This window comes from Apus apus, chromosome 2 (genome assembly GCF_020740795.1).
Source record: "Apus apus isolate bApuApu2 chromosome 2, bApuApu2.pri.cur, whole genome shotgun sequence".
Classification (NCBI taxonomy): Eukaryota; Metazoa; Chordata; class Aves; order Apodiformes; family Apodidae; genus Apus; species Apus apus.
This window is the reverse complement of record NC_067283.1, coordinates 50,372,243-50,432,772: the sequence shown is the minus strand read 5'-3', so window position 1 is coordinate 50,432,772 and position 60,530 is coordinate 50,372,243. Positions and strand designations below refer to the sequence as shown.

At 40.9% G+C, this 60,530-nt stretch overlaps 1 protein-coding gene across 1 annotated transcript; it reads left to right on the top strand.

Moving 5' to 3' along the window:
* Nucleotides 1-2,171: 2,171 nt before the first annotated feature.
* Nucleotides 2,172-60,274, top strand: NPSR1 (neuropeptide S receptor 1). The gene is made up of 9 exons (XM_051611042.1): nucleotides 2,172-2,318; nucleotides 15,147-15,279; nucleotides 41,529-41,632; nucleotides 41,970-42,063; nucleotides 46,572-46,773; nucleotides 55,617-55,693; nucleotides 57,719-57,808; nucleotides 59,862-60,042; nucleotides 60,156-60,274. Exons 1-9 carry the CDS (start codon nucleotides 2,172-2,174, stop codon nucleotides 60,247-60,249), a joined length of 1,122 nt encoding a protein of 373 aa, XP_051467002.1. The 3' UTR covers nucleotides 60,250-60,274.
* Nucleotides 60,275-60,530: the final 256 nt, after the last annotated feature.

The following is a 60,530-nucleotide window of genomic DNA, read 5'->3' as shown; positions in this document are numbered from 1 at the left end:
GCAAAAACAGCCATTAACAAACCAGGGCCGTGACAGTGACTGAGAACTACTCAAAGACAGAAAGGCTAGTAGTAATGGAAGACTTAAATTACCCCTGTGTAGACTGGAAAGTGCTGGAGTGGGGCATGTTATAACCTTTTATAGCACCATAAGCACTACTTAGAGCAAATAGCTGGCAAAGCCACAGGAGAAGTCACTGTTGGTTAGTCCTGAGAGCTGTGCATGATCTGGCGAGCGATGGAACCACTGAAAAGCCTCTTAGTGCCTGTAATAGGCTCGAGCATAACAGCTCTGTAGGAATGAGAACACACAAAAAACCCCAACTCATTCAGTGTAATAACTTGAAAAAAAAAATAATAAATCTGTAAACATAAGAAAATTAGGGAAGAAGAGGGAAGAAGAATAAAAAGCTGGTAGGATGCTTTCAAGAAGCTTGGATGTTATATAAATACTTGATAGCAGACATTCAAATTCAACCTGTATGATCAGTCAGACAAAAAAAAAAGCCATACTCCCTCTTCTCTTTTAGATAATACATTAGCAAGAATATTATCAATGGTTTTCAGAAAAACATAGTCATTCTGGGACATTTATTTTCATCTGGTCACATTTCAACCTATGCATCATTCGCTGCTGTCACTGGTGCATTTGGATCAGTGCTGATTCTTGCTCATCAGGAGCGGTACTAATTATCTGTATAGGCCTGGACCTGAATGAATCCGATGTCTCCTGGAGGGGTCTGAATATTGCTCAGACACTAAGAGGTTTCTCTCATCCCTAGAAAAGCCTGGTCCAAAGCCCCAGATCCAGGCGTGTCTCAACTTGGAAGGGTTCAGAGTCAAAACCTAGACCCGCATTTCACTGTTTGTGCCCCCATCCCCTGTTATTACTCGCCCTGGCAGCTGGAGAGCCCTGTAGCCACACCTCTCTTGCTGCTCACAAAGGCGGGGGTGGGCACAGTCCCACCTGGACTGCAGATGCTCTGGACATGTTGAGGAGACCCTTGTTCCAGCAGCTGGACAGAGGGTGCACTATGCTGCCCAGAACGAGGAGTTCAACACCTCCTGAGCTCCCACGTGGCCATCCGTGCTGGCAGACACATAAGCAGAGGGCTCTGCCATGAGCAAGTGATGAGGGTTTGAGTTGATGGGGTATGCCTGTGAAAATGCATCATGCTCTACTTCGGATTGCATTGGTATCAAGGTGGAGCATCTCCACATAGCTGAAAAGGTTCTGGATTTGCATGTGGTTTTGCACTCTGCTCAGCAAATCTGCACGCAATCTTATCTTCTGTCTTGGTGTAAACCTGGGGCGATGCTGGTAGAGGTGGGGAAAAACATCCAGGTTAAGTGAGCTCAGTGCCCAGAGAATCAGCAAGTAGAAAGGTAATTTATTACCCTGTTCTGAAGAGTCCTTGAGTCTCTGTCTAAGTGGCACCAGAAATCTCTAGGAGCTGCACTTTTCCAGACAGGCTCTCCTTACGGAGAAGAAAGCTGTGCCTGTGCTGGGTGTGCAGTAGGTTGAGCTCTTTGCAAAGGTAAGTGCAAAGGCCTGTTTATGTTAATTTTTTTCTCTTGGTAAAAACAATTTCAGAAGTCAAATAGACACAGGAAAATTGTGATAGTTTAGGCCTAAAATCAGAATAATTTTTTTGCTTATACAGGAGAGTGTGTTGGTACTTGTCTATGGATATACAGTAATTCTGCAGGTCACTGAAATCAAAGCAGACTGAGCTAGGGAAACTCTACAAAGCTGCTGAGTGGAATAGCCAGGCTACTGAGCTTAATGCAGGGAGGAGAGCCATGCTTTTCCAGGTGTGCTTGACTCCAGAGGTGGCAGCTTGTGATGCAAGACGATTCTGAGTCCACAAGGCACATGGCTGGAGCCACATGTGCTGATTTTCTTACTGGCTGGTGCTCCTGCTGCTGGAAGGAGCATGAGGATGGCTGTCATCAGTTGTACCAAAGGAAACCTCTAAGGGACGACACCAGCTTGGCTTGGCTTTTGCTTTTTTTTTTTTAATCACTCAGCTGCACTGAAGCCTGACGCCTCCAGTAGCCAGTGGTGGAGCAGTGAGAAGCTGGTTTTGTTGCTGTGCTTTTACAAGAGAAGCTTGGCTGCTTTACCTCTTGCAAAAACAAGCACCTAGACAACTCGAACAAAATCCAGTGATGGAGGTCAGCTCCACAGAAGCCAGCAGCAGCTCCCAGGGAGGCACCGGATGGCTGGATCTTACCCTCGTCACCTGCACTGAAACGGTGACTTTCACTGAAATGGTGGCAGAAGAGGAATGGGGATCCTTTTACTATTCTTTTAAGGTATTCTTTTAAGCCTGTGTTACTTTTTATCACATGCTCACAGCTTGGGTGCATTTTCAGCACCTCTGCAGAGAAACAGCTAAGATTATTGAACTTTCTTGCCCACATATTTGTGGGCTTTCCCCCTGCAAAGACAGCTGACAGCGTGTGTGAGATGTTTACTGAAAAACAAAATAGTTGTAGGAACTGGAGTTCAGACTTACAGGTCTTAGCCAGTTGTATCCCCTTCCAAGAGGGGCTGGCACTGTTTTTCTAAAGAGGCATTGTAACAATACATGCATCTTTAACCCAAGTTTGTATTAGTTTAACTCATATTTTATGTAATTTCTTACAGCCATCATCTTGACATAAGGGATTTCTTTTCAGTTTTCCAGATGCAACACACACTGTGCACGTTTGGGTGTTGTTGATGTTGTTGTTTTAATCATGAGAGACACATTCCAATTAGTTTGTTTGTTTGTTTCTAACTTGAGTGCGGGATGCAGTCTCTCTTGAAGGCTGCTGGTAAGAATGCACCAGATGAATCATTCAGTAGTGAATGCTTTTGAATGGCATGGGAAGTGTTTTCATTCATCTCTCTGAACAAACACTGCCCTTGCAATATGTGAATGTAGGAAAAAGATAAAAGAGGTACCGAAAATCATCTTTCCTTCAGATGTCTGTGCCTGTTGTCATGCTTTAATTTCGTGCTGCCTGCCATGTGTCACTTCACTGTTGTGGCACATTGTACAAGTCGGGGTCTAGTTAGTAAAAAGTCAGACAAAGAATATCCTGCCATTCCTTCTGGAGCTCAGGAGCAAAGAGTTCACTTTCAACTGGGAAGATATGGGCACTTAGATCATCTGACAGTATAATGGGTAAAAGGGTATATTTTCAGAGGCAATTTTGATTTTTGTGAGATTGTTAGTGCTCTGACACAATGCCACTAGAATCCGTGGAATTACAACAGGTTTCCACCCTTATTAAGTTGATTTGTACTTCTACAAATAACTAATGAGGGTCTCTTTTAACATGCTACTGTCATTTTTTTTTTTTTTCTTCATAAGGAAGTGCTTTCTTATCTAAGATTTCAAGGACTAAAATTCTTTTTTTCCTGTTTTTTTTCTTGTGTCCATATTAGACTCCTAAAATGCTCTTGAAAGAAATTAGAAGAGACAAGCAAAATATTTGTAACAACTTTCTCTTTCTCTCCCTTGTTCTTTCCACAGTTAGGGTTGTAAATCTGAACAATGTCATGGGAGCAGTATGTTATAGTAGTAAAAGTGACAATTAATTCCATGATTAGAAAGTCCCTAGGCAGAAAAATGCTCCTTAATAGGGGAGATCAAGTAAATTACAATAATTAGGAAACTGTGGATAATCATGCATGTTCAACCATTGCTAAAGGAAACTTCACACTATTAGCTGAGAGTTTCTCTTTAGGCTTGCACTCCTCTGTCTGATGTCTGGCACATATAGCATGAACTTTGCAGAGAGGTTCACTGATTTCACATCAATTACTAGCTGCTGATAAGCAAGGAAATATTTTGACTCTGGAGTTAAGTGACAGCTAGTGCTGATGCAGGAAAAGAGGGATGAAGTCCTTGCTCTGACAACTATGGTGCAGGAAACACAGAGCTCCCTACCAGCACTTTCAGCTCTCTGAGCTTTTGCTCACATGTGGAAGGTGCTGCTGATCCTTGCTGACTTGCTTGGCTGTCCTCCACCAGTGCTGTCCAGGAGGACAGCTGAGCAGCATCTCCTTCCCTCTTCACATGGGTCTGGTCAAGCAGCTAAAGCAATAAAAGCTTCAGGTTGGAATAGGCTGCATGTATATAAAAACTCAGTGATCAAAATGTAGATACAAATGGGGTTTTGGCCTTTCATTACCATTTTCAAATATGTTGTAGCCCATGGCTGACATTAAAGGCAGGCTGTGTGAACTGCCACCACACTGGTAAACTCCAGATCCTGTATGCTCGGATGCAGAGGTACAACACAGGACACACAAGCTATTTCTGCTCGGGAAACAAAGATGTAACTTATCTTACCAAAGTAGTCATAGGAAAACATAATCTAATCCGATAATGGAGATGAGAGAGTGACACTCACCAGGTTATCTGGAGTGATTCCTGTGTTAATGACTTTTTAATGATTCTACTCCAGGTCAGCCACAAAGCTCATCTCATTCTGCTCAAATTATGGGAGCATGTACTGGCTTCTTCTTTGCCTTCCGTGCTTGACAAGGACAGCCTGTAAACACCAAAGGCAGTATCTGTGTTGTACTGTAGTGGCAATGTGACAACAATAAAGTAATGCACCTTAGAGCATTTCAGTGCCAACAAGTCCTGCTGTGAGTGCTTCCCAGCTCCTCCTTCCAGAAGCATTTGAGTTTCTGTCTATTCCTCTTCAGAGTTTAACAGTTAAATCCTGCCCCGTTTCAGATTAGAAAGCATTTTGCCAGTTCAATTAGATTTTTTTTTTAGTTTTCTTTTATGGGAAATGGAGCATCCGCTTGGGGGCAATGCAGATTTCCCTTCTGGTAGGCAATACTTTAGCTTCTTGTCCAGCTGCTCACCAAGACTTTGCCCATGAACTCTGCTTTGGGGCCATGGGTGTATGTGGTAGCGAGGCTAACTCTTGGAGCACAGTTATAGAATCACAGGCGGCTTTGGTTTGGAAGGGACCTTAAGGATAATCTATTTCCAACTCTGCCCTCTGCCAAATACAGTAATCATAAAAGAAGCTAAATTATCTGAACTCCTGTGGACTTCCTCTACTTTAGGAGCTCCTAAACCAGAAACCTGACTGGAGATTGTGGGGAAAAGCTGAAATCTCAGAATAGGGTCTCCCCAGTTGTTCACAGGGCTGGGAGTCTTCATCAAGGCTGGAGGAAGAACCTCTCCTTGCCAGGCTCCCAACAGCACCGAAGCTTCCCTTAGGATAGAAGCATGGTTTTGTGCTCAGAGAGGATCCAGTAGGGCTCATCTCTTTTATAACTTACTGGTCTTCTGAGAAATGGGATGCCCTGCTTCTATGCAATAGAGTAAAGATTGGAGTGCTCACAAGGAGAAAAGATCCATCTACTGTTCCTTTCTCAATGGGACTGTGTTCCCGCTGACATCTCCTGCCTCCCAAGAAAGTGGGCTGACTTTCATCATCTAGTATATTTTCTTATTTTGTTCTCTGATGTAGAGTGTAGAGTCTTCACTCGTGCAGCAGGATGCAAAGGTTTGTTGATTCCATCCAAGGTTGTTTGGGAACCCCAGTCTCTCCCCTGCCAGGTGGGAACCCCAGCCACCGATCCACATGTTGATGTCCCCTCCTCTCTGGCCCCATGAACCCTGCTCCCTCTGCCATCAGCATTGCCCCAGAAGCGACCACCTCTATAGCATTCCCTATACCTTCGTGTTTTAGCCCAGGTAGATCAGATAATGAACAGGACTGCATATCTATGCCAGAGTATCCACAAATCTAGATGTGTTGTTTATCCATGGAGCCTAGTGCTCTTTATAAAGGTCAGGGCTTACGACCTCCAGCAAAGAGCTGAGGAGAACAACCTGTGGAGAGGTTTGCATAGACATATTCTTTTGGACAATCAAGTAAGAAATACTTGGCTTCAGTCATCCTTGGAGCCTCTCTAAGTCAGAATCTGTTGTCCCTATCAGTTCATCCAAATGCAGGAATCTCTTTATCTCCTGGCAAGCATTTGCCTATGTTATTGCTTATTCCGATTTTCAAGCAAACCCTACAGAACATCCCAACACTGAATACATAATAGAAAAATAATAATGGGTGCTGTCAAATTTCTGGAGTAATATCTGCAAATGCAATCATGCATTGTAGAAAAACAGGCATATCAAATAATTTATAAGTAACATTGCAATTTTTTTATGGGGGCAGAGGAAAAGAATTAAATCTACACAAATGCAGTGCCAGGAACTCCTGAACTCAGCCTCTGCAATATGCGGTAATGACTGCTGCTATTCCTGAGATGTTGCACTTAAAATGTAATAGCTGATCTCCTTGTGAAACAAACCTGCAGTGCTGTTGGCCAGGCTGGCTTCTTCTAGTAGCTTCAATGCAACATAGAAGTGCTCTGGCTGTCTGGCAGCCCAGCTTGGGGTAGCTTTGACCCAACTGATTTTGATGGTTTTATACTAGCAGCCCTCATACTTCTGACTCCACTGTCCACACAGCCACATGGTTTGCATCTGTCTGTCTCTCCTACATAAATATGCTTATAAAGTATTAATTTCTACAGATTTTTGAGGTGTTTTAATTGTACAGATTAGAAATACTTAATAATTTTACCTTTTGTCCTTGTGTGATTAAAAAACCCCAACATTTTACAGTTTTTAATAGTACTATCAAGATTGTATAATGATGGATGGACCATTGAGTGACCTAATATTATTGCTTCATGTTGAAAATGTTATAGGAAAATAAAAGGTAAGTACACCATGAAAAATATCTTTCCTGACAGCATTGTAATCAGGGATACCTGTGTGTCTACTTTTGAGGAAATTTCCTAGAGTCCAATGTGTAAAAAAATCCTGCATCCAGTGAACAGCAATGTCCCCATTTATTATCCGTCTTGCACCAAAACACAACAGAATGGCAAATGTGAACTATATGCTAGTAAATTTGAATTGTTATCATTTGTTACTGAATGAAAGCCTTCGCCTCCATCCCAGTAACAACTATGGAGGATTTTGGGGACAGATTGGGGGTTAGTTTGTTTAGCTGTTATTTGAGCTTGGAAAGATCAGACCAATTCACGTGCATTAAATGTTGCACAGTGAAACAACCCTGCCTCACCAGTGATAGTGAAGTCAGGGCTAAGAAATATTTTTCTAAAACACTGGGTTGTTTTTATTGTGGTTTTTTTTTTTTTTAAAAAAAAGGACAGATAAAGTTTTTCTAGGTTTAAAGAAGAAGTGAAAGTAATCTTACTTTCAGTGGAACAGGGACAGGGCACTGGAACAGGCTGCCCAGAGAGGTTGTGGAGTCTCTTTCACTGGAGACATTAAAAACCTGCCTGGATGCCTTCCTGTGTGATGTGCTCTAGGTGATCCTGCTCTGGCAGGGGGGTTGTACTAGATGATCTTTCTAGGTCCCTTCCAACCCCTTGGATTCTGTGATTAGTAACATTATTAGCCCTTTCCATGAGAAAGTATTCCGGTTTAGTGAATAAGCTTCCTCAACTTGTCCATTGTCACAGAAATTCTTTAGTGTGAGGATGTTAAGACACTGGAAGAGGTTGCCCAGGGTGGTTGTGGATGCCCCATCCCTGGAACTGTTCAAGGCCAGGTTGGGTGGGGGTCTGAGAAACCTGGCCTAGTAGGAGGTGTCCCTGCCAATGCAGGGGGGTTGGATCTAGTGATCTTTAAGGTCCCTTCCAACCCAAGCCATTCTATAAGTCTATGATTTCCCTAAGTCTGAAAGTGAGAAAATACTACAGACTTTTCCTCTATATAACACATTAATATTCACAGATTGTGAGTTCAATTCCACATAGACACAAACTCATCCAAAACTACTTCTCAAGTGCAGTGGAACAGAAAACATCACCTTGGGTCCCTCCCAACTGTGCCCTCTTCCAACCATAAGGACTAGTGGAGAGGTGACTATTGACAAGCACCTCTGATGTGTTGTGAAGGCCTTCTGTGACAATGCATCCCAGGATCTCCAGAATGACCTGTAGCCCTGTGCTGGGAGGATAACACAGCCAGCCTGTGAGAAAACATCTCAGTAAAGCAGCCTCTCTGCAGGAGATACAAAAACAATTAGGCATGACCGGTGGCATTGAAATGAGAAAGCAGCAGCCCCAGAGGCAAAGCTGGGACTGAACTAGCATTTATATAGTTTGAATCAGGCTCCACTCCAGGTCATGTTACCACAAAAAAAAAAAAAAAAAAAAAAAAAAAAAAAAAAAAATCTACTTCTAGAAGTCTTGTTCCCTGCCCAAATGAGTTTCTCTCAAGTTCAATCATAGTAGAAGCACTTCCAAAGAAAAAATATAAAATTTAGCCTGGAATTTTATCTTTCCTCAGCCTTTCTTATCTTCATGTGAGCTTTCCTAGAGTTTTTCAGTGTCAATCAAATTTCTTTCCCCAAATTTTCCAGAACATCTTGTGTGAATACTGTATAGAAACATTGTCTCAGTTTTGCCTTGCTAAATGGAGGACGTTCCTTCAAAGCACAAGTATATTACAGGGGTGGCCAGTACAATTTCTGCTGCTTATGACAACTAGGGCAAAAGATTTCAGTGATTTTCCCATTTGTTTCTTTCTGACTTAAGGTCTATCAGCAAAGGAAGCAAACGTGATCCACACATTTTGGCAGCATTTCTTGAACATTAGGAGGTGGCTTGAACTCATCATCTGAACTTTCACACCCAGGGGACTGACATTTACTGTATCAAGCTTTCTTCTAGCCTAAGTATGCCTTTCACTGTCCCTCGTTTTGTAAGATATTTGGTGCCTTTTACTTCGTTCCCTCTTGACAGTCAGAACAGCTATCTCCAGCTAAAGTCTGTGTAATGCACCTGCAGCTTATCTTCAAGCAGTTTTCTGTTGTGGTTGGTTGTGGTTTTTTTCACAACCCAACTTATGTTGAGACTTTCCACACCAGAAGAAATATTAATGTTTCTATTTGACACTTTAACCAAGTTAATTCTTTTTTTTCTATATTAAAGAAACCTTATTTTGTAGCTAGTAAAAATAATACCAGTCATGATCTTTTTAGTGGCATCACACTTCTTACAGTTAATTTTTTAAGCTGGTCACCCCCTGGCAGAAATTCTTCATCTCAGGCTTCCATGTAAGCATAAGACAAATGCCACCTTAAACATTTAAAGTTCTTTTTCCTAAGGTTTCTGTTACTTCCATGCCAGCAGTGTACTCACCCATATTCTTTAATTGCAGGGTGAAATTTAATTTATGTAAAGGTTCCCACATATTTGGGAGTTGTTCGTGTTTCTATGATACAATAAATAATATACAAACTTGTGCAAAGAGTTCATAGGATTACATCTGTATAAACACCTTTTAGTTTTATGCACATTCCCTAAGAAAATAGGTATTATGCATACTTATGTGCTCATAATGACTCAGGACTTCTGGAGGTGACGTGTGCCAACCACTTGAAAGCAAATTCAAACTATGCCACATTGCTCAGGGCAGAGTCCACTCAAGTTTTTAATATATCTAAGGATGGAGATCCCACAGCCTCTCTGGGCTTTCATACCAGTGTTTGACCCCCCCCTCATGATGAACATTTTTTTCCTAATATCTAATCAAAACATCCTGTGTTACAATTCTTTCTCATGGCCTCTTGTGCATTCATTTTCCACTTGTGAGAAGAACCTGGCTCTGTTTTCTCTTCACCCTCCCATTAGATGATTGTAGGCAGCTGACCCCAGAAGGCTCCTTTAGGGTTTTTGCTGTGGAGGAATCTGACAGTATAAGACTCAAGAGACTTTATTTACTTCTGCTTTCTTCATTTACTTTTTAAAAATTTAAGACTTATATCAGAGGTTGTGCCAGTACCTTTAAGACTCCTTAATTAAATGATGTTTAAGCATATCTTTCCTTGATTTCTTTCAGTGTTGCAGTCCAAAGTGCAATTGGCCTTAGACTGACTAGGAATCCCTGACTGCAGTCAGTCAAGCTGCATGGTAACAGTCTGCCTCAGGAAAACTAAACCTCCTGGTGTGAGGGGTTTTTTTTGGTGTTTAGTTTGTTTGTTTGTTCCATCCTAAATAGAGGTTGTTAAAATGGCAAATCTGTCCTTAACATTTTATGTATTGAGAGTTCAAGACTCCTCCATTTTATTGCATAGACTGCAATTAAAGTGATTATTCGAGAGAGTGAGAAAAGATGTTTCTCTTTTTTTTTTTTTTTCCTCCTTTAAGAAAGCATAATGAATACTATCTATCAGGGTGAACCTGACTGTGAGCATGACAGCTCCCTAGTCTAGGAAGAAGATTTATGTGCTCTTTTTATATGTTAAGAAGAATATCCTTACAAAAGTGTTTGGCTTGCTTCATGATTCTATCTCTTCTACAATCTCAGCTGCTACAATAGGCTACACTGGAAACATGATTTTAAAAACACACAAAAAGCAGGCATTAAGACAATTTGCATATTCTCAGAATTTAATCAACGCACAAGAAGCTGTTCAGAAACTTTAGACATCACCTGTGATATGAGGAGGCATCAGTGCCTCTTCTTCACCTGGGTGACCAAGGGCATGGAGCAGGAAGACACAAGTCAGCAAGGACATGAATTCACTTTAGGCCTCCTTTCTTCACACTGAAACCACCAGTCACATCAGGAACAGAGTGACTCTCCCTCTCTTTTTCTGTTTATTTGCTCATTTCTTACCTGGCAACCTATTCTTTTCAGGCTGTTTCTCAAGCAGCCTCAGCAGCTAGAACACAACTGTTCCACGCTGAGCTCCCATTCAAGTACAAATTTGCTTAGTCCATTGCTAGTTCAACCTCTCCCTCTATTAGACAACTGCTCTGCTATCAGGCAAAAGGCTTCTGCACCTCAAAAATGAGCATCAGGAGCTCCATTGGGATGGGCTATCAGATATATCCCACAGCCACATCTGGTGCCCTCTGACAGAGAGGATACAAATCCTGAGAAGTGAGTGAGCAAAGAAGCTGACTGGGGAGAACTGGAAGGAGGGATAGCATCATGACACCAGAATGTCTCCCAATGGCTCTGAAAGGCTTTAACTGTGGTCTTGATTAAAGCTGCTTGCAGGGATGATCTTCGTCTCAAATATGCAGCAGAATACACCTCTTGGTAGGCTTCTCACAACATATGAACGCAGAGAAACTAAATAACAACCCTCTTCTACAAGCAAAGGAAAATGCACACAGTCTTCAGACAGTATTTCTGGCTCACGTTTCACCCATGAAGAGGCCTGCTTAATTGACTAAAGCTGGTTTTAATGTTAAAGCAAATTAGCAAAACATGAATATGTGCTCCAGATGTCAAGCACTTCCATGCTCCAAACACAGCAGTGTTGTGGAATAGCAGCACAGGCAATGGCTGTAGTCAAGCCAAGGAAATCCTCTTAACTTTTATTTGTTCTGTGACCTTAATTAAGTCACCAGCATCTTTAGTTTCTCCAATCTAAAAGAACTGCTATATGACACTAATCTGTCTCATGGCATTCTCGTGTAATGCAGGTAGCAATGCCTATCACAAAAGCAGCCCTTGCCAAAAGCTTCTACACAGGGGTTTGGATGTTATTATCTTTCTTTTTATCCAAACTGTCTCTGCTGTCTGTGAAACATTATTAAACATTGGGGTTTTTTATAAATCACCTTGCTAAGAGTTGTTACAAAAAGAGGATTTTTGCTTAATGAACAAAGAAGACATGAAATGAAGTACCTCTATGTCTAAGCAACCTTAAGGGCATGAATAAAACAAAATTATAGAAGATGCAGCTGGGGTGAAGTTCAAGCATCAATCAGCTATCTGTTTAATCTAATAGCTATTTTTAAGACCTTCACGGATGGAGGTTTTGCCAATTCAATCAGTGTCTGTATTTATGGTATAAGTTTCAGTCAATTTTTTAAAATTATAAATATGAATTCTGTGCTATAGTTTTGGTTCACTGATTTTTGGCCAGTCTACAGTGGATCTGAATAAGAGATTGTTCCTTTCCTTTTTTTTACATCAGTCTTTTTTACGTCTTCAAGGCTATGTTCATATTTTCATGCAGTCTGCTTTTTGCTAGCTTAAGAAACTTAATTAATTCAGTCTTTTCACATGGCTATATCCTCTAGATTGCTGTCAAATCATTGTTCCACATCTCTTTTGAAGCATGGGCACCTAGGAGAGGGCATAGTACAGCTGCTGGGTGCAGTGGAAGGTTTAGAGCAGAGGTATATGAGACTAGTGTAGATCCCACAATGGCGGTTGTCACTTTCATGCAAGGGTGACATTATTAAACCTTGTTCCACTTGTGGGGCACTTTACATGCATGCATAGGGGTGTTCTGAAGGCAACCAGTGTGATTACACCCACTGCCCTGGAGCATCCTGCTCCTCTCCTTTGTTGAACAGCATCTTGAGCTTTTTCCAATGTGTATTTCCAATTCATCAGGATAATTTTGAATTCTAATCCTAGCCTCCATGAATGCCGTTATCACTGTGAGTGTCCCATTAGTAACCACAGAAGTTTTCCTTCTGCAAGCTAACACAGAATGAGAGAGGTTGCAGTGATTTAAGGTGCTTATTGTTATAGCTCCTTAATCCCCAAGAGGGAAATCTTGTTCTCTTCTCTCTGAATGGCAGCTGCCACAAAGAGATTAATAGAAACTTTGTCTTTATTCCTTTACCTGTGGCCTTTCAAACTTACCTCTCCTTTTTCAGCTTTTGCAACTGTTATGTTATCTTTGTAGTCTGGTTTAATTGTATATTTCCATAGAGGTTTAGCCTAAAATTGCTTATCTGTTAAGCACTGTTTTTTTAGCTTGGCAGGACGAGATTTAATCTGTCCATATACACTGCTCCCCTGTGGTGAGGAAATACCCCTCTAGCACAGTCTCTGTTGCTCCATAGCTATTTCTTCTGTTGGAATCATATGAATGAGTGTCAGATCCTTCTTCTGTTTGTACCTATATGGGTATAACATAGGGATACAGCGTTTCTTTCAAGACAATGCTCTCCTGATTTTATACCAGAGAAAATGAAAACAAGCCTTGTTCTTCAGTTTTCTTCATGTGTGAAAGACGTTTTCTGGAATGGAAAAGAAAAACTAGACTCTGTGGAAAACCCACTGCTTTCAAGGACAAAAAGTGATGTGAAATCTTACCTTTTTAGATTTCAATTACCTTCCAAAAAAGACACTTCTTTCCAATTCTTGTACAAAGCAAAGCATTTCCATAAAAAATTAGTTCTACCATGTCTCTGTCACACATTTAGATGGTATTTTTTTTTTATTTTTTTTTTTTTCTGAGAAATTAAAGAGATTTGCAGACACCTAAAAGGGGTGGAGGTTTTTTGGTCTAAAAGCTAAGCATCCAGCCCACACAACTTGTCATATCTAGGTCACTCTACAGTCAGTGGAGACAGGCCGTTCCAAGATAGGTGAGATGACTGGGGACTCATCTCTGAGATACTGCTACTGAAAACCAAACCCTGAGGAGAGCCCACTGATTTAAAGGACAAAAATGGTATGAAATCCTACCTTTTTAAAATTTTAATTACTTTCCAAAAAGACACTTCCTTCCAATTCCTATACAAAGAAAAGCATCCTCATAGAAAATATAGTTCCACCATGTTTCTGTCACACATTTTGAAGGGAATTTTTGAAGGATTAGTGACTGCCAAATGCTTTTAATGAGTGCTCTCCCTTCCTCCTCCATCATCAGCCCAGTCAGGTAGGCACAGGTCTCACTGAAAGCCTCCTTCCCCACACCTGCTCAAGACAGTGCCTTGGGGCCAGTTCTGTAGGGCCATCAGCTGGAATTCTCTTCAAATGTGGCCCTTACCTGTCTTCTTTATTTTCCACCAGCTTCCACATTACAGATTCGTTTCCAGGAACAGGGGGCCAAAAGCTTTTTGTATTTCATTTCTATGGACTGTTTGCTCCTCAAACATTAAAGGCAGGTGTCTGCTCAGGAGCAGCAGGTTCTGGGAAAGGGGTGCCTTATGGATATTTAGCTTAGCTTTATAACTACTAATTCAACTACGTTGTGTATGTCTTTTTTCTCTGAATCTAATAATAGTGTGTGTATTATTGCTGCTGAATACAACAGGTGGTTTTTTTTTTTTGTCCTGAGCTCCCCAGCTCTATGCACTTCAAACCCAGCTGTCACTGTGAAAAAAATCCCCTCTCTTGTCTTTGCAGAAGAGCAGCAGAACCATCTTTCTCTGGGCCATTACATCCAGCTTTACACAAGACAGGTCTTTATAAGTGGGAATTTTGCAGAAATGCAGAATATTTTCTCCAAGATGACCCCATGCTCACCAGACTCAGTGTTTCACAGGCTCAGAAATGGCTGGCTGCTATGGAGAAAATATAAACTTCACACCCCAGACGGAAGCTGGAAACCTACACGTGGCCACTGAAAAATAACTATTCTGCATCCGGAGAGGACCAAATGTGCTGGTTTAGTAGTCCAAAAAAGACAGAAGATTGGGCATGCACTCACAAAACAAGCAAGCGTGGATAGTTACGCTCGTGTTCTTGCAACCAGAGGATCCCGATGCTCTGAGCCGGAATAACTTGTTGCTTTCTTTTCTTTGTGGACACAACCACTAGGGGACGTTTTGTCATCGCGTATCACAATTTCACTTTTCCGTAGAGTGGGTCACGCTTTCTTTTCAGTTTTGGTGCACATTTAGATCATGGAGTGGATGTCTGAATTTCATAGGGCTTGCCAGACTTCACTGGATCTGGGAAGGAGAGAAGTATTTATTTCCCACATTTCTCCAAAGAAACCCATCCATCAATATCCCTTGCAAAGGGAGGCAGCTGGTTATTTCACAGCTTGCTGGAGCAACACAAGAAAACTGAGGAAAATTTCACTGTAGCTTTAAAGGCCAAACACAGACACTGCTAGTGATTTTATGAAGATGTAAGTAATACACAGCTACTGCAAATCAAACTGGAATGAACATCACCAGCAGTGATGCGTGTTAAGTATTTCCTGAAAGATCATCTTTTAGATTAAATAATTAGAAATCAATTGGCAAAAATCACGTTTCTCTCCTTTTTTCAATTTTCATCTCATTTGTCATAGGATTACTGACTGGCTTAACCCAAGTCTCTACCCACCTGCTTACCAACGTGTTTTTTTTCTTTCTCTCCGATGCAGACAGAGCAGCTGGTGACTCTTTGGATCCTCTTTATTGTCACCATTGCTGGAAACGCCATTGTGCTCTTCTCTACCTGGAGGAGGAAGCGGAAATCTCGAATGACCTTCTTTGTTACACAGTTGGCAATCACAGGTAGTGTATGGGAGGGGAAAGGGCATCTGAACACTGATCACTATTTAAATCAGAAAACGCAAGTTGAGTGGTGAAGAATTCAGTTCCCACCTACTGTCCAGGTGCAGCTTGCCATGAGACAGATGGATGACTGCTTATCTTAGGGCTCAGTCTGCCTCTGATCCAAGATGATGTTGCTAGATGTAGCAGCATCTCTGTCAGACGCAGCAGCTGCAACGCATTGGTTTCACTGAATCTTTCATTCTGAACTTGCATCTGCATTTCCCACAAGTTATGTCCCCAGATGTTGCCATGGAACTGTTTAAATTAAACTAGCTTAAGATGAATCTCTCATGTTTTTCTACTAAACCTCTTTCTGCAGTACTTCATAAGGGCATTGCTCCATCAATTACACTCTTGCACTGAAGAGTGAAAATAACTTCGTGTTGTCTGATTTAACTAAGGAAAATAAATATAAAAATGTAAATATGGAGAGGGATGCATTTAAATATTTTTTTTAATGGCAAAAAAGGCTGCTCATCCAAGAACTTTGTAGTTTTAGAACAAAATGGAAAATGTACAGTAATCTCAGCAACTTGGAAGGGAAGCAAGAGCATAAGCAGCACATAGTTTCTCTGTGGCCTAAATCTGTGGGGTTTTAAGTTTCCCAAGGGAAAACATGTGCTGTTTCTATAACAGTGTCTTGCTACTAATCCATGCTTACAAGACAGCTGTGTTGTATTGTTTGTGTATATAGAATATATTTATATGATTTCTGTTGCTTTTTTTTGGTACGATATGGAAATAATTACAGCACTTTTTCACTAAATGGCTTTTTAATATGTGATCTCCCAGCACTAATGCATCCTTCTTTGATGTCTGTTTTATCTCTGTTTAAACTGGAAAAGCAAAGGATTACACTCTGTAATTTCTAACATGCAGTCTTTGCAAGTAAATGAACTCCTGCTCATGGTCTTAATCACATCTGCCAAGGAGGTTGTCCTGTTTGAAGAACTGCTCTCAGTTGAAACGGTTTGACCAAGGTGTGCAAACTGATGCAAAGGGACTGGCCCATAACTAGAGGTGATGTAAGAATTATGGCAAGGTGAGAAGGTGAAGGTATGCTGTGCCTCCTCTTCTGAAGTGTTGATGGCTGGTTTTCCTATTTGTCTGTGGGTCGTCTGCAATAAATGGTTTCACCTCTTTTCTTGGTCGTGACTTTCATGTCACTTCCTTTGTGTGTCAGAGGTGTTTTCCATCAGGTAAGAAGTGTTGATACAGCCTCACAGCACAGTTTGAAAACATCAATCACGGATCAAACATTAGTGTTCAGGAGTTTCAGAATAGCCAGTTTCTGCTCAAAGAGTTTACAGTCCCAGATGTATTTACAGAAGATGATGAAAAGTAGGCACCCAAACAGTGGCATGGGCAAAGAGCAGAGGAGCAATTGAAGCCCCAGATGGACATTGTCCATTTTCTACCTACCATCATCAGTCAGTAGAGTACTGGGGGCAACTGTTATCAGAAGGATTTTGGAAGACAAGAGGGTGGAAAAAGACCCTTCTTGTCTGTCTGGTGCAGAGGGCATAAGGGCTGGGCTTGCTGCCAGAGCAAAGGTGAAGGTAATACAAATACCAGCGTAGAAGACACCAGTAATAGAAGATGAGTCCTAAAAGAGCTTCACCAGACGACAAGGGTCTTATCCTAGAAGAAAACATATGTATTTGCTGCAGCAGGTAAACAACCAGCATGAGGACATGGGTGTCAAGGTCAAAAGAATAATGCAAGAAGAAGACAGAAGCATCTGGACCAGGGTAGCTCAAGACAAGGCTGGACACATGAGATGTGCTAGGAGGAAGCAACTGCTGTTGCTGCTCTTGGTAAGGGCCTGGGTGGGAGATTTGCCATTTTGGACCCATAGAAAAGGCTGACTTTTTTGGATTCAAATGGAGGTGGACAGATGGCAACTCAGTAGAGGTTCAAGTTCCATCTACATGAAAGGAAGACATTGCAAGTGCAGTTTCAGGGAACCTGGAATAATAAGTGGCAAAGACAATGAGGCAAATATCCCACTAAACATGGGCTGCAAGTAGTGCTGTACAGCTGACATTGACTGAGGGCCGAATGTTCCACTTGCAGATTCTTCTGACCTCCCCTTCCCTAAAATCATCCCTAACTTTTGAAATCAGAGCTTCAAAGTGTCTGAGTTCAACAGTCTGTTCCATTTCATAGTACAGAAATTCACATAGAAAACTCACTTGACATTCACATCTGCAATGTCAAAAGTAGTAACAACAGCTTGCACAGCAAGGCTCCTTTCAAACAATGTTGACTTATTTTTTTGTGAGGCAGGAATCAGAATTCTAATTTATCTTCCTGCACCAAGAGTTCCTGTCAGTATTTTGGCAGAAAGAAGTTACTTAATTCCTGAAATAGAGCCATTTCACTTTCTTATCTTCAAAAACATTAAAAACAAACAAACAACAACAAAAACAAACAAACAACCAAACAACAAAACAAAACAACTCACAACAAAGCAAGCTGGCAACAGTCATTATCCTTTCACAACAAGTTATGAGGTAGATGCAGAACATTATGAAAACACTGGCTTGTCACATTGCTTTGACGTGCCAGGCATATTTAAATCCTACCACCTAAAGCCTAATCTCCTGGGAAACTGTTTCTGCTTAGTCAATATTTCTATTTCCATCTATTTTTGGATTGTTAAAATATTTATTGTTTCTACCCCTGTGGCAGAGGAAAGAGTAATGTATATGGCTTTATCACTGCAGGCATTTTAAAACAGTTAAAAAACTTTTTTGTCTATTGATCTGTGACTCAATAGTTGAGTAGTGTCCTCAATTCTCACATCTTCCCACTAAGGTAGTAGGGAAGTGAAAGGAAAAAATAGCCCTCGTAGTAGAATAAACAAGGTATTCAAAGCAAATTGTGCATAATACATGAATAGGAAATGAGCACTGTTGTTCTCCTTGACTGGTTGCCAAGCCAGATGCAGAAGAGAAGTAACTAACTGATTGAGGCTTCTTTCAACTGCCAGAATTCAGCGGTTCAATCCACTCAGCAAATTCAGAGATGAGCCTTGTACTGATCCCTTACTACACCATAATTCCATGTGGTCCTCAGGGCTACAGGAATCTGTAGGAATGTGAGTAATCTCTTCAACTCAGCATGCTTAAAGATATTGCTGAAGCAGGATTCAGAATATTTCATATTAAATATATGTCTATACAATGCCCTTGTCAGTTCTGCATTTAAGCCTACGTTTAACTCCCAGTTCATGCATAAATCTCTTTGAAATTATCTGGGAATTAAGCACTAGGAAATCAGCTAAGAGTTAACAACTGAGTCGAACAACAGTACTAATCACTCAGCATCAGCTAATTTAATAACGAGGAACAATGCTATGTTTGCCTTGTGTTCAGTTTGCTTTTGAGCATGTTCCCTTTTTTTTGTAAAAATGTTTTCCTTAGAAAAAAGCTTGTGTGTGAAGACTGAAACTAAAGCTAGGTTCCCTATAGATTTGTATCTCCAAGGCAATTCAGTTTCTCGGAAATTCTACGCTCTGAAGATTACCCTGTGAAAAGGGTATGTCTAAACATTTTTTCCCCAAATAGATTTCTTCTGAGTTTAGCACAAGTTATGCTCATGACATAGCTATCTCTTCTGGCAGGAAACCTCTCACATGTCCCCCTACTTGGTGCCATTTTGCTTAAGTTGCGGAGTCTTAGTGTCTTTAAGATCTTTGCCCCTGACTGAATTTACCGAGTGGTTCAGGATCAAAGACTGGGGTCTGACAGATGGGTGAGTTCACAGGGGCTAAGTCATGCTGGAAATTTTCAAGTGAAATATGGTTGTTTTCAGAAAATATGGTTTGCCTACACATTTATATCCATTTAGCTCACTTTACCCACTTCTACCAAATGAAGGCCTTCATTAACTCTGCTCTCAAAATGTAGAAGCAGTGGATGTGAACATATATAAAAAATTATTTGAGTAGCATTTGACAAGGAGTATAATTTATTGGCTAAATAGTCCATTCAATAAATACAGTTATTATTTGACCAGTTCTAAAACCAATCGAGCAATACATTAAAAAAACCTCTGCTGAAAAGTATTTCACTTCTCATTGTTCTTCATCCACCTTCAACTACTGGTGACAGAGGGACATATTTAAGTTCCTTTTAATGACCAAAACTGCATAGTGTATTGAGGGGTTTTCCTCCAACATTAAAAACTGGAAAGCTGGAGCTAGACATGGCATGATCATTAGCTCTGCAAGTTTCTCTTTCTAGCAGGAATCACTATCTTAAGAACCATGTTAGATCTTGTCAGTTGTCAGGGGTAGAAATACATGTAGGCACTACATGCCCAATTTTAAGACGTAGGCTGACAGACTATGAAGAGAGAAAATAAAGAGTGTCAGCTAAATTCTATGATAGCTTACATATAAACAGAAAAACAAAAGATGACCTATGAAAATAGCTACAATTTGTATTGTGATATAAATACCAAATCCTAATGAATTACTTGAGAAAGACGTTTAAAAGACAAGGAGGTATTTTTTAAAATGTCCCTTTATATTAGTGCCATCTCCTGCTTCTCCCAGAAAGCTGGACCACAGGAGGCCTTGGTCCTTAAGCAACTGGCCTTATTTTATTCAGTGTTTAGTAAAAAGACAATATAGCGAAAAATTGCTACAAGAGGGTTATGTGAGCACATAGGTGAAAATGGACCCTGCTAAAGCAAGGAGTGTTTATTTTCTGTGCTGCTTCTGCCCAGAGAGAGCCTGGTTGTGGGGCTAAAACCAAATGGCCAGAAATTTTTCAGATGGCTTTGGTTAAGATGACTAAAGGCAGAGTCTTCCAACTAATTTAGTAAATGCACTAAATAGGTGCATCTAACTCTACTACTGCAACAGCCAAATATGAAGTTGTCCTTCCATTTATCTTTTTTTAAAAAATGTTTGCTTACAACCAAACCACTACAGCACTGACTGCTTGCATGGACTGCACCTGTTCTTCAGTATTTTTCTTTCTTGTGTAGGTGACTTGAAGGAATGAAGATGGCTTGTTACTCCCTGATCTGTAGAAAAGCTTAATATAATAACACCATTACCAAAATGAACATTTAGAACAATATTAACAGATAATTGTCTCTTTTCCAGCTTTTCATCTGCAAAATGGTACTTGTAATATTTCTGCACTTCAGAGAAATCGTACGTACGAATTCATCAGTTTCATAAGTACCTTAGACATCACCGATATGAGCACTGGAAGTTAATTGCATAGAGCCAATTAGTATTTAACTCTGCAAGCCACCTTATTGGAGGTGGATTGTGGGCAGCTGAAGAGCCCACAGAGTTCCCAGTTATACTGGAAAACTTATACCTTGCAGCTGAGCCCTGGCTGGAACCCACCATCTGATTTACATGATTGTCCATCCAATACACAGAAACCTAATGCAGAATGCTGAACTTAAATAGAGTTTATTACAACACTTCCAGAAACCCATGGCTTTCTCCCCTTTCCACTCCTCTATTTTCTGCTAATAGGTGGGGAAAAAAAGAAAAAAAAAGGCTGAGGGAAAGGGAGAAGTGTCAGTATCCCACCTGCAGAAAAGAAGACAGGAAATTACAATTGTACCACATAGCTCATTGATAAAATCAAAAAATCAAAAGAAAGATATCTGCATTTCTTGTGTTCATTATGTCCTTAAAACTCTTGGAAGTGTAATTAATTTCTGGTAAGGAAAGAGTCTCTACTAATGAATCATCTGTTTTCTATACTACATATTCCCATCACTACTGAAAAGGAAATGTCAAAATTTGGAAGGAAGAGTGGCATTTGTTAATAGACACTGAAATTTGCTGGAGTGCCCAATGGCATCTAAATCCCCCAATTTTGGAAGCAGCCTGATTCCTGCACACCTAGCTGGAAGTCCAGCAATTCTGCAAATCACCTGAGTGAGTGTACCCACAACTTGAAAAACAGGGAAAGAGACAGATTCTATCCACCTTTCCTCTGCAGGCTAGAGAAACTATGACACTCAGTACAACTGTTAATTTTGTATTCACAGAATAAATGAAAATCAATTTACAAGGAGCAAAAATGGTCTCTGGGTGTAAACACAGGGGTATTAACATTATTTATTCAGTGCATCACATGAAAACTATCTTGAATTCTCTGGACCAGGAGTGAATAGGAAAATTCATTGCATGACTGCATTAGTTGCCTGACAAAGAAACAATCATTTTCAATCCTAATTCTGACAAGAAGACAAATTTACTAACTGGAAAACAACACTTCAAGTTAGGTATTTGTTAGTGTACCCCTCCAAAACCAAGACATTATGCAGGATAAGATGAATGTGGTCACTGCCTGCAATGCCCAGTGGCAGCACATGGCAAACTAGATTTTATATCCATTGCCATTTCTGACTATTTAATTTCACCTAGCAGAAATTATCCTTTGAACATTTACTCAGATTTGAGGATGAGTCATAGCATCCTAGACTGCAATAAATAACTTGGACACTGACACTACACAATTCCAATTTGATATTATGAATCATGTTTTGCTCTACACTTAGATTTCTTGTGTGAATAGCCAGGAATATTTCTGTATGTGTATATATAATCATTCTTCTCTGCATATATGGTTACTCAACACAAGACACAATCTTTCCTGTGAAAATAGAAAATGTCCAATACACTGTCCCTCTAAAAATGCATTTTCTCCAAAATCAAGCCTGAAAGAGATGGGGTAAAAAGTGAAATATCTTCAAAATTTAGGCGGAAAACCGAGAGTGAGCGTTAGCATAAAAACTGAGCCACAGAAAGAAGCTTTATGCAAAGGAGGAGACATAGTCTCTTTGGGGGTATCAGGACCTCTGTTTTACAGTGTTTGGTCATACATCCAATGGAAAATGGTCATGGAAAGCAAAACAGATTGAATGTTTTAGTGGTGAAATCACAAAACTAGGGGTCTGACACAGAGGACTTGGCATCCTGAAAATATGTTGCTCCAATCCAGCCTAGTAGTCTAGGAAGAAAAGTGAAATGGGGACTAGCAGACAAATATTTGGTCTACTTAGACAACTTCCTTGTGAGGAAACTGCTTTTGGTGCAAAATGAACTCTCCTTGAAAAGGTAAAGTTAAGCTACCAAAAGGCTGGGGCTCTAAGAAAAAAGTTTGCCTTAGAGGACTGGCAGTAATCCTCTGGCCTAAGGCAGTTGGATTGCTTTTGCCTTTGCTTTCTACATACTTGGGCAAGAGAACTGGAGACAAGGATGTATGCTAGGAAAGACAAAGAAAGTGATGGAGCTGATCTCAATGCAGCTCTTATAGAGTTGGGGCACTCCAACAGCATTGAAATGAGCTGTAGATTTGCTTACAACTACTTATTCTGAAATCAAAGTGGTTTTAAACAGCCGGGACCAAGGCTTGTGGACTCTGTATTTTGCCTAAGGTTCACATATTATTAGATAACTTCTTAAGAGCTCACCAGCAGACCCAGGGCTGGACACAATATTCTGTTTGCTGTCCCTCCATCCATTGTAGCTCACTGCAGCAGGAAACAGTACTAGCACAAAAGCAAAAATGCTGAAGTGGTGCATCTGTAACAGCAGAATGCAATATCCCCCCCATTAGTGGAAATATAAAAGGTAATGAGCTCTCCAGATTTGCTACTGGAAGCAAGAATGGTCATCCACTTAAATACCCTGTAATGATTGTTATATATATAGCCTACTTTAATCTTACAAATGCAGGAACAAGACCTCCATGATTCATGGTTTGTAATTAATGCAATCACAACCCACTAGGCAGACATCCTTAAAACTGCATTTTTCAGCCTGTTGTCACTGACCAGTGGCCTCAGATCCCTTACAGCTAGCACAAGCCACTCTGCAGCATAGCTCCAAGTGTAGAGCTGAGATCTCCACGGGCAAGGAGAACTCATGAAAAAATATCTTCTTTCCTATTTACTCAGTGTACAACATCTAAATACTGTAATGAATTGTTCCAGAAAGGGACAGTTTGTGTGTTCAGCATCCATAGGTACTCAGAGTGGGATTTTGAAAGTGTCTAGTGATATAAGCTGTATCACCTCTGCAGCTGCAAAACAGCAGACACAATCTACCAGCTTGCCAATAGCTCCGGTACCAATTTCAGAGTAGGATATGGTGATGTGGTTTGTTTTCACATTGCACAGAACCTCCTGGCAGAATTTAGCTACAAAGATGGAATGCCCTCATTTCATAGGCATCTCAGTCACTGTAACACTCTCAAGCCAGCAAAGGGGATGATGTGATAGAGAGCAGCCCTGCAGAAAGGGATTTGGGGTACTGCTGGATGAGAAGTTGGACATGAGCAAACAATGTGCACTGACAGCCCAGAGAGCAAATCACATCCTGGGCTACATCAAAAGAAGTGTGGCCAGCAGGTCAAGAGAAGTGATTCTGTCCTTCTGCTCCGCTCTGGTCACACCCTACCTGGAATACTGCATCCAGCTCTGGAGCCCCCAGCACAAGATGGACATGGACCTGTTGGAACGAATCCAGAGACGGGATGCAAAAATGATCAGAGGGCTGGAGCTCCTCTCCTACAAAGACAGGCTGAGAGAGCTGGGATTGTTCAGCCTGGAGAGAAGGGTCCGGGGAGGCCTTATAGAGGCCTTCCAGTACATGAATGGGGCTATAGAAAAGCAGAGGAAGGACTGTTCACAAGGGTGTGTAGCAATGAGGGACAATGGTCTTAAACTAAAACAGGGTAGATTTAGATTGGATATTAGGAAGAAGTTCTTTACAATGAGGGTGGTGAAACACTGGTTACCCAGAGGTGTGGTGGAGGTCCCATCCCTGAAGGTCAGGCTTGACAAGGCTCTGAGCAACCTGATCTTAGCTAAAAAGGTCCCTGTGCACTGCAGGGCAGGCTGGACGAGATGACAGTGAAAGGTCCCTTCCAACCCCACACAACCTATGATTCTATGTTTCTATGGTTTTATTTTGTGGAGCCCTAGCATATTTTCAGTAGACGTGTAGATTCCTGTACAAAGAATTTGAGTCTTTCCTTGTATAACCTTTAGGGACTTCATAGACTTTAGTTCAAAAATCCTCCTCTTCTAAAGCAGAGAAAAACTAGCTTCAGTACACTCATGCATATTCAATACAATACACAGTCCTTGTTCCTTTGTAGTGTACATGCACATTTAAAATCACAACCAAGCACCAGATTGCTGTTCCAAAATCACTCAGGAGTGCCTTTGAATGCCATCCCTAAGGCTTGGGCCCCTGGACACTCACACAATGGAAAGAATAATACTAGTGGAACATCTTATGAGAATCCTATCTTCTGAAATTCACCCCAGATCATACAGTTTTAAACTAAGATGGAATTAGTTACTCTGTTTGTTTTTCCATGGTAATAAGCCATTTTTAAAGGACTGAAAAATGATGAATGGACCTTAGATGCTCTATTTGTATTCAAAGGCATCATCTTCTCCTTTCAATAGACACACACAGTCTGGACTTGATTCCATTTCCCCACCCATGGATCTCTACATGGGAGACCCACATTTACAATTTCTATTATTTTTAAAGGACCTGCCATTATTTCAGATCCTTGCATACAAATGCCTTTCCTGACTAGACATCTCTGTGATTAAAATAAAAGCATTTCCTTTCAGCCAGATTTAACTAGTAGCTTTTTTCCCCTCTTCCACTTTCAATGTAATTCCAATCCTGTGCCCAGAACTGCACTGTGAAGCTAAATTACTGAGCCACCACAGCTTTGCTGATACCAGTAGGATTGTGTGGGAAGTATAAAGGTTTGCCTGGCCAACTAAAGCACTTTTTAAGGGCTGTGAGACAAAAATACAGTGTGGTCTGGGCACATATGTAAGAGTGACCACGCAAAAAGAACAGAATTCTAGTCTTAGCAAATTTTCTAGTTAGCCTAGTGAAATGTGAATTAGGCAAATATCTTCAGACACCTTCTTTCTCTTATAGCTAGGTGGTTGAGTACTTTGATGACAACTTCTAGTTGCAGATCTCTGAGCCAAAGAGATTTTAACCTGTCACCCTCTTCACCTGCGGAAGTTACTGTTACTCAGGGCATTTCATCTTTTGCATTATACAGCATCATTATTAGCAGGGAGGGCAGAGGGAAAATGCCCTGTTAGCTTCTTGCCATGTGGGCAGTAAGTCTAAAGAAAGCATATGGCTTCACATCAGTCCTGGAAAGCAGAATGGGACATGACTGTCATAGAGATAATTGGATTAAGCTTCATGACTGTGTTCTTGCACACTGGTATTCATTTTAGGGATTATTCATGCCATCTATTTTAGGCTCCTCACTGTAGGTATGCAAGATAAGAAGTCACTCTCCCTGTGCTCCATTTCTAGCCAATAGGGGAAAACACTCTAAGCTGCCTGTAAGTTTCCCTGACTTGTACAGATGGATTCAATTCCTAATTTAGATCCCTAATCTTGACTATATAAATCCCTTTAATGTTTGTACATCACCAAATATGTCAGGATTACTATTCATCTTTGACAACTAGGATTCCACCTTTTTAATCAGACCTTAGAAGGCTCTCACTCAAAACCCACCTGCAAATGCAAAGTTTTACAGATAAAGTATTTCTCAGTACGTATTTATTTACTTATTTTTCAGCACAGCAAGGCATATCAACATGTTCTCTGATGGAAAATGCATTATTATTTCTTTTGTGCTCTGCTCTGTTTCTAAACAGCCATCTGGAATTTTCCAAGATTTTCTGGCTCTGCCCAAAAGACAATTTATTCAAGTGGGGTCTGGAAAGAAAGTGTAGCTTAAAAGACAAATGTTATGCAAAACCTGTGCAGTAACACTGCAGCTGCATGATTAACCTTAAAGTAGAACCTTTGCACAGCAGTTATCTTACCATCAGGTAAGTCATATATTTCTCCACTTCTATTCAGTTAGGCAGGCAGTAGCAAGAAAGAGAGAAGGATGAAAACCTACCTAACTAGAACAGGAATGGTCAAAATAGAATGAAAATTACATGTGGACAAATCCCCAGAACTTTCACTTCCAAGTCAGATTTTTGCACCTTCTTAAGGAACAAGGAAAAGCAGAAGTGGTGGGTTGATCGTGTTAATTTCTTAGACTGAGAGGTTACTGATAATTAATAGAGGCAAATTTTCTTGCAAGATGTTTATAGTTTCATTGTAAACTAGGAAAAGACAAGGATAGATAAAATAGTATCCATGCATGGCAGAAGCCTGCAGACTACAAGTGGGGAACAGGGGGTTTTCAGCACAAGGGAACAATTTGCTTTGAAGCTGAAGGAATTGGAAGAAAAATGACAGAAAGAGAAGAATTGTAACTATTAAAACCCAAAACCAACAGCAACAACAAAAAAAAAAGACAAACCAAACAAAGCCAAAACAACAAAAAAAAAACACAACCAAGCAGAAAAATAAAAACAACACCAAAAAACCCAACCCAAACCAAACCAACCCAAACAACTAAGAACCCACAAACAAACAAACAAAAGCAAACCACAAAAAAACAAACAACAAAAAAACCTGACCAAAATCAGTATTTTATGTGTGTGGGTGTATTTTTATGAAGTCATTTATGAACTGAAGAAGTAATGTTAACAGCAAAAATCAGATTGCATCCACTGGATGTGCTACTACAGCTTTTTATCTACTGGATTTTTAGTATAGCCTTAACTGTGGAGATGAGTAGCACACCTCTATGTTTTAAGATAGTGTTGTTCTATGGATGGATATTTTCTAATCTTGAACTGAATAATTTATTTCTATTTTCAATTTCCAGCTCACATAGGCAGGAAGAAAACCAGGAACTGTTGCCACATGTGGGAGGGATGGAAAGCCACCTTAGAAACTGGCTTTCCCATGCTACAGAGATAGAGATTGTAGAAACACTGGTTTTCTAATGTGTTATGGGATTGCTAGAGTTACTGATATGTTAATACTCAGTCCAGAAAAACAACTGAAGGCATAGTAAACATGATAATTCCGTAGAGCTTGTGAGGGAGTTGTCTTTCCAGTGATATCTGATAATTCAACTGAAAAAATAAATATCTTGACAATTTGATACTGGCTGGATTGCTGCCTGTTGTCTGTGGGAAGGTCTTAGATATTCCAAGATATTCTGCATCCTTTATAACTGCAATTCACAGAAAGACTTCTTAGGCTACAAAACCTGGACCCTGCAGACAGTATAAAATTAATGCATAGTTTACAGCAGAAATAGGCACGATAGATAAAAGATGAAGAGAATTAGAGCACCCTTTACAGCATACAAAATCTACAATGGGAAAAAGATCACACTGAACCCAGGGCAGCTGCCATGATGCAAAGAGTCCCCAGCATGCTTTGAGGAGTGGCAATACTCGTTTAGCTGCTAAACACAACAGCAAGTATCATTGCTCTCCTCTGCCTGGGGAAAGCTGCAGGCCTCCTGCACAGGGTCTGATTTTGAAAGAAAGAATATCCTCAGATAAACTCTCAGATTTTTAGGTAAAAGAGTAAACTCACGTGTCTGAACATTACATTCAAGGATGTTGCTGAGCAAGGGATGGTCTCAGGAGAGTGGATGATGGGTGTTTAATGCATCCAGAAATGACAGCAATACACCTCTTCTTCAGTGAATATCAAGGATGTCTTTAAAATAGCTCCATTGTTATTTTACTGAACAAAGTGCTCACAGTACTTGGGCACATAAAGCACTGTTTCCCTCCATGGCTTTCACAGCACTTCCAGAAACTCACTTTTGGGGAGAGATTCACATTAGCAGGTGAGCCAGAGCACAGCTGCAGGACTGAGCATTTCCAAAGCTCCCCATGATTTGGGAGGATAACACTCATGGGTACCAGGGAGATGCTTCAGCACACTCTAAAAAGGATTCTTCTTATATCCAGGAATAACATACGTGCCACCTGCCTGTCATCAAGCTCCCCGGGCAAACCATGCTCAGGCACCCATCTTCTTGAACTGGAGGGAGAGTCAGAAGCAAATCAAACTGGTGACTGACAGGAGAGCAAAAACTGTCAGCTGGAAAGCCATGGCACTAGCTCTAACAGAGTAATATCCCAATATACTACAATGCATTAGAAGTATAAAAGCACTTCAGCTTGCATAGTTCAGAAGTTACAAGCATAAAGGGCATTTGCCTTTTAATAATGTTTTTATGAGCTGCCTGAGTGGTTTGCAAGCAGTTCAACATCCACAGCCCACACTGTTACTGCCGTATTTTCTAGAAGGCTGCTTAGGAAACACAAGAAAGACAATTGCTGTCATCAAAGTGAAATTACAATACACAACTGCATTTCTGTTAATGCTCTACCCAGCTAATATAAATAGACTGGAAGAAATTGATGCACCAGAATCCATCAGAAAAAGAAAGCAAGGCTTCCAAAACCACACCCCTCACAGTTATGCTTTTAAATAACTCTGGTCTTGGCTTGCATGGTTACACTGTCAATGTAAATTTGAAACGATCTAGAAATGGAAAAGTTGTTGGGTTCTTCTACTGGACCTCTTTGTGTGCAGATAGTGTCACAAACAAAATATTTTGCTCTTGCTCTGGACTAATCTGATCATCCAGAAATGTCACAAGCCAATGGCCAATATTATTGCAAGGTAGTGTTGCACATCTTGAATCATATTTCCAGATCCTTAAGCACCTGCTCATTAATATATCAAATACTTTTTCAAATAAGTGTTTTGGCAGGTTAGCATTGTTTTTTCAGCAAATAATGTTTCCACAATGCATTTTTTATACTTTGCAGAAAACATTCTTGAAAAGATGGTGATGTTAGAAATTCATCAGATTGCTGGCTATATACAGTCTGTAGCTTATGTTTGCTGTTTCTCCAAGGAGGTTGCTAAAAGTATTCACATCTCTTCTTGGTTGATTAGTCATTGCTCCAGAAGTGGAGAAAGACACTTGGATCTGCATGAAGATTTTCCCACAGAGTTACATTTTTGGTATGGATTATAAATAAATATGAAAGTTCATATACATTCAGTATTTTGGAAAACATTCCAGTTTCAGAAGAACTTTGCTAGAATGCTGACTGAGAGGATGTGAAAAAGCCACAAGTAAATTGATTTTAGTTATTAAATGAGAATTGTTTAAACTATTTACATAAATCAGCCTCACTGAATTATCTGCGGGGGAAATTCAACTTTCTTGATGTTCATCTCCAAGCTACCCAGACCTTTTTGATCAAGAAGAAAAGCCAGACATTTTGAAAAAACTAATTTTGTTTATGATTTTAGCATGCCGTGGTTTCAGTTTTGGGCTTTTGCAACCTTGACACAGCAGCTGGTTGGCTTAGCCTTTGAACCAAAAATCACGTCTCATCCAAAGCCTTGACACTCCTGGGAAACTTGGGAAACTTTGGCTCATTTTAGCAAAGCTCCCCACAGATCTCACAGGCTCTTTGCGATCTCCTGTCAGCCTGAGCTTGAACTCCTTGGGATCCCAGGGGAAGGGTGTGCAGATCCAGTGCTGTCAGAGAGGTCTGGCTTGGCCACACCAACAAACATCTGATGCACCAGGTCCATGATGAGCCTCAGCCCACAAACATGCTGTCATGGGTGGCATTAACACATCCTTTATTTATATTTACATTAGTAACCTACCTTCGGAAAACAGAACAGCATCATCTCTTAGTCAGGCTAGCAAAAGGTCGGTCCTGTTTAGAGTATCTTTTCATACACAAATAACTTTCTACAAAGCAACCCATTTTTTGAACAAGGCAGAGTGCAAGAAGAACAGTTGGGTTTATATTCCTATCACACTTGGAGGATGAAGAGACATGAGGGCAAGAGGTGAACTCAGGGTTTTCTTTGGGGGCCCAAAGCAAAAGCAGACATTAGGATGGCTGATATTTTGATAACCTTTCCCATGTCCCAGTGGTGGCCCTGAATATGCTTTGTAGATACACTCAACAGCCAACAGACTGAACTATGTATTTTTTTATGTTGGGAGAAGGCAGCTTTTGCTGTGCCAATTTATGCCAGTTTATAGAAAGTCTTAATTCTTGTTTTGACAGCTACAGAATTGTTTTGTAGTCCTGAAGGACTGATTATGGTTTTCCTACCTTAAGCCTGTTTCAGACATTCAAATCCTAATGACAGTTGTGCCATGTTTGTTTTTATTTTTAAAAGATGCTGGCAGCCAAGCTATGAAATCCTTTGGGTCCAACATTTCAGCATTAAGGAAGGGAAGTGGATGTCTTTCTGAATTGCTTGGAAAACGTTACCTTTGAATTATATGGATTCCTGTTTGATTCCCTGCTGAAAGTACAGGCAGGATTGTTGTCTGACATAGGGGACACTTATTTTACAGTTACATCACACGAGACCTTTGATGTTTCTTGTTAAAAGTAGGTGGATATGAGAAGTTTTCTGCCTGACCTTTTTGTATACTGGTGATAAACGCTGGATTACACAAGCATGGTGCCACCAGCAGTATGGCCATAATGACCATGCTTCACTCAGAATAATCATCTAGGATCTCATTAGCTCCAGTTAAAAGACATGACTTTAAACTTCTGGCATTACATGTACTAATCCATCATTAACACCTTGCAGTGCATCATTTGTACTGCAGTATTTCTAATTGCAACTGAACGGAAATTCTGCTGGAAAGAGCCTTTACATGCACTAAAAAGCATTGGAAACAACAAGCTATGTTAAGAAGGTAGGGATTTTTTCTGTTCCCTTCCTGCATATTAAAGCAGTGATATTTCTTATTATCTTGAGTTAGATTGGTTGTTGCCACCAATAACAAAACACTTTTTCCCAACTTTCCAAAGGGCTGTAGGACAAAACACCCAGCATTTTCATGCAGTACTTCCTCACCTGCTGATCTGTATTACTAACAGTGAAGTGTTTTACATGTTTTCTGTGGAGAGTCACTTCCTTTAACTCCATTACCTAGCTGTTTAACAAATGGTTACGAAGCTCTCACAGGCTTTATGGAATTCAGGTCAAAGATACCACATATGGTGCTACAGAGACTTAGTTGTTCTAATAAGACCAAATACTTTGGAGTCCATTTTGACCAAGTTCAGCCCAATTATAGGACTGAGATCCAGACCCCATGTAGTGAAATATTCAGCCTGTTCTGGCATTGCAGTATATTTAATAATGAAAAGCAGCTCGGTATGCATTTGCATGTGCTACCTTTTCCACATGATGATTTTACAAGGCAATTCTCCAGCAAATCATACCAGTATACTTTAGTTCATGCTATCAGCAAACACAAGGGGAGACAAAGCAGGTATAAAAATAGGAATGAACATTGTTCTACTGTCTGTACTTGCCAGTTGGACAAAAATTGAGCTGCAGCTTGCAACATCACTGCTAGAGCACCATGGGAATCTTTGTTTACAGTTTGCCACAAGAGAGAAAAGAAGGCTTTATTCTTCCAATTCCTACTTAAAGTATCTACATCAACAATATCTGAGCCTACTAAGACAGAATTGTAAGAAGTGTGGGTATTCGGTGACTATAATGATCAGAATGCCTGAATTACACCAACAGAAAACTATCCCAGGATAGTCCGCATTTTTAGGTGAGAATAATCATACAGCTGGTGTTGTGGCTAAGATATGAACATGCCATCCTTAAAATACCTGAGGTAAAGAGTTACCAAAACTGACCAGTAAGGAGGATTCCGAGGAAATAATGAAAGAATCTGTGTACAAGAGGTTGGGGAAGGACAGAATTAAAATAGACTTGTTTGGTACTTGCTATCTTAGAAGATACATTTTTTTTCTTAAAAATGTTAGAGACACAGCACCACTTGAAACTAATGAAGAGAGACTGAGTTACAAATGGTGAGATTTCTGTGTCCTTTGGGGAGGCATGTTCTTGTTTATTAGTGCCTAAGTAAGAGAAGCTGATCCACAGGAGCTTATCTCCTGCATTTACACTAACTGAGGGCAGCCTCCCCTATGCAGGATTTTTCCCCCACTGCTTTTTTTTCTCTCTACTTGTTCTGCTCTGCCTGAAGGAGAGAAGGGGAGTTTAAGTAATGAGTTGCATTTGAAATATCTTTTCACAACAGTTAAATAATAAGGAGTGAACACTTGTTCGTGCTTAACTTTGGCATACATAAGTCATATGCTCATATACCTAGAGAAGCTTGATTCCTGTTTTGGAACCAACAAGCACACAAAGCAACTACACAGGAATCTTAACTATGGTTTTCACAGGTTTGCCATTACCTGTTGTGTAAACAGATGCTGAAACCCTCTGTTCACCCTTTCAACCCCAGTGTGAAACTATATTCAGCTAATTCTATATGGTCTGCTTAAAAAAAATTCTTTTCTTTCCACTGAGTAGCTGCATACAACAAAATGTTTGATTTAGCAGACCATGCACTCATCTACATGTAAGGAACACAAGACAGGAAGTAGGAACTTTGCCCTAACATTCAGAATTATCAACTTCATCTGCCACCACATGTCCCCACTAAGAGGAACTGCTAATCCCAAACCACAGTATTGGCAGAGGTCTAATGAAGGGGATGTGTGAATGGAAATTTGCCTTTACTTTCCTGACTGTTTAATAATACATCCTGGTTTTACAAGAAAACAATTCTCCAATCAGCTCTTCACCCTTGCTCACAGACAAACCACCACTGATGGGGATGTACTGTTGTTATAAGCCAGCTCACTTTCTATTGCATTTGATGCACTGGGGAGGTTCCATTTGTCCTGTCCCTGTTTTGGTGGGTGCCATACTCACCCCTGAGGCCCTGCCAGTTCAGTCTAACCCTCCCTGTGCCCCTCCAGCTGTATCCCCAAAGCAAGAGTGGGGTGGGAAGGAGTGGTAGGAAGAGATTAATTTAAAAAGGCAAATTAATAAAAACCTTAATACCTCTTGTGGTGGCAGTGCATGTTGAATTTTAACTCCTAGGAACCTCTTCTCCAGCTCTCTTGTAAGCACTGTTTCTGAAGAGGTTAACATTGCACATGGTTTTCTCAGCCCTTCATCTTTTAAGCTGGTTGAGCTCTGGAGTGAGGCTGGAGCTTCACTGAATCCACCCTATACAGCATCTCACCTAGCAGGGCCTGCCTCATCACAGAGGGAGGACCTCACTGCAGAAAAGTATGAAATGCGGTAAATAAATCAAACGCTACCCAGAGCAACAAAATTTCCTGTCAATTCCTATGAGCCAGAAAGAGAAAAAAAAAAAATAGCATCAATTCTGCTATTTAAAAAAATCCACATAACTTTAACAGGGGAACAGAACAGGATTCCTCTTGAAAATTTTCAAGTGAGTTTTGTTTCCTCCATTACATTTTATGTTCTGCTCCAGGCTGCCAGGCCTGAAGGAGCCAACAAAAGGGGGGGCAATACATGTGGTCAGTAAAATGACAAGTGCTCCAGTGCAGGCACTGCTGCAGAGCAAAGTGCTGCTGGATGTCCTTGTTGATTCCCCATAAAATGTTACTGCATCCTGAATTTTGGCTTGCACGTCTCTACCCTTTGCCAGGGATTCTCCAGCAGAAAGCTAAGAACCTTGCACCATCTAATCACAACCACATCTGCTCCACATCAAGACTTCTAAAAGAGGTGAGCAGGTTCAAAGTTCTAGCTCCAGCATCACACCCGGGTGCTCTACACTGCAAAGAGCTGCTAACAGCTACAAACTCAGGTGAAGGCATCTGGTGTGATTGCAAAGAGGACAAATGGACTATCAAGGTGCAAGGGGCACCCTTGCCCCAGGCCCTAAGCACTCCCCATGCCCCATGCACATCACCTTGCTGCACTGCAGCTGTTTGGGGAAGCATCACCAGCACAGGCTCTTGCAGAGGCGCTGCAATGGGCTCCTGGGGGCTCAGTGTTTTAAATACTAAAATGTAATCATTTTAAAAGATATCTGGTAGCTGTCTTGCAGATATCTTGTCTTACAGGTGCCCAGAGCAGCTACATAACCTAGTTCACCATCAGCTGCTGAATGAGAGGAGGAAGGTGGGTACATTTTCTAGCTAACATGGTCACAAAATAGTTTCCAGTGCAGCGAATACTTGCAAAGCCACATGTGATGTTTTCAGCAGAAAGCACAGACTAAGGGAGGAGTGAGAGTAAGGATGTGATGAAATGAGCTGCAAGGGTGTCTGCAGCAGGCAGGGCAGCTTCTCCTGCTCTCTCTTCCTCATGCCTGTCCTCGAGCCAACCTGCCACTTCAGAAGCCCTGAGTACACTTGAATTTAAATTGCTTGCATGGAATCACGGAATGTCAGAGTTGGAAGGGACCTCTAGAGATCATCTCATCCAAGTCCCCCACTAAAGAAGGATCACCTAGAGCACATTACTCAGTACTGCATCTATGCCGGTCTTTAATATCTGCAGAGCAGGAGACTCCATAACCTCCCTGAGAGGCCTGTTACAGTGCTCTGTCACCCTCACCGTAAAGAAGTTTTTCCTCATATTTAAATAGAACTCCCTCAGGCACCTCTCCTCTTCTTCCCCAGCCCTGTAACAAAATCAGCTAGGGGTTTTATTAATTTGCAAGGCTAGTTCATGGTACTGACTCTTGTTAGATGACAGCACATCATGTGATACTGAGCAGCACTGGCAGAGCAGTGATTGCTACCTCATCACTTCAAAAATCACAGGCAGGACCATCTTGCTGTAATTGGGAATTGATGCTGCTTTTGTTTTTAAGGGAATATCACTTAGTTGCAGGCAAGTGTTAGTAAGCTGCTGCTTCTGGTGCTGCTGGAGGGTGTGATCCTGGGGGAGTACTAGGTGACATGGAATGCACATTTTGAGGTCCCAGAAAAATGGGCCATGTGAAATGCTCAGCCCTGATGAGGAAGTCACACTCCCTTACTTGCCTTATAAAAAGTTGCTGCTGCATGGTGCCTTGTGCAGCTTGGTGTCATCAACAAAGCAGAAAAAAAACACATCCCTTGTTAAAATGGAATAATTTTGTAAGCAACATGAAAAGAGGGATGTAATTTCAGTAAGAGGCATGACTTTACCATAAAGTCATGGATCACCGCATCCAACTTAATAAGAATGTTCTCGTCAGGGGAAATATGATCAAACTGCAGCTGAGGTGAGCTTTTGAACCCACTGCAGCTTACCAGCAATCTGCTCTCTACTACTGACAGAAAAAACTTGCAGCATCTAGGGTAAGTGCCTTAAGGGAGAGGGGTGTCAGTACTAATGATCAAATGATAGAGATATTTTCTTGCAGACTTGCTGACACACATTTTTGTTTTAACCTCCTTAGCTGTAACCAAAGAAATACCCTGAAGTTTGCACAAGGTACATCCCATTGGCAATGCCACCAAGTCAATGAATTTCTGTGAACAGATTAACTGGGACAGTTGTAACCTGTCTCTATTCCTATGCCAAATCACTCATTACCGCCATTTGTTTTCTGTAATGGACTTGTATCTGTGTGAAGGGTTTTTTGCCACGAAAAATTTGTCTCACTCACAGCAGCAGCAAGCCTACATTCAGATTCAAGGGCAGTGTTTTCCACATTTTTGTGCTCTTCAGTCCCCCAAGGCAGTGCCCACCACCCAAGCTGCCGCAATCACTTCCTGAACCCAGAGATCCCTGTGCTCTACGGTGTCGAGGCAATGCCTGCACTCAGTCATGCCCATTAGAAAATCCAAGAGGATTTTACTGAGCGTAATGGAGTCTTAGGTAAAAATGGGTCTTTAGGGCCCAGGATTTTCGCAGGTTATTTCAGTACCTGCTGTATTTCCCAGCTATAGATGCTGTAGTGCTATATTCAGCTTACTTCAGCCTCCTCTAGGAACAAGCTGCTTCTCTTCCTTGTTTTCTTGGTCTTTTTGGTAAATGGTTTTAAAATGCTGCCTTTTGAAACACTGACAGTTTGGTAAATGTTCTGCCTTTCAGGACTTGCTGAGGACAGGGAAGAGGCAGTTGACCTGCTCAGTGCATGGGGCTGCAAGTGGCGCAAAACAAAATAGACCATTTTTTTCCCTCTCTCCCCAGACAAATCCGTCTTTACACCCTGCCTGCCTCTACTTTTCCTTATTCTTGAAGCCTCATGGAATTTTTCTTTTCATTTATGTTCTTAAAAACTCCATCTCCTCTTAAGACCAAACAGCTGCAATACCCATCACACAAGTGCCATGTCTTCTCTTCAACAAGGAATCATTTTGTCCGCATAATTTTGTGATTATGCATTTGGCACATGTTAAAAGTCACAAACTATCCCTTGCTGGAATTTTTGTTTTCTGTCAAAAGAGAATATGTCATGAATTGATATTTTGTCTGTTTTTCTGAGGAACTAAATGAACCACACAGTTGCCTAGCAATGCAGACGTATATCACTTCTTTGTTAAAAAAATAAAAAATAAATAAGAGTATTGAGAAATCAGTGGCAATGACAAACTCGTACACAGTTACAAGTGAAGGTTGATTATGACTATTTTCAGGAATTAACTTTGTGCCATTTGGCCTAGGAACATTCATCAGTGAAAGAACACAAACATCTCTGCAAGTCACCAACTGAATAAGGATAAATGAGTATGCCAACAGTAATGAGGACACTGAGGTTCAGAGTATTGTACCTGTCTTTAACAACTAGGGACATCAATGATGCATTTCAGTGACTCACACTGAGCTGTAGCCTTGCCAAAAGCAACTAGGGAACATATGATCTTCTGAGATCACATCTCTGAAATCAGCTGCCTTCTAAACATTAACCTCTATCATACCAATTCAAATCACATGATGAATTAAACACTGTTATTGTGGCTGTAATTGTGTGATAAATGATTGAGGAGGATTAATCTATTGGTGACTAAAGCTCAACTGGTAATTCCTGATCTGTGTATCAGATCTATAGCACTGGCACACTGGTGCTTGGTGGGAAAGGGGACTTGTAAGCTACAGTGATGTTGTGAAGATGTGAAAAACATTAAGTCTGTGCTGAGCAGTAAGATAACAGAATAATGAGCAGCACATTCATTGTCTAAATTGCCAATAATGTTATGCACCAGGTACTTGTGACACTGTAGTGGGGAGGACACACAGCAAGAAATGGCCAGTTGGGATGCTCAGGGCAAGAGGTGAATACAATTCTCCTCATCAATGGAGCCTGCACATATGCTTAGCACAGGGGTACTGAGTTAGCTGGCTAGAGAGTGAATAACAGATGCATAACGGAAAGCAATGCACAGACACAACAGATTAGACTGTATGCAACAGGGAGCAGTAGCACAAATTCTTTGTCATAATTTGTAGGGTTGTTGCATTTTTTCCAGCATGCTGCATCACCACCTGCACAAGGCACATTATTTACTTGATGGCCCTGTGTAATCTGTGTCTGCATGACAAATCCCCTAAAAGTGTGCAGTTGGGTCAGACTGAGTCAGGTGCTTTAGAGAGGTGGGATAAGAAACACCCTCTGGAGCAGGCAGTGGAAGAGCAAAGGAGTGAGAAAAGTTGGGTTTGATGCTTGGTAGGACAGAAAAAGCAAGAGAGATTTCTGCAACCTGCAGAGGACATGAGGATGAAAAGGTTTTGGAAAATAAAAATAAGTCCTTTTCTATTAAAAAGTTTGGAAAATTTTCAGTTGACTCTGCTAAACAGCTGGAAAGTTTCTGATTTGTGGTACAGGTGTCCTAGAGGATGGATTTCTACCCAGACTAATTCTAAATTAAAAATAAGAAGTTTTCAGTAACATTTCAGCATATCACCTGATAAAGCACATAGAAAAATAGCTCTTGCAGCAAGTCCAGAGAAGGGCCAAGAAGATGATCAGAGGGCTGGAGCACCTCAGTTATGGAGACGGGTTGAGACAGTTGGAGTTGTTCAGCCTGGAGAAGAGAAGGCTCCAAGGAGATCTTATAGCAGCCTTCCAGGACCTGAAGGAGCTACTGAAAAGTTGGTGAGGGACTTTTTACAAGGGCAGGTAGTGACAGACCGAGGGGTAATGTCTTTAAGGTGGAAGAGGGGAGCTTTAGGTTAGATATTAGGAAGAAATTATTTAGTGTGAGGGTGTTGAGACACTGGCACAGGCTGCCTAGGGAAGTTGTGGCTACTCCCTCCCTGGAAATGTTCAAGGCAAGGTTGGATGGGGCTTTGAGCAACCTGGTCTAGTGAGAGGTGTCCCTGTCCGTGCAGGAGGATTGGAACTAGATTATCTTTAAGTTCCCTTCCATCCCAAACCATTCAATGATGATGATAATGATGATGATGATGTTGTGTGGGAGAATGTTTCTATAATTAAAGGGTTTTAAGTAATCTGGCTAATTCAGCATGCAGGCACAGCTGGCTGCATCTGCTTTGGCACACACGTGTGTTGTGCTCAGGGGCACACGCTGGAGGAGGGCGAGCTGAGCCCTTCACAAGGATTCAGCAACTCAGCACAATAAGCTCATAAAACATACTACTGGGGGAGAGGAGCTGAGGCTGCCAGCATAAAGAAACTGGCTTAAAAGCCACCACAGTCACCTGGAAATCTCTCATCCTGGAATGCAGCTTTGAGTCAAACATTAAGCTGAAGCGAAGGCTCATTGCCCTGCAGCTTTTCCATCACATGGGGATCATACCCAGGTTAAAAACACCACTCCAGATGCAAACTAAGAAGCTGCCATGACCAAATGCTGGAATTGTTCTTCTAGACCTGCTCAAATTTCTTACAAACAGCAGGGAGCTCCACACTCAGCATCCTGGAGGCCACCAGGATACTGGCCCCTCTCCCACCTCGCCTGCAGCATGCACCTCCAAAACACTCTCCTAATATATTGGAAAGGGATGAAAAAATGGTGGTGAAAATAGGGAAATGAGGAGACAGCAGAGGTGTCTTCCCTTCTCCCTCCCTGTCCTCTAGAGAACAGTAGATGGGTAAGAGGGAGGCAGCCCCTGCTACCTTCTCCTCTGGAGGGAAGTTGAACCCCCCATTTACGACTTTCTTGGCAGATGCTCAGACCATCAAAAGCTGGAGGATACCCTTAGGTGAAGCTCTACTGATGTGTATTATTTGGAACCAATGAATCTTTAATTACTGGAGAGAGAGGGAGAGAGAGAATGAGTCAATAATTCAGGAGTAAAGAAAGGGAAAGGGCTGGGTTTGAACCACTGCAGGAGGATGCATTTCACTTTTTGAGACATTTAAACTCCATTTCTTCAAAGACCACCTTAATTATATACATCTACAATCTTTTCAATAAAGTCTTAAAGTCACCGTACTCACCATGATTTTCTTCTGTCATGGACAAGTATGAAAGTAGAGACCACAGACATGATGTAGTAGCCCTGATGGTTGAGGTCAGCTCTGATCCAGCCTTTCTCTGGAGGCAGGTGAAGAGAGAAGAAACAGAAAATGAGGTTGGGAAACACTAGGGGAGGGAAGAACAAAGCAGAATTAATGGAACAATCAAGTCATGAGGAGGGAGGCAATGTAGTTATGTGCAGCAGGAATGCTATTTCTGTTCTAATTTCATTTCTAACTAAGCCTTGAAAAAAAAGAAGATATAAAGGACTGAAGAAAAAGAGGAGATAAAGGATTACTGATAAAGAAAGAACAATCCTAGTTTCCTGGAGAAGGAAAACAAGTTCCACATGTAAAACATTAAGTTGAGATGGCAATTTCCAGCTAGAATTAACACAACTTCCTGTAATTTCGGAGGAAATGGAAGGAACTCATATTCCCAAATCCATACGTGTTTGTTTGGAAATACTGTTTCAAATTGTTTACTGCTCAAAAAATCTTGAGATTGTTGAAGTATCTTTTTTCTAAAAGCATGTATTTCAAACCAAAATCATCTGATATTCAAATGCCTTTGTTACAGAAAAATGCCTTTATTGCAATAAATTTTGGCATTAGTTTTTGAATGTGTGAAATGTTAGTATCAAAAAGGAAACCTTTTACCTCACCACTCTTATTTTTTTACCTATGGATCGAAGCTATTTATTTGTATTACTTGCTTATGTCCTGATAAGTGGCACAAAATGTTTTCCCAAACTGCTCTCTCTGTTTGTGGTACTCTGTGCAACAAGAGCAACATGCTGAGTTACTTGAAGCAGCAGAAGAATGGATTGACGTACATTTTCTTCCAGAGACAGGGCTTGGAAGGTTTACCCTGTCCTACAGGGAGACAATTTTCTTTTTGTCTTGGTTATCAAGACAAAACTTATTATTGCCCATATGTACTACAGGAGTACCAGCTTTTGCAATTCCTTTGTAAAACTTGCATCTCTGTGAGGGCTTCTTTGCTCAATAAGAAGCAGAACAAAGGCTAGAATATCTCCTTAGATTTTCTCAAAAAAAAAAAAAAAGATGGCCTGGGGCATATTTATTTTGGTGAATGCAAAAGTACAAGCATAAGTAGGTTAACTTCAAGCTGAAAGGGCAGTATTAGTCATTACATAATTAAGTTTGCTAATAAAATCTGGACAAAATTTCCACTAACTTCAGCAGCATTTCTCCCCAGGTGCTTTTGGAGGAGACATCTTTCTTTTTACAGTGAAATAAAAGACAAAGCAGAAAGGACATTAAATAGTTCAATATTTGGCACAGCTGGGATCAAGCCAATGCACATAGACTCTAAGCTACAGCTTCTCTAAAGCTGTATTTGACCCACACCTAACGGAACACCTGGAGGCCCTTACAGGCAACACTGAGTCCAGCACACCACATTGTCCGGCCCACCAAAAGCCCCCTCCACATCTCTCATAGACAAGCCTGAAATGTTTAGGTGTATGTGGGACTGGCACCCATAGATGGCTTTTTTATGCAGCTCTGCTCACAAAAAACAGTTAATTTTAGGCATCTTTGATATAGACCAGGACCTGTCTCCAGCCTGGGTCTGACATGGCCATCTCAGCTGGTCACCTCATGTCCCTTTATAAGCAATAGAGAGAAGTCACTTTAAGGGTGCAACTCATCCAACCCATTTGCAACACCAGTCAGGCTGAACTGCAGCCCAGAGGGCAGCAGCAAGTCTTGCTCATGAGAAACCAGTTTCAACGCTTGCAGGAATCTTGACCTACGTTGGTGTTAAATTAAGAAAGCAAGAAAATAAATACCCAAAACTTTAAAATGTTTTCTGAGTTTTTCCCAGCTCCTCTAGTATGCTGGGCTGACCAGCAATGGTATGACTGACCTCAAGGCTGGGGGAGCTGATACACCCCGAGGGTCATACCTGCCTCTGTGGCTCACCTGCAGTTACGTGTTTGCTTCTTTTAATGCTTCTTCATTTAATTTTCTTGGCAGATTCATTCACAGGACTCATAAACATAATGACTGACATCATTTGGCGCTACACTGGAGATTTCATGGCTCCTGATGTTGTTTGCAGAGTGGTTCGCTACTTCCAGGTATAGAAACTTTGTGCTTCCCTGTATGCCCAAGTTTTGTGGCTGTGTGTCCCCACAGCAATAAACCGTAGCAAAAACTGTGTATAGACATTTTTCTAGCATCAGCCCTGCTAAAGGCTGAAAGTGTTCATTTAAAGTTGAAACACTTTTAATTAAAGCATATTCAATCTTTTAAATTTTGTGGACAAGAAAAAGGAACAAAACCTGGGTGAAAAGAAAGGATTTATTTTTTTTTTCTCGGTAAAAGTTTTCAAACATTCCTAGTTCAGTGTTCTCACTGATGTTATTTTCTGCAACAAATGTGTCTCACCTGCTGTCTCATTACCTTTTGCCTCAGGTGGTCCTTCTATATGCCTCGACTTATGTCCTTGTGTCACTAAGCATAGACCGATATCATGCCATAGTTTACCCAATGAAGTTCTTGCAAGGAGGTAGGAGAGTTTCTGTACCTTGCTATTGCCATGGGTATTATTGGATAGTTGTTTAGTTTCCATACGCTTAATCTTGTTGCCATGAATTATTCATTCCTGCTGTAGCAACACTTGGACTCTGTTACAGTTTTCCAAATGGCAGAGGAGTTGTGGTTTCAAGATTTATTAAGCTGTACTTAGCCTTCAGCAGTTTTTACAATCATTGTGTTAGCAAAGAATAAAATGACATTTTAAAAAGTATAGAGGTTTTCATTATCTTTCAGCATTTTGAGAAGGTTATTATGGGCAAAAGCTATCCCTCATTCAACTGTACTGAGTCTAGGAGCCACAACAGCTATATTGCCTATTTATTCATACTAAAAAATAACTTGGATAGAGAGTATAGTGCTAAGAATTCACACAAGAGTTAGATAAGAGACCTTCAAAAGCTATAGCATGTAAGCTTGGACATATATTTTCTCTTACAATTTTTTCTATTTGTTATTTTTACAGCCTTCAAATACTTCCTGGGTGCATAGCAGTAGAGTTTAAAGACCATGATTTCTTTCCTACAGAGCCAAAGAGGGATGTTAAGGAAGTTCCACTGAGTGAATAAACAGAAATAGCAGGTGGGGAGGAAGTGGAAGTTAGAAGGACCATGAGGTCTGGAAGACACATTTTAATCAGATGCAATTATCATTCTTGTTTTGGAGTAATGATGACCTTTGCCAGCCTGCTCTGTTCAGGGGATCAAACTAATGGTCCTTTCTGGCCTTAAAAACCTATGAATCCATCACAGCCCAGGCAGTGGTGCAGCTTTGGCAGATGTTAAAGTCTGAAAACTTCAAATACTTGTGTGAAATTTAGCTTCATATTCCCCAGCATGCAGAGCAGCCTTTTCAGAATGGGAAGACTGGCATTGATGTTTTCTCAGTGGGTGTTGGGACACGTGGTGTGCTCTGCAGCTTCTGCTGATGTTGAGCCAGGCTGGCGATGGGCTCATCATCCACCTGAAGTAGCAACTGCCAGCTGAGCAGGGCGAGCTGTGAGACAGGTTCACTGACATCTCTTCTGCATACATGCTACAGGAAAAGCAGCACTTGTTAAATTACCACCTGGGCTTAATAAAGAATTTGATGGCTAGTCTTTGCAAGCCACATTGAAGTTGGAAAAAAGACCCCCAAACCACCTCAGATCTTTGCAAAAGCCTTTTTTTTTTTTTTTTTTTTTTTTTTTTTAACTCAGTCCTATCTCCTATACCTACACAATAATTTATTTTAATTTCTTTTTAAGAAAAGCAGACATTGCACCCAGCCAACGGGCAGCAGAGCTGTTAGCTGGGTGCAACTCTGGAGGGGAAAAACAGGCCACTAGCACAGCTAACACTGACAAAGCCCACCTGCCTCTGGCAAAGGCTGGCTACATACTGATGGACAAGCAAAGACTGTGTTCAAAGGGGGAAAGGAGGCAGCTGTAAATTCAAAAGAACTATCTAGAGAGATACATTCACCATAGCGACTTCCTGGGATATACATAAATATTCACCTTTTGCACACAGATATTCCAAGCAGAGCTATCATGTGGAGAGCTTCTAAAATGTCCTCTTAGCTATTCTGCAGACAGAGAACAGAGATTTACAAAACTTAGTTATTGGTGGTGACAAAGAGAAGCTTTAAAAACAGTTCTGAGTGAAGTTGTAGCAAATTTCTTTCCAAAATTGAGTTCTCATGCCCCAGATCATTCAGTCAAGAAACAAAAGAGTTGTTTCTCCTCACCAGTTTTAAACATTTTAATTCTATGTAGCCTCGAGTATCATTATAGAAGAAAAAATTCAAAAATTTTGCTTTGAAAAGGACCAAAAAAATAAATAAATTTAAAGTGTGACTTAGTTATTAGCCTCAGGTCATGTTAAAAAGCATTTGCAATGAGCTTTTGCACAGCTTCCAAGAAAACAAACCTCAACAGTTAAACTGCTTAAGTAATAGACAAAACCCAAGTAGGTGTAAACTGTTCGTTGCATGGGTTTGGGCTGCAAATGTCACTGAAGTCCATCAGATCAAAGAGAGTCTGGAACAGCTTGCTCTCTCTGGATTTAAAACCTGGTTTTAAAATGGCACTCACTTTATGGAACAGCAATAGCACTGCTATTCATGGTAGCAGGGAGCAAAACCCCTCCCTAGAGGTGCCTCCCGGCCACATGTTGCTGGGAGCAGGCAGATGTGCACAAAACCACCTCCACAGAGCACAGATGGTGGAAGCAGATCTAAGAGGACAGTGACATGAAAATGTCCTTTAGGAAAGTCAGTGCCAGAGCTCATAATTGTGATTCCTGCTCTAATCCAGGGTGTTAGTCTTGATGACTCCAGTATGAAAACTCCACTTAAAACAGTAATATTGCTTTTAAAGGAAAATACTGAGACTTGCTGAATAGAATATAAAGATCTAGTTATATGATTTGCCAACATTTAGAACCTATGAAAGCATTTATAAAAAACAACCTAGAAAAGCCCTGCTTGTGAGGCAGCCAATTCACATTATTCTGATAAAACAAAAATCTGTTTACTTAGATGCTATCAGTGCCCTGTTAAGCCCTTTACACCGGCAAGGCCATATTCTACCAAACAGGAGGGGCATTTAAAAACAAGAATAACTGAACATCAAATTTAATGTTTTAGAAAACACAAAGATAAAACAGCACTCTGACGTAACCTAAATTGCTCACTTCTCTTCAAACTAAGGGCATTGTTACACAGGGCAAAACAGAAAGTGTGTTATCCAAGGATGACCTTTTCCCCTTAGAAATAGACAACTAAGGCCCACTGAAGCTTGTATGTAAGCAGTTTAAGTAGCTAACTCACAATCGAAAACCCTCTGTAAGGAAATAATTTGTGGAACCTACTCTTAATATTCCTTCTGCTAAGTTTATTCTGTTATGCCCCGTCTGTGCAATATTTATAGTCTTAATCTAACCCTCTCACTTAAGCAGATGTCATCAGAGTTCCCTTAAGCCCTAGATTAGCAAGACGTTATTTTGCTGAACGTGGGTAGCATTTAAAAAGGAGCAGGATAAGTGAATATTTGCAACTGATGTTTTATAAAGCATAAAATTACTTTTTGAATGTTTCTCCCACACACTTTCATATTGCTCTTCCAGCTTCAAGGAGGAAAGTCATTCTCCTTGATATGCACAATTTAAAGTGATTTTCTGTGTCACACATGACCTCGGGTATTTTGTAGGACAATAAAGCATTTTAACACCAAAGCTTCCCAGATCAAAAAAAACTGTCCCCATCTGTTCCTCTCAGAATCTGACTCTGGAGGAATAACTGCTGCTGAGAATCACTGGTACTCCACAGATCAGCCCTTTTCAACCCCACTTTTTGGCTAGAGCTACCTGGATTTTAGCCAGAAGATGGAGATCTGTGAAAATGAAAGCCTTGGAGTTGTTTGCTCTTACCCATGGATTTTTACAAAATCCCATGGGTGCCACCAGACATCATTTGATTTCCCACCAGTTTTCCACATTTGGCAGCAGATGGGATCAGAACTCAAGAGGAGAAGTAGACCAAACCTGCCAAATGCTTTGGGATCCTTCAGCTCCTGATCTTCTCCAACAAGTCCAGCAGGATGTCCTAGTCCATGTCTGTTGTGGCAGATAAAACAGAGCTGAGCACTTGAGCACCAGCCCACCTTCATCTGCCCTGTTTCATTGTTAGCAGTCCACCCTTGGCAAGGCTTTGGCACATGCCTATCAGCAGGAGCTGAGTTTGGTCCTCACCATGATGCAGACAACTGCAAGATCTGTCCGGGCACTCCAGGGCCGTGTTTCTTTGGGTCGATAAAGCTGCAGCTGGAGTTAAAGGAAGCTGGTTGTGCAATTTTGTTCTGATCCTGAACCGAAGTTTGTTTTGGCTTTTTTCCTGGTGGAAAATGTTTTGTGAGCTTCTTCATGACAAGATACATCAAAATGTTTAATTTCCATTCCAATGAGGGTATTTCCCCTGTCAATACATCCAGTATGCTCCAACTTAGTCTATGTTTTAAGTAGCCCTTTCCAGTCTCAGCCTTCCTCTGTTACCTGTAGCACAAGGGCTCCTTCTTCTTTTCTGTCTCTGTGTCCTCCTGCTGACCACCACTTTGCTGGGCTAGGGTGAAAGTGTGTGGTAGGGCCAGCCTGTGGCCCTTTGCACTCATTCATGATGTCTTGGTGGCACAAAGGAGCCACTTACACCTCATGTTTCTGCCTTGCTGACCATGACCAGTATGTTCTCCTAGTGTTTCAGACTCCATGGGCTCTTAATATCTTTAAATTAAGTATGTAAATTACAAACCCATAATAAGGTGACTTTTTATTGTGAGAAGGAGATTGAAATCCCTGTTCTCCTTTGCAGTTTTTTCAGCATCAGCTGCAGCCCAGAACTGCCTTATTTCACCCAGTTTCTTCTTCCTGACTTTCTCTCACTGTTGCTACAAGGTACCAGTCATGCCAGCACCCCCATTAACACTGTCTGTTTGACTCTGTTGCACAGAAAGACAAGCAAAAGTTCTTATTGGAGTGGCCTGGAGCCTCTCTTTCCTGTTTTCCATACCGACTCTGATTATTTTTGGGAAACGGCAGCTCTCCAATGGGGAGGTACAGTGCTGGGCTCTCTGGCCTGATGACTCCTACTGGGTACCCTACATGACAGTGGTGGCTTTCCTGGTGTACTTCATTCCTCTGATCATTATCAGGTAAGCCTGAATTGCAGTCAGCAAGCGTGTGGCGAAAGCTGTCAAGTGTGCAATCACCTTAATGCTTTAATTTCTACTCTTTCATTCATTTCCACACCTGCCTTACAGCTGCTTCAGTTTTTATCACATCATGCACAGGTCACTGGGCTAGCCCTGGATGTTTTCCATGCAGTATTAATAGCCAGAAACATTTTATCTGGGAGAAAAAAAAAATAATTAAAAAAAAATGGACTGCATCTCTACGTGTGTCCACTTATCTCCACATATTCAGGCTTGAAACATAACTTTACAAATCCAGTAAGAATGTCTAGACAAAACCTAGTTTTAATAAAAGATCAGGAAACCACATTTAACACTAATTAAACTAAAATTAACTTAAAGTTCTCTAAAGCTTCATAGTACTAAAAGAGTATTTCTTCACTCAGATGGGAAAGAAATCTCCAAATGCTTCAAGCTATCGACCACTCCTAAAATATAAGCAAATAGAATTTGTCCTGTTTTTTGATGGGAAACCTGAGCTGCAAATATTTGAGAATTATTTGCCCAAAATCACAATCTGCAGCTGAACCTGCTGACCTCTGTCAGTCAGTCAATATCCCAGACTGTGCTTAGGGATAAGTGAATTTTATGGCCTCCCTCTGGGATGCTGCCATTAGCCATGGTTAAATAAAAATTATCTAGTCATGAGGAGCTACTAATGCAAAGGAGCCATCACAAACTGATGTGGAAGGGAAGTGAGGCTTCTTAACTGCCTTGAAAGGCTGCCAATGGCAGTAACTTTTTTTTCTGAGCCCAGATACTTTCCTTTCCTTTATTTCCCCTTTAGTCTTTTCCAGTAGCAGTATTACAATAGGATTTTTCAGTGTCCATCTCCTCTTAGTGGCAAAGAAGACTTATTTGGACTCCTTTTGTTCCCTATAATTTGGTGACATGCTGTCTGGGCTGTCACCAGAGGAGCTATGTTTGCATGTCCCTTGAACATTTCTCATGGTCCATCTGCTTTTCCAGCAGGTGATGAGCCATGAGTCTCCATGATGTTGCTCATCATTAGCACCCCAGGTGAGAGCAGGGTGGAGGGGTTGATCAGGACTGGCTACATAAGCTAAATGGTAAAAACCACGTCATTATTTTTAGTTCCTTTCCAGTTGAGCTGTGCCTTCAGGTTTCTTACTATTTAATCACAGAGATTAGGTTCTGCAGCTTTTAATGGAAACAAGTTTATCTCTAATAGAACCAAAGCCACAGGAGCATGAAAACCATGGTGCTGGAACTCATCTAGATGATTTTTTGAGACAGATTCAATGTTGACCAGTGTTGGTCCCTGAAGAGAAGGGACAATTTTTATATTTTGCTCATAACACATCAGTTTGCTAATCCTTCCATTTTTGTGCAAGACTGTACAGACATACAACAAAATAATGAGAAGTTCTCCTTGAGGAAAGGACATGATGGCAATAAAGAAAAACTACTCCCATATTATCCAATTGCTCTTCCTTCCTAGACAGGGTCATTTCTCTTTGTATGCTTGCCTGTATCTTAAAATCAGTCTAGTTTTAAATACTACAAAAACTTTTATTTGGATTATGTAAAAAAAAATATGTGGATCTGCCGCTTAGCACTAGCAGCAAAAAGAGTAAATGCACACAGAAGAGACAAAAAGTGATTTAACTGTGCAAAAGAAATGGCACTAGAAAACGAGGAGGCTGGCTGTTACTGTGAGAGGAGTTCTGTTACGAATTTTCTCAGGTAGCAGCCACCAGGAAATTCTAGCCAGCACCTGAAGTGTTACAGGAAAAGGCCCATAGCTTGTTTAGTTAGCACTCATTCCACAGGTGTGTGAAACAACTCTTTCAACACTCAAGCTTACAGATCCACACACTTTCTACTACAGATCAGCCACCCCTTCTTACATGGCATATATACTTGTTTGGAAAAAAAAGGCAAGCTACAAAGAAATCAGGTTACCAGAGCTACACTCCCCTCCTCCCTGCCAAAAGAAGATTCTCAAACCAGATTAGCTCTGTGACTTGTTTTACAGTAAATCCCCAGAGACAAGAAGGTGAAAAAGACACGAGGGAAAGGGAAAGTCAGTAAAACTGGCATTTCATGAGATTGCCCTGACAGCTGAGACTTGAATAAAGCATCCTAAAATTTTTGTAGCTTTAACCTTAAGTGACTTTCACATGAAGAGTTTATAGCAGGACAGGAATTTAAAACACTGGCCTTGGAGCCACAGAGCAGACCAGTGCCCATAGCCTGCCCAAACACGTTCCTGGTTTCAATGAACACTACAACAAATGTTCCCACCTCTTTGCCAGCACAAGTTACATTCTTAACAGATCCTAAGTTTTACCAGAAACTGGTAGGAGGGAAGGAGGATGAGCCTTGGAAGTATTTTTTTTCTGCCCATTTATTTCTAGTTGTCAGTGATGCTATTTTCTTCAGAATAGAGAAGATTGTCTAAAACCTCATAAAAAGAGGATTATCATCAGAGCAAGGTCAGCAGAGAAACTGTGAGCAAATGCCATGCAGTTTTTTTAGAACATATTTTAAAGTCTCAAGCATACAATTGAAGGTTGCAACTTCCCAGCTGATGCATCTGTAAAGCATCTGTCAACATAACCTCAAGAAGTGACATCAATTTCTTTAGCATTTCTCAGCAGTCCAAGAGTTTAAACCTAATCCACCTAATGTGGCTGCAGCATATAAATACTCTGGTAAGCAGTTTGCAGCTAAAGAACAGCAGGAATGGCTGTTATTGTCGGCAGGGACTTGATTTCTCTGCAAAAGTTTTGTTCCACCAAATACTTTCAGAGACATGGTAGGTTTGATGGCAAACAAGATGATGTTTCAGAAGGGTGAGTGAGAGAGAACATGTATACCCTAGTTGTGTGTTACTCTGTCAAAAAGATTAATTATAAAAATGATAAGTGTTATTTAGTAAATGAAGGAAGGCATTTTTGTTTGCTTTTTCTGCTTTTTTTTTTTTTTTTAATTTAATGGCCTTTCACTGAGGATGTTATTAAGGAAAGGCCATAACATAACAATGGAGAGACAACCCATAAATGTGCGAATGAAAAGTCAAGGATCAGTATCTAAGAAGCTGGGAACACAAATAAACCAGGAGCCAAGGCATACACCACACTTACTGAGGACGTGAGACAGGGTGCACACAGAGTAAGAATAAGACCTTTCCTGTAATAGTTTGTTTTGTTTGGGCAGCTGCTTTTATTTTCTCTGCTGAAACACTCACATTTAGCTGCATGGCAGGTGCCTGATACAATGTGGGACACTGGCTGGCAGAGTTAATTCTTAATTAGTTCTGCCACCTGAATCTGCTGGAAGCCTAACCTCCAGAGCAAAGCAGTTCACTGATGACAGCACTTTTCCTGGTGCAATTCATTCAAAGTGCATACAGAGCATAAAATTTTACTTTTCAGGTGTAGGACTTAATTCTGCACTAGTTATGCTGCTTTGGCTGAATGGTTTTCACTTGCTACAGTTCAGGTACCACCATCTTTTAAGCTTCTCTCATCCATCCCTTAGCTGTCTCAGCAAAGCTGATGTCACATGTTCCTGACACAGGCTTCAACTAACTCACAGGAGTTGTGATTTTCATAACACCATGGCCCATAGAATTAATTATTTAGCTGATAACCTTATGCTTAGCCTGGAAAACCCTTCTACCTATGATCTAATCCTCCAGACGTGGTGTGAAGAACCCTATAGCTTCCAAGCCAAAAGACAAAACAGAAGTAAACAACAATCTGTCACTTAACTCATCTATAAAAAGGCAATCTATGAACAAAACTGCAACAGCTCTGTCTGAAAAATTTTAATACTTTGGAGGTCTGTTCTCACCACTCCTTCACAACTGGAGAATCAGCAATCAGTTATCAAATAGCTTGTGGTTTTGTAGCAAATTTTTTATCCAATTACAAAATAAAGGAACAAGACCTGAATAATAAAACGAGAATGAAAAGCTGTGACTAGATTTTTAACCCAAGTTTGTGGTTGTTTTTGAGAGCTGAGAAAAGAGGAGAGTATTTTTTCTTTTCATGTAGAAGCCCTCCTCCTCCCAGCTATCTCAGTGTAAGCTGGATCATGCGTCAGGTTCTTCTTTATAACACTTAAAAATCTGGCCTGTCATCTCTTATTTAGACTAATCTACCACTTCTTCTGCACTTGACATCATCAGCTTACCAAGCCCCAGAAAATTCATTAGGTAGTTTGCAATAATTAGTTCTCTTCTTATTCTGGGACAAGTGTCATCAGATAAAAGCAAAATCATTTCCCCAACATAAGGTATGCCAACCAAAGCTCAAAGGGTATCTATGATAGTTGAATACCTCTGGGTCCTTGCTGAAAGGAGGTTAAATCTGGGTCAAATCAAAATTACAACCTTCTCTCCTGGAAATATTTGCATCTGGCCCCCTCAGGTCCTGTGAAGGGGAGACAAGAGAGCTACTGGGTTTCTGTTCTGTATTGCTACTCTGTGCCAAAACATAACTATATTCTGGCAATTCAGAGTCATCTTCTCTGTTGTTCAAGATTTCCAAATATATTTTCTATATTTTAAGTGATAAATGTAATACATAGACTTTTTCTAATATAATTCCAAATTCAGGTTTAAAAAAATTGCAGAAGTTCCTCTTGAAACATGGAGGAAAATATGTCCATCTGCTGCTTAAAAACAAAACTCCAAAAAGAACATTTGCTTTGGAGCTGTAGAAAAATAATTAGAAGGGAAAAAACAGAATCAGCTGAAAAGTATGGAACCAAAATGAAGGTATTGTAATGAAATAAAAATAACAGATTAAATAAAAGGTTTTTGTCTTAATTTAATCAAATAAAGAGATTTAAAAAAAAATATTAAAATACCATAAATCACTTTTTGAGCTTGATTCAACAAGCACAATCATTCTGCCTGCAGTTTCTATTTCTAAATAACAAAGCCTAGATCTTGCACATATGTTTTAATATCTGCCTGTCTAGTCACTTACCCATTACACATGCCTATAATGGTCCATACATATGAAGTTACATATGCCTTTTGTGTTTGGATAAATAGAGTTGTAAATCAGCTATGATAAAACACAGCTGCATCACTTTGCACAAATAAAGTACAGGGAACAATAGACAATGCTGGGTGATAAATACAAGCAATTAGGAGGGAGCTTATGTGTACTTTTTCCCATTGTAAAGGCTCATTTTACTAATAAATAGTGAAGCTCGGCGGGATGTTATCATACTGCAATCACTTGTTTTAAAAAGTGTTGGCACATCAATAACTCCGAAGATTGTTAATATTAATACATAACTTTACTCAGAGACATTTTATTTTCCAAAATGAAAGTGATCTAGAAATTAAAATAAAGATGGAATGGTACTATTCAAAGTAGCATTTGCATGACTAGCCATATTAGCAACTTACATAAACAAAGAATGCTGTAATTACTAATGGGGTCAAATTAAACAACACCATTAACAAAAAACATGCTAGAGCGAACACAAATCTTAGTCCTTCAGATTTGAATCAGGCTAAATTGCTTTTAGAGGTGCAATGAATTTACCTTGCTGAGTTACACCCACAGTCTGTACCATATTCTTGTATTTTCCTGCCACCTCTACAGATACACATCTTATCAGGACTAGGAAAACCACCGCATTTTCAGACCAACATCATGCCCTTTCTGTCCTGTGGTCCTCACAGCCCGAGTGGCTCCTTCTCAAAAAGTCTTGGATTATTTTTCTATCCAGGTTTGACTACTCCTCATGAGATCTTTCTTCCCTTTCTTTAGTCTCTTACATAAAAATAATGGGCCGTAACAACTCATAGAATATTTTAATATACTAGTATGCATTAAAATGACCGCAGCGCATACTTATTTAAGCCTGGAGGGCCAGTGCACCACACACAGACACAAAAAAATCTAACAACATGTGGACTTAAAGAACTATACATTGTTTGTCCAGGTGCTTTCAGTGGAGACAGAAGCAAGCAGCGTGCAGGCGTGTTACATGTGCTGGAAAATGAGGATTGTGGCAATGACAGGCTTGCCGTGCATGTGTATGTGCTGTGCTCTTACACCTCAGCAGTGAAGGCTGACTAGCTTGATGTCAAGAGGAAGGAAATGGATTATGATATAGCCAGAATGGTGCAGACCATTGCCAAATGCCCTCTTGTCCTTCTGAACACCAGCTGTCATCTGTCACCCTCTACTCTTTGCTCATCTACCATTTCATTTTCCATCAAGTGCGTGTTTCTTTTCACCCTTTGGAGATGTCACCAACCACCACATCATCCCCCAGCTACCTCTCACAGAAAGAAAGAAGCTACAAATGCATTCTAGAAAAATAACTGCTTTTTCCTTCTAAAACAAAAGCAAAACCTAACCAAAACAACAACGCTCCTGGTCCATAAGTGCTCTCCTTTTATTGTTGTGGCTTTAAAACACACAAGCAGTTGCCTTTTACTATCTTAAGCTACAGATGACACATTTCTGGAAACTTCGGTTTTCTAGCTCCATGCCAGCATAGCTGGGGAAATAAAAAGATTAGGCACTAATAACATCTGGAGTTTCAGAGAGATCAAAGCGTAAAAGCATAATTTTGGTTGGCAAAATGGTCACTGGGAAGTGTACCTGGTCTGACAAGTGACTCCTCTTTCCTGACATGCACCCTGAGCAGCTTTACACCACATCCAGTCCTCTCCCAATAAGATCCAGCTATAGAGAATAGAAAGACAAACAGAGGCAAAAGCACCAGTGCAAATCCACTATGTTGGCAGCGCTTCAGAAGCCACTGAATTAAACTGGGGATTAAACTTTCCCCCGGATTTCTAAAAAGTAAGGATTCAAAACGTCATGTAATCTCATACATTAAATATCAAGTGAATACAGCCACTATAACTGCATCTGGCAAAAGGGGTGCTCCTCCAGACTGCAGCCAAGGGAACAGGATTTCTGGGGTCAGAGAGCAAGACAGTGAGGAGCCTCACTTCATAACTCAATCCCTGTGGCACTTGGCAGAAGTAGAGAGTCTGAATATTTTTACTATGGAGTTAGGCTCCTGCTTCCTGATGCTTCAGCAGCTCTGAAAGCATCCTGCTGGACACATGCAGGTCTACATCACGGGGGCTGTTATTTCAACTGCAAATAAAAAGGTCAGGCTAGAGGTAGCAGGCTGGAGAGAAAATAGTCACAGGAGTTTTAGGAGCCAGCTGGAAATTTTCCTGAAATGACAACAATTATCATGATAACACATTCTTATCAAAAGGAGAAACTGTACATGAATTTTCCACCATTGTCAGTACAAAGGAATTTTTGAGTGCATCAAATGATATATAAACAGGTTTTTGAAAAGCCAGGACATGAAACGAAAATGTTTAAGTCAGCTGGGAGCCACACTGGACATTTGAAGGGATTGAGGGCAAGTTGGAACCCACAGCAGATGCATGCAAAACCCTCACAGTGCAAGTACACTAGTGCTCTGGTGCACAGCCCAGGGTGCATGTTGAACACCAGCTCTCACCTATTGAGCCTGGGAGTAAGATAGCTCAAACTTCCACAGAAAGGAAACCTCCAAGGCACACAAATATTGCCTTTGCAGGCATCTCTAGCTATTGAGGATTTTGTAGGAAAAGACCATATATCCGTCTGAAAGCTCTAATAAGAATAGTGTCTCTTCTTACAATAAAAATAAACCATGTGATGGTAAGACACATTTTGCCTCTACAAACACCCTGAAACAATCTCCCTAGATGCACCTTTCTTCACAGAGTCAACACTGAGCTTTATGGCAACTAATGGTCAGGATGCCCCAGCCCCCCCCAGAACACTGTGGTGGATTGCAAACAGCATACAATTATTTCTGTCACAATGCTTGGTTTTTACATCAGGAAAACATGACCACATGAGGGCTGAAGTATTTTTACATTAGTTTTTGTCTTCCTTAGCAGACTGAAAAGGAAAACAGCAGTCAACAGTATGCTGTTGCTTAGTGATTGTAGCTGCACATTATGCACGCTGGCAGAACAGGCAGACAGATCAAGACCTCATACTTTTCTTAGGCAAACTGCAGAAAAGGTAACATCCTCCCTCAGGATGTGAGTAGAAACAGCTCTTCAACTTGGAGGAATTATTTTTACCCATTTTATATTAAATACATGTAATTCCAGTTTTGTTATCCCCTAGGGCAAGGTAATAACTATTGGAGCTTACTGTGGACTAGGGCACTTTTCATCTTTCCTATTAGAAGTGTATGTATATTCCCCTCTAAATGTGCAAATTGTGGTGGACCTGGTTTTTTTAATCATCTAGCTCTTCCCATCTACCTGATGTTTTTGTCCTCCTCGATTTCCCCAGGACTTTGAGACCTGAACATGAGCACCATGTTATTTAACTGCATTTCAGGATCTTGCCCCTGCAGAATTTCCCAGGGTACCATTTTATTTTTCAGCTTCATACTCACAAATTAACACCAGAAGTGTACATGCAGCAAAATTAGATCCCTGCCCTTGCTTCCCCCATTTCAGTGTTAGTGTCCTGGGGCTGGTATCTGGCAAACTATCTCAAAATCCCCATCAAGTTCTTGCCTGTGAGTTCTTGGCCAAATCACTGCATTCCTCTGAGCTTCAGATTTGACATCACCAAAGCCAGGACAATGGCTCTCTCCAGGGAGAAAACTCTTGTTGTTGTTGTTGTTATTATTATTCCTATGGAATTCCATCATCTCTTTGAGCTCCTTACACATAAAGAAGTGTATTAATAGAGCACAAATGACTGGGATGTCAGTTAAATTTACTGTGCTTCATAGTATGAGTGACTATTTCCTTTCTGTAGCGTTATATACTCAATCGTGATTCGAACCATCTGGATGAAGAGCAAAACTCGTGCTGTCATCATATCCAGCTGCCCTGGTGAGTCTAAGCACACACGTCTTCAGTCTTGTGACTTGAATCCAACCAGTCCCCCAGATTCTAGAACACTTGGACATGAGGTGATGTGTTGGGCCCCCATCACCACATTGGGAATCAGGTTTTTGTAATTGCTCATTCATAACTCTTTCCTACGTTATTTACCTTCTTGGCACTAATTCCCCTTAAGAGAATTGCAGAAATAAAATCTGCAAAAAAAAAAGAATTAAAAAATAAAATTCCATATTCTAGAACTTAGAATCCTTATTCCTAGCACTTAGCCCATTTTCAGATTATTTTTTTTTTTCCTAGTATATACTTAGATAACACTTTTGCTGTGTTTTCACATTCCCTTACAAGTCTGGATTTTGGTCATGCTCAGAAATACCGGGCTATGGAAAGCCATAAAATGAGCTGAGCTTTCTGTCCCAAGACCATAAACATTTTGGGGGGTTGGACCTAGATGATCTTTAAGGTCCCTTCCAACCCAAACCATTCTATATTTCCATGATTTTTTCACTGTTCTGAGTTATTTGGGCAAAGAGCATAACTCATTTCAAGATCCTCACTTGTCAGCTGCTTTGCCTATTAGTTATGAAGAAAAGTATGTTCATTTATGCCAGTATGTTTTACAATATGACTGTAAGAGCACACAACCAGCTAGTGCAGCCAAGTGGTGAGTGGAAAGACACTAAACCACAGGAACCATGTTGCTGGTACTTGCTTGAAGCAGGATCATGGATCATGTCTGGTACAGGGGGAAGTGTCCTAATGTGATGTTGCACATATTCAGATATCCTTGAGTCATATCTTGACATCTGTCAGTTATAATCTAAGATTTACTCCTCCTTTGAGCGGCTTGAGTAGTACTGATTCCTAATGATCCTGCCTTCACAAGGCAAACATCATTAACTGGTCTTGAAAAAGAGATGTCATACCTCTCATTCAGGAGGTGCATTGTGTTCTATAAGGCTCCAAGGGATTTCCAGTGATATAGCAAATGAACTAATTTCAAGCTTATACATGGTATGTTTCACTTAAAATAAGCCCAGATTAATTTTATGTATATTTACTTCTTTGTAAATGACACAGCCTTGGTATGCTGTTTTTACAAGAGGTGCAAGAAGTCATGTACACAGAGTTATTTCCAATTAGATTAATCAAAATTTCAGTCCTAAGTTTGGACTACAAGAGTTTAAAAGATGGTTTGATAAAAAATTACCTGCCTGTGTATTCACTGTGGTTAACCTAGTTATTCTGACCCAGCTACATGAACAGCAAGTTGACATTAGTAGTGAGTACAGACATATTATTGCAATCCTGCTGGTACTGCTATTCAAAGGTAGATCTTGATTCTCAGAGGCACTAGTATGACTTCAGAGGAAATGAGATCAACCAGCTTTGGAGTGAGACTGAATAAAATTTGCTTCTCAATTCAAGCCACACTTCATTTCTGAAAAGGTAGTCTAACAGCATTTCATATTTCATTTCTGAGCCAACATGGAGAGCAAAGTGCGTGACTGATTATCCAAAAGCATAAAAAGGAGTAAGAGCTGAAGGGAATGGAATATGCAGTTTGAAAAATCTTTCTGACTGAAATGCAGTTAAAAGTGAACAGTTAGTCTGTTCTGTTAGGTTGCTTCTTCTCTTTCAGAAAATGTCTCCTAGAACACCCCTCTGGTTGCATTTTTGTAGCTGTGATGGTGCATGGTTTGTATTAGACTGATGCAGTTGGACACCCAGGCAGTGGTTCTCCTGACTCAGTGTTGAGGACCAGGAAAACCCAGTTGCCACAATCCTTCAGAAAGACCTCTTATGCTTACATATCCCCTTTTGATTTTGGGTGGCTCGTGTTTTAAGCATCCACCTTGAGCAGGCTTGCAAGATGACAGATTTCAGGAACTACTGAGCCCTTGCCTGGCACCAAGGAAGGGTGGCTTCATATCACTGTCCTGCCTGTGGAGATACGCACTGACACATCCATACACCACCCCTGCTCTTTTACCAGCTGAACTGCTCTTTCCCCAGGTGGCAAAACGTCTGCTGGTTACACCAGTCGTGGGTTCATATCCAGGGCGAAAGTGAAAGCAATCAAGTACAGCATTGTAATTATCCTTGGTAAGTGAAAAGCCCCAAAGCAGGTAGCTAGGGAGGATGTTGATGTTAGGAAGTAGGTCTTCCTCAGCACCTCCTGTCATCAGCAATGTAGAGTAGATGGCTCAAAGAAGCTTTACTTGGACCTTCTGACTTGCCTCCTGACCTAGTCCTCCTCCTCTCCTCTGGCTGATAAGCTCCTAATTTAGGCACCTGGCATAATTATATGCACAGCCCTCCACTTGCATAAAAAATAGTAAAGGAGGGACATTGCCTAAAAAGAACAAAGGAAGCGCTCGTTTCTTTCCCATGCAGGTTGTCAGAAGAGTTGCAACTGGGTTGTCTTTTAGACTTAGAGACTATGTATGGCATGTTAGGTGCTGAGGCAGTGCAAAGGAGAGGAAGGAGAGGCAAGGGATGCAGAGCAATTGTCAAAAGCTTGTCGCCTGCCAAGGTGGAAAGAATGAGCTTTCCTTTCTTGACCAGGCAGCAGATGACTCACTGAAGGTATCTTTCATATCCCTGGCAGAAGGCCTTATTCTGATTGAATTAGGAGGCTGACATTCTATCTTGACAAAGAAAGGCAGCATCAAACAGGGCTTGTGATTAGCTATCAGAGGTAGGCAGGAAGGTGACCAAAGCAATTTATTCCCAATGGCTGACATCCATCCCTCATGAAAAGGAGATTGCTCCTCTTTCCAATGCTACACAAAATTCTGAGTGGATGACATTGTGATAATAGCTACTACTAAGGTGCTTAGCTCACTGTTTAGTGGTAGCATCTGCAGACACAAGAGAGGCCAGCGTGATTCCTGCTTTTCAGAAGTCCAAGAACAGCTTCTCCATGTCTGAACTTTTCTGCGTGGCAATCAGAGAAAGCTTTTGTCAGAAATTACTACTATCACAATGCCATCAGATGTCAAGAGCTCGCCTAGATGCTCAGTATTTCAAAGGACCTTGATAATGCTAGGCACCCAGCATCTTATGACATGCAGATTCAGGCACAGATTTCTCTAAAGCCACTTGAAGTACTGCACAGTCAGTGCTATGATCTGTACACTGACAAGGGATATTGCTGTTGTGCTGGTATCTGTGCCTAGATGCTGCTGGTTTGGTTACTCTGGGAAACAGAAGGGGAGTTTGCTTCTTCCTTGCACATTCATTGAGTGCTCCATTAACTAGGAAATACTGACTGCAGCAACAAGAAACCAAGCATGGGGTCACCCTGCTGTCTCGTTTGAGTCAGGGAGAGATCCTGTGTCTGATCTCACAGATACCCGAACATTTGCAACTCAGGTGCTTAGGACTTAGTTGAGTGAACTGCCTGTCCCAGCATTTCTATGAAAATCTTCAATCAAAAGGCCTTGTGAAATGAGATGACAAAGAAATCTGAGGGACAGATTCATTCCCTATGCCTGCAAATAAAGGTAAACCTGTGGCTTCTTTATTTCTACCGTCTCTGAACAAAAACAGGGGCTATGAACAATGCAGTCCTCTCCTTCCTCAATTTCATCTCTCAAACTACAGTATGGGAATTATGGTTGCTCCATAAACAGAGCGCCTCCAACCAGCATGCCAAATGACATGTTGGTCTGCCCTAATGTGGTGTGAAAAGGTGTCATTCCTTGCTCCTGGATGTCTAAGAGCCCTTTTTTAATAGGTGGCTATGACAGGCAGCACTGTCACGGAGCAGCATTTTGGTGATGTGTACATTTACACTGGCTGCTCACTCAGGGGACCATTAAAAGAGCACTTCAGTATAACTGATGATGCTTTAACTGGCTACCTACTTACCCTTTATGTGTTGTGTAACATTCAAAAGTGCCTTGATATGTCTAGAGGGAGCACTCTAAACATTTAGAGGAGCAAACAATCTATTTTACAGGAATTAAAATAGATACAAATAAGAGCACAATCTAATAACTATTATCTTAAGTAAGGCCCCGAATAGGGAGAGATTGTTTTTGCATGAACAAATATTTATGTGTTATGACATTCTCTATGTGCCTGTGATCACCCCCCCTAAATAGCTAAGCTGTATAGTGTCAGACTCTCCCTCTCTCTGTCTCTCTTCCAGCATTTGTTCTCTGTTGGAGCCCTTACTTTCTTTTCGATATCCTGGACAACTTCAATGTACTCCCTGAGACCAAAGAACGCTTCTACGCATCCGTGATCATTCAGAACCTCCCAGCCTTGAACAGCGCCATCAACCCCCTCATCTACTGCCTCTTCAACAACCGCCTCTGCCCCCCTTTCGAGTATCACTCCTTTACTGTCACTCTGACTACCTCCTAAGAAAAGAGGGAACATACATACACAGCCCCTAAACTGACCACCTGTTTTAATTCTGACCTTTTCTTATTTTCTTTAGGGAAAGAAGAACACGGAGGCTGGGGGAAACTTTCCGGGACAGGAGCTATGGAGGGCAGGAGATGCAGGTCCTGTCCAAACCAGAATACATCTAGGGCAAGCTATGCTCTGCAAAGCTACTCCAGGACCTGTATAAAGGAAAGCAGAGGTCCCCAAGAAGCCACAGCCACCATCAGTGGACACTAGCTGCTGAGAACCTGCCCTTTGCTGCTGTTGAGCAGCCCATGCATTTTGGAACAGCATTGCAGCTTCAGCAATCGCACACTGCTGGTGCCAAACTCAGTACAAGGGGTTTGCATGCCACTGTTGTAAGGCCTCATCTTGGCCCCCTCTTTTCAAGCACGCTGTAATATATGTGTACTCTGAAGAGCAAAAA

Bases quoted from the DNA above. Each gene is read 5' to 3' on its own strand.
- NPSR1 (XM_051611042.1), top strand. From the start codon at position 2,172: ATGGAGGTCAGCTCCACAGAAGCCAGCAGCAGCTCCCAGGGAGGCACC. The intron at 2,319-15,146 runs GTATTCTTTTAA...TCTCCGATGCAG, and splicing joins CCTTTTACTATTCTTTTAAG to ACAGAGCAGCTGGTGACTCT. The intron at 41,633-41,969 runs GTATAGAAACTT...CTTTTGCCTCAG, and splicing joins GAGTGGTTCGCTACTTCCAG to GTGGTCCTTCTATATGCCTC.